This window comes from Pecten maximus, chromosome 12 (genome assembly GCF_902652985.1).
Source record: "Pecten maximus chromosome 12, xPecMax1.1, whole genome shotgun sequence".
Taxonomy (NCBI): Eukaryota; Metazoa; Mollusca; class Bivalvia; order Pectinida; family Pectinidae; genus Pecten; species Pecten maximus.
The window spans coordinates 15,159,997-15,220,944 of NC_047026.1; the positions used below are offsets into that span (position 1 = coordinate 15,159,997).

Below are 60,948 nucleotides of genomic sequence, written 5' to 3' on the forward strand. Positions count from 1 at the left end.
GTACATAATTTTGGTCTTTTTAAACTTGGTAAAAGACAGCAGTGTGAAAACGTTTTGTTTTTTCCTGTCTCTATATCGGATAAATCAATTCACCTAAAATTATTGTTCATCATGAAACTTTGAAATTTAAAATTAGATCCAAACACTTAACTGTAACTTATGTAGTACTGAATCAGCACATTTCTGTAAATAGCAGGTTACCAACTGCAGTTATCCCAAACACATTGAGCTGGTTGATTTTAACATGTTTTGCTTCAAATTTACCTTTAAAAAAACACTAACTTATCACCTTCTATAACGCAAGACGAAGAAATTTAAATATCTCACTAAAATATGAATTTGTAAAGATCAACCTACCACAAGCTTGCCATGCGACAATGCGCTGGGAGAGGTTAAATCTTGTCGCGGCCATCACTTCAGCTAAGCCGGTGTAACGTTGACAATAGCAGAGACGTATATACTGATATACAAGTCTCTGACAATAGACCCCCGTGAAAAATGGAACCTAATATTAAATTATCTTTACACACCCGTTGAAAATGGACCCCGTTGAATCACGAGTACAGTATAATGTAAATCAAAATCGGAGTCGGATTCAGATACGGAATTGAAATAAAAAGTTTATAAATTCTCTTGTTAACCGGAATTACGGGATGAGATTTTTTATGAGTTTCCTGTATTTTTATTTCACATCGCAATAAATAAATATGTATGAATCAATGCAATTATCCATGATACATGTATCATTTCGATCAAGAATCCGACTTCCGTATCTAAAACATCCAATCTTAATAAAATATTGATGATCATTCTCACTACGTTACATGAACATCTAACGACATCGCATAAGGGATCACGATCCGATGACCTTTGTAATCTCAATATCACTTTCGGGGCGAATTGTCAATTTTTCGATGTCGTCGGTCTCACCCGTTCGTTACATACATTTGAAGCTAACTATTTCTGACTTGAAACAGATTGACAGATTACACAAGCTATGCACTCATCTAGTCATGCTATTTCGCACATACGAAATTCACGTCCAAGATTATGTACGTAGTAATTTGATTGGTTAATCTCAAAGGTCATCCTGACGTGACCCCTTACGCGATGTCGATAGATGTTCATGTAACGTAGTGAGAATAAGCATCTATATTTTAATTAGATTGTAAAATTTCTTTTAACACTTTGAGGTTCCCGGATGTCGACAGCAAATTGGGAAAAAGAAGAACATTGAAATTTGACAAAATTGAATATATTTCCCGTTGATATAAATTTGGAGCAATCGGGTCTCAGTTTTTAAAAGTAACACAAACATAATGAATTTATATCGCAATTTCATATATATAGCAATTTCATCACAAACCAACTTTTTGTGTGATTTCCCGAATGCATATGCTTAACCTTTTGAAAATATACGTCTATTGTTTCATGATAAAATTAGACAATTTCTGATGCACTAGAAACAGTATTCAAATTGTGTTTAACTCAGTCATTATTGTTTTCATTTTCTGCAGCCAAATAACCAAAATATTAGTGGGACCAGCTCGGTTCCCCTTAATCTAAGTGGCCCCCTTAACGCATATAATAAAACATAAGCGGTCTCCTCAATTCTGATTAATATATACATGTAATTATTCCATGTTTAATTCAAACTCGACTGGAAATCCAAAATTGACAATATGAATACTGCATCACAATGTATGTCATAGTTACAATCATGATCAACGATATGAGACATAACTTCTCCGTAGGGTGCTTGTTTTGTTTGTTTTTTTCTTTTGGATGTTATAGGTCTCATTTCCCATCACCTTTTTTCGTCAGAGTTAGGACCTACAGGTCAGCATTTCTCAAAAAGGTGTTATGCTTACACTAAGTTTATACAACAGAAAAGTGAGTGTAGTATATATATGTTTCTGATATCGTATGAGAAACATATTCCATACATACTACTACACTCACTTTCTACACTAGTCTTAAAAAAACAAAATTGAATAAAACAGTATTTTTCCTACCTATCTGAATATCTGTTCCTGTCACTGGTTGTTCTGCCCTGCAGGTAGGGCGTTAGAATTGTACCTGCTGCCCCCATTGCATGATCGTAAGAGGCGACCCTTGACAATGCCTCACTTTTGGCCTTTAGTTGAGCGTTCGCCCCTGTGATGAAGGCTTTGGGTTCTGTCCCCTGGCCGAGACATACCAGAGTCTTTAAAAATGGTAGTTGCTGCTCCTGCTTAGCACTCAGCATACAAGGAGTGGGACGACTGGTTGATCAAACTGATCAAGACGTTTTAAAACTGGCAACTCGAATGACTGAATTTCGATAGTATTGATTGGGGACGCCACCTTTACTATGACTATACTGTCTAGTTGATTATGGATAGTAGTATTCACAGCACTCTGAATCGTGGGTTGGATCGATAGGGGCCGCGGTGGCCGAGTGGTTAAGGTGTACCGACACTTTATCACTAGCCCTCCACCTCTGGGTTGCGAGTTCGAAACCTACGTGGGGCAGTTGCCAGGTACTGACCGTAGGCCGGTGGTTTTTCTCCGGGAACTCCGGCTTTCCTCCACCTCCAAAACCTGGCACGTCCTTAAATGACCCTGGCTGTTAATAGGACGTTAAACAAAAACAAACCAAAAATGGATCGATTGTGTTGTAAACGACCTTGAGCAACCCACAGGGGTTAAATATAAAACGGTAAAGAGTACTTAACTGAACGATCGGTAAATATGAACTTTACAATCCAGATGCAGGCGCCATCTGATATATAACATGGTAACACAAATGACGAATGAAGACAATTTTATGACTCTGCTTTGGTCGGGTCTCGAGCTCACCATCTATGCCACCCAATCGCCTAGCCAAAAAATCGGCAGCTAAAACCACTGCACCTTATGCATGCTTATATATATATATATAGATATAATTCCTTTATTGGAATTATTGATTTCTTGGTCGACCCACTAACATCGTCTTTCCGAAGTGAAAGATTAAAATAACGAAACATGCAGCGCGAAATAACTTTATACCCTAAATATCCCCAATGTGCCGCTCTCTATCGGGTTTCCCCCGACGTATATCACAGCGAAATTAGGAAAAAATGACACACCAGCCACAATAACTTTAGAGACTCAAATTGGAGAACGTGCAATCTACCAATGATTTTAATACATAATTCTCTAGTACGTGATTAATATGAATACACTATCTACTGTATGGCCATACCTTATGATAAAAACTCTAGATAACAATATTCGCTTCAACGATATCGTCCTACTTTGATAACCTGAGATGATGTATGTCAACAGGTAGCGTTAGGCACGAATTCCCGACACTTATTCAGTACATGTATACACGAATTACCTTTTGTATATATTGTATCATACAGACACAATGTCATCTAAGAAGCTCACATGCTAGGGGAAATCCCCTTTCGCCCCTGTGAGGAAGGCTTTGGGTTCTGTCCCCTGGCCGAGACATACCAGAGTCTTTAAAAATGGTAGTTGCTGCTCCTGCTTAGCGCTCAGCATACAAGGAGTGTGACGACTGGTTCACCCGTTGTCAGTATAATGTGACCGGGTGGGCTGTGCTGCTGGGTGTCTTCGGCAGTATGCTTCAGTGAGGTAGCACTATAAATCGGCAAAAGTTCCGGCCTATCACAAGAAGACTTAACACGAACATACCGCAGCCTCCCAAAACACTCATACGCATTCACCACACGCATGTATGTCGCACGCACAGGAGGCCGTCCTTAAATGACCTTAGCTGTTAATAGGACGTTAAACAAAATAAACCAAACCAAACCAAGAATCCCCTTAAATAGCATAGTGGTAGGATGTCCGTTCCGAGAGCGAGAGGTCGCTACTTAAGAGTCCCAGTGCTGACTAGGGACTTGTACAATTTCCTTACCCACAGTTCGTACATGTTTTATTAGGAATGAGTAATGAAAAATATCCTGTGTTATTGGACTGCTCTCACATAGACTACAGGGCTTTTTAGAAATAAATATGGTAGATAAATTGATGTCACATTCCGTGTCGAAACAGAATACCTCGGATAATTACATACTTAAGATTGTGTCTCAATTTGTGCAATCACCCACAAAACTTGAAGGAACAACTTGATCTGCATATTTAAGCAATGAACAGTGGTTTTAATGTTGTTATAGTCGATATGGCAGCAAGATGTATGGTGGGCAAATGGCATGGGAACCCGTTAGGGTTTCCATGCCACATTTGCCCACCATACATCTTGCTGCCATATCGACTATAACAATATTAAAACCACTGTTTAATACTTATATTTACATTGTCTTACTATTTTCGTCAACTTTGAAAAAAACTAAACCAACACAAAAAAAAACGCCTTTTTAATGTCACATGACCCACTGGGTGTTATAGGCGTATGGTGGCAACTGCCTCTTAGCATTGTGCCAATGGGGAATGCGGAGCAAATGTAAATATATATCTATGTAGGTTTCCTCTCTGTCCGTCTTGTACACAACGCCAGACATTCAGCGCTCTAACAGCTTCATACCTTAAGGGATTGTTATCACACTTAACGCAATGATACAGATCCATCACATTTCGGACAAGTTCGAGTTTCGGAGTTATTGGGTCATGGTCACTGTTAATATTGTATGAGGAGCTGGTAGGAGACATGTATTTATATGCTTGTTGTAACAGTTTTATCTTCCTTTACCTAAAAATAGGAAGTTCAAAGAATATTTTCATAGCCTTCTTTCATATTTTAGTGTATTTCAAATTTTAAGTGAAAGCGCTCTGGTAAATTGGCGCACCCTCATCATTTGCTGTAGAATGAAAGTATAATGACTGTAATTAGCACAATTATAATTTAGCGCAAGTCTTCAAGGCGATACCAGCTGAAATATGTACATTGACCGTAGTTTACCGCTCCTTGCAACATTGTCCTTGTTTAAAGCTTGTTTACATTTGTGTACATGTTGCTGCATGGAAAGATAATTGAGGCCCCAAGAAGGGGTATTATTTTAATGCCATAATGTCTCGCTTATCTAAAACGTTTGTTCATACACGATAAAACAAATAGTTATACAAGTTACCAGCTTATAGGACGAATAAAATCATTTAACCGAATTGACTTTTGACTGAACAAGAAGTATATCTATCATTATTGCAATTTAGTTATGTTATTATGTTCTTCATTATAAATGATGGACAATCCTGCAAGCTGCGAGACCTGGTGACACATATACTGACCTATGGCATAATTGTAGAGTTCTTTTACAACATATGTAAATGAAAATTATACCACCTTGATAAGAATTGATAACGTGTTTGACCTATGTAATAAATTTACTGTACACATTACGTTATATCTCGCATGAAACAGCCAGCCAGTAAATTTGACTGTTACATCTCGCATGAAACAGTCGGCCAATAAAATACCCTGTTGCATCTCGCAAGGGTGGTAGTTTTTAAAAAGATGATTCGATACGTGATCTGTACAAGTGATACGGGTTGACCGACCTTCGATTTCTATATATAGACCATATATACACATAGCACACATCTGTGCTATATAACACTACAGTGATATCCTTCAGACCGATACCAGTATTTCCTTTCAAAGTATACAGCTTTCTGGAATACGCAGGTAAAATTAAGCCCTTATTGGGTTGAGTATTTTCTAGTCCATACATTTATTTAGGTTTCCGGGTATTATTGATGGTTAATGTTGGCGTCACATAGCTTTGTTGACAAAGTTAAAAATAGACACTTTTAGATATGTTAACAAAGCCAGTTACCCCTTATTATTACCTATACTAGAGTATATGTATTTGTAATCTATACATTTTTTTGCAAATTTGATACGGTATACTTACATAGCCTTGTTCATGCTGCCAAGCCATGAGCGCAAATATAAACAGTAATAAAACTTGTCGGCATGTTACGCAGATTGACAAAGTGCACTTCAAATTATTTATATGGGCCATGCATATATAACGCATTCCTACTTATTGAAGCGTGAGGACCAGCCCCAGTGCATCGTGTGCAATGAACCATTTACCGTCACACACGTTCTATTGGATTGCATTGATCTACAACTTGCAAGAGAGAGTTTTCTCTGTTCGAGTCTGTTAGTATATACAAAATTTTAAACTATCTGAAAATTATTGGTCTTAATCACAAGATTTGAGTAACCATAGCCACTTTTTTTTATTTTATACTCTTATCGCGAGTGTACCAATATATTTCTACATTTTTACATGTTTCGTTGTTTAATGTCATTTTGTCTCTTGTCCATTTTGCTCGTATTTTTGATAACTTTTTTTGGCCCTTATGACCTTTATAGTGTTGATGGTATTTCCGATTGACATTCTATTTAGACTTCACAGACGCAAAAGTTCAATCCGGTTCTTTTCGGACGTGTGACCTTGGTGAAATGCTGTCAGTCCTATGTTCCAGTGATTAATCCTGTCCCATCCGGTTTTATCCAGACTATCAACTTCGTGAATTTGTGTCAGTATTACGTTTTTCTAAAAAAAAATCACTGAAAAACGCAAAACCTTATGAAATAGGAAAGGACAATGTAAAGACTAGTAATTCAATCCTAGCGAACGCGTGGCGCTTATCGGCTTGTCTCTATCAGATCCCGATAGATAGGATAATGTAGCAAAATATGATAACTCACATATACTGGAAGCCCCGGGACATGTGGCACAGTTATAACCAGACACCAGTAACTTGTCCTGGGTCACCTGTCTAAGTCTAATGGCGTTTTAATTTTCATCATGATGCTACTCTGCAATACTCTTTTTAACAGAGACAAAAGTTAACCCGGACCATTTTATAGTCCTTGTGTTATTAGAAGCGTCAATAATACAAAGCAACTACAACTGTCCAGTTGACCTTTGCTGTATCGGTGAAAAAGTCCTCAACCTCTCGGCCTAGATAAATGTATAATCACCAAATCTTCCTTCCTTTTCATATTTGATCTAACAGTACACAGCCCGCTTGTTCACAACTACACGAAAGATTGTGTCCATATTATGTTTGTTATGAGTATACATTCCTAACACTCATTAATCGAGCAGTAGCAGTTATACACACTGGTGTATTCGACTTCCAATATATTCATCATCTTTATCTGTTGACTCAGGTTATATAGCATCTTTTTTGTATATAGCCGCCACATAGGATTATGTGTGTTCATATTACCAGAGTCGAAAGTAGAAGGATTTTCTCGCCCTCGGCGAACCTTGAATCACGTTTAAAATTTGCGTTTCAAATATGGCAATGATCTAAAAGTCGTTAAATATGGACGAATGTCTTTATTAAGGTTTGGTAGAGTGGTCACCTAAATGGTCAAGTAAGTGTATACTTATCTGTTCGTTTGTTTGATGTTTGTCGCCGTATACTCGTCACATCGTAACAGTGAACAATAGACTATGACGTTTCTACATGACAAGAAAATCTGGCTGTCTAACTAGGGGTCGACAAACAGCCATTACCAACTTGGTCCTGAAGGTTACGTTTACAGCAAATTGAACGAGTCAAGCATATAGCGTTAATACAAAACGTAGTTGTTTTTCTTCTTTTTATGCCCCCGCCATGAAATGGAATAGGGCGGGGGGGGGGGGGGCATAGGGCATATAGTGTTACCTATGTCTAATTCCATCCCGTCCCGTCCTATCCCGATGCAATTTAACTACTAGCTAATCTCAGGAACTGCTGAGGTTTCGGGGTGTCGAGTGGTAGCGGGGGCATGTATGTCTCGTGAACATTTTCTAGTGTAAATCTTATATCCGTACTAACTGTAAGGAAACCTGATATATGATGGACAAACGTTTCTTTATATTCTTGCATATATATATTGTATCTGGTTTCAGTGTGCACCATCATGTCTGATTTGAAACTGCCCATCATTGATATGTCAAAATCCAAAACCCATCGAAAGGAACTCGCAGATGTTGTTGTACACGCCCTGGAGAACACTGGATTTCTGTACATCGATAATGCTGAGGGTGTAGATTTCGACAAAATGTATGCAAGCTGTATATGGTTCTTCGGTAGATCAAGCGACAAGAAACACAGCCTGTCTAGAAAAATATGGAATCCTGCAAATTCCAATATTTATCGTGGATATTTTCCTGTTGGCGAAAACGAACCAAGCCGGAAGGAAGGATTTGAGTTCGGACGAGACATTACACCTGGTGATCCGGAAGTCAAGCCAGGAAACTGGTTCTATGAACAATCGGTGTGGCCGGAAGAAGACGGGACATTTCCTTTCAAGTCATTCATGCGTGACCTTTATGAAATTATGCACGAATTGTCGTTAGAAATTCTACGTCTCGCTGCAATCGGTCTCGGAATCGATGAGTTTTCATTTGAGGACCTTTTTTCCAAAAGGCCCTGCTCGACTCTTCGCTTGATGCATTATCCACCCTGGGAAGGAAATCCCCCGAAAAACGCCATGATCGAGGACGGGAAGGTGTTGACAACGCCTGCGCACACAGACTCAACCTTTCTCACATTGCTGGCTACATTTGGCTATAAAGGTCTCGAGCTAGTAACAGCCGACGGAAATTGGGCGGAAGTGGAACCTCGCCCCGGAAGTCTTGTCATGAACATCGGTGATGTGTTTTCACGAATGATGGGTGGTAGATTTAAAGCGACTTGCCACAGAGTTGTCGACATTGGAGTTGACAGATATTCACTTCCGTTTTTTCTGGAACCAAGCTTCGAGGGGGATATTGGTATAAACTTTATGACAAAGGCAACTGGCAAGGGCGACGCTCATGTGCCGGAACAGTACGGACCTTCCGTCATACATACCATGAAACATGTGAAGAAGTATTTCGAGTATAGGTCATTGCCTGAATTCTAAACTAAGTGAGGTTCGGACACACTATAAAGGTATGACTGCTAGTTAAAAACCAAACGGAATTACCTCCACATTTAATAGCAGATATTATCTCGAGCTTGATTGCGATCTCTTACTTTTTCCTAGCGCAAGTCGGTTTTGAATAGCTAAATGCGCTACGTAGTAATTTCTTATATTCCACAAAAGAAAGTTAAAATTAAAATTCACACGTAATATTAATTAACATCATATGATAAAAATTGCTGGATTTCTAAAATCAAAATGTTCGTCCTTAACATCACTGACGAGTTCAGGTAAAGTGAAACTGCTATGTAGTAGTTCTATTTTCGTTATTCCGTATACACTATACATTGTCTTAATTACTAGATGTGTATCTAAAGATGATATGTACTTGTATGTCCTTTGTATAATCAATAAATGCTGATCGTTGCTGTATTGAATTGTCACAACCCAAACTTTCAGCTATCGCACAATCAAAGGATGTATACAGTCATGCTTCACTCACTACGGACTAACATAATCAACAATATATATATTGCATTTTTAACATACACCAATTACATAAATGGTAATGCAGATGTAACTGAAGCTTTCTTTAAATCAGCAAGCGGGCGGAGATTTGTCAACGAAATCATATAGTTATGACTCAGAAATCAATAAAAAAAACAGCAAAATATGAAGCTGCCTATGCCTGATAAACAGGGAGAGCGTCAAGAGTATACCTGCTGCCCCCATTGCGTAATCGTAAGTGACGACTAATTTTGGGATTTTATCTTTTCTTCTTTCTAAACAATTTGTTTCTTCCTAATGTCTCGCTTGATATTGCCTCACGATTAGCCTTTAGTTGAAAGTACGCCCTTGTGGTGAGGGGCTTTTGTTCTGTCCTAAGCCGAAACATAACAGTCTTTAGAATGGTAGTTGCTACTCCTGCTTGACGCTCAACATTTTGGAGAGGGACGACTGGTTCGCCCGTTGTCGGTATAATATGACATCTAATAAGATGTCTTCGGCGGTATACTTCAGTGAGGTAGCACTATAAAGTCGACCTCAGTTCGCGCCATCACAAGGTGACAAACACTAACACATCGCAGCCTCCCAAAACACGCATACACTTCACGGATGCATATCGCAAACGGGGACGGTCATCCTTAAATGACTAGCTGTTGATACGACTTTAATCAATACAAACCAAAACACTCCAAACCTTATCTGTGTGAAGTGTTGATATACTTCGTAGAGGAGAGGCTCCTCCCCATATCCACTGTACGGTTGAGGATTACACTGGCCATCGCTCAGTGAGAAGCGATAGAGAGTAGTGAATTTGGTTCCAACTTGACAACAAACAACAGGGAGGATTTTTGAAGGAAACCCTTCCAAAAATACAATAGACCATCTTACAACATGACATGCATGTACACTTATAAATACAGCAGTTAACACCAAGGATAAATCATAGGGCCAAATGCCCTGAGAAACGCCAGGGTCTGATGTCATATAATAAGAGATTAAAAATCGGATTTTATAGTCAGACAGCTACATTTGTATCGGAAGAAATGTCTTAATCTGGTTATTCCTATTTCATATAGACAAACATATCTATCTGCTGACAACTTTCCAATAGCTGAGTATAGTTCTTTCCGTATTTCATTAATGCTTATGGAAGATTATTGATATACTTCTGAATCGGTTAAGCAGCTTGTAAACTTTGAAAAAAAATCAACTGAAGGACAAATGGGTCTATTAACAGTTACATGTACAAACAGAGGTAAAATCCAAGATGTACACAGCCTAAGTTTTTTTTATTTATGCTAAAAGATGTTAATTAGGCCTAGCAAACATCTATTTTATGACCCCTAGTAACATCGAAAATGCAAATATTTTACCTCCGATAGAAAACTGCGGTCATGCTGTCGGTCACGCTGTCTGGCGACATATAGGCCTACAGTTTTAACAAATAAGACGCCAGTACATCAGTCACGGATCATAATCGTTAGATTATTTTCAAATAAACAAACAATAATCTTATTTAATAACATCCTCATAAAAAACGGCAATGTAGTTTGTTACAACTTGCCTTCAATTCCTGTTGATATTTATTGCGTATACTAGCGACATACAAATAAATATGAAACTGTAAACGGTCGCTGATTTAGTTACATTAGACATAACCGCCATTTTGGCCGATTAGTGGTGATCACGTGATTAGTCACGTGACAGACAGCTGAAGTTATCCCGTGGAATGTTTGGCTGCAAAGCTATTTATAGAATTGTAAACATTTGACTACGTAAACACGGTTGGTTTTAGGCTTATATGAAATATTCCTGCATATGTACTCGGGATGAGCATACGAGTCTAAGACATGTGGATAGTTTCTCTGTGGACGCATGTAAATTTCCACGACGATCAAACTGATTTTGTTACTTTCATTTTCAAGGCAGGATCGAGACAGAACTACGTAATCCTACGCTACAAAAATTGAATATACTGGTGAGGAAAATGTTTATATTTATACTCTAAAATAGTCAAGAACACCAATCATTCATATTTCATTTTAAATAATTGCAGTAAACACGGGAACCATAAGTTAAATCGTGTCAATAATTGCTGTCAAAATAAGAACTATATTAGGCTGCGGTTGTATAGCATTTGTAATACAGAAAAGAAAAGTTGTTAGCCGGAAACAAAAATGTAAGACTAACAAAATTTACCACCACGACTATAACGGCAGGTACCAAAGGCATCCTGACGTTAAATAGTAAACCCTGTTGTACAACTCTGGTGGACAACAATTTGTAGGCATATCACAGGTCCCTGGGACTTTTTGAATGGTTTAGATGTACCTTATGGGTTTCTCTGAGGTTGCTACAAATAGCACCTGGGCCCAGTTTTTCAAAAGGTGATTATACCAATCACAGTTTAACAACAATTTTTATTTTTTATCAATCATTTCTGATAAAACTATCTTTAAAAATATCTTAACAACTTTACAAAATTCTATAGCACTATTCAGCTCCTTCTTACCAGCCTATTTTAAGAAATATTCATACACAGATTTGAAGTAAAAGAGAAATGAGATTTTTAAAGTGATTAATCGCCTTTTGAACAACTGGGCCCAGATTTTTGTCAAATTGGTTCGTGGAGAAAATCCCTTTGTTAATACATAATAGTGTTATAAACTTCCTTATCGTCAGCGAAAACGGTCATTCTCCAACAAATTGATAGCCTGCTCGGATTTGCATTTGTTTGATAAAAAGATATTTAACCGTTATCCAAAAATCCTTCGACTTAGTCCCGACTGAACATCTATCAAAAAGTGGCTTCCACAGGCTTTCGTTTGACACTGCAACTTGTTTTGTATAAGATTCACACGAGGAAGTAACTTTGAAGCGCTTAAATGTGTTCAAACACACATTTTGTATTAAGATACTGTGTGAAAAGGGGGTCCGTTCGGATAACGATTTGTTTCGATATTTGGATGTTGTTCACACTAATGATCACTAGGTCTATGGCTAGCGTGCTCCTTCTGGGCGGGTGGACGGGGATGCCATACATGTGAGCACGTGGTCAAATAGGTTCTTTTCCTGAAGATTTACCGGCTGAAAGGTTCTTAATAATACCATGGCGTCCGAGCGTGCGACCTTTTGTAATGGACAGGTGATCGGAATCATACTTAATCGGCTTCCTTCTGCCGAATACATTGTAATTTTAATATTCCAGTTTTAACCTAACAAATAACTTGGTATGTTTGTCTCTATGGGTACCGTTAATGAGTGATCTGCACTTGCATATACCAACAATAATTGGAACGATCTTGTTAACAGTGGCATAAGGCAAGCATCAGTATCCTTTGGTTTATTGCTGTGGCATTGCGTAGGTGTATAACATTGAAGAGACATGTTACTTCCGCACTGAGCATACTGCTCAGCGCCCTGTTTAAACGTTCGCCTTTTCACGTCTTTTATCGGATGGTGTGGCGTCGTCTCAGACTTAAGGACGACCTTCCGTGCGTGTGACATTCACTGTGATATGCATGCTTGCAATAGTCCAGAACGTTTACCGATTTATAGTGCTACCGTTGTGGAGATGGCATGTCCTTGTATCGTAAACCATTGATGCCCTGGCAACCGGAGGGGTCCAAATCGGCCAGCCTGTTAACGGTCATGCACACACTCACAACCACAGGTTAAAACTACACCGTCTGCATTTGACTCCTTCGTGGTATCTTTAATTGGTAGACGTTGAACTGTATCTGTAATCACGTTGGTCTTTCCGGCAGGTATATTTTGTATTTTTTTATGCTGAAGTTAAATGCTGCTAGAGCAACTAGCAAATTGTGTCCGGTTGCGTCAAGTTTGGCACAAGTTATAATGTAGGTCAGCAGGTTGTTGTCAACTTGTCAGATAGTACTTTGAGCTCGTTGTAGAAGTACCCTATTTTTTTCTGACACTTCCCATTTCAAAACCAAAAGTTCCCAATCATGAGCTAGGTAGAACTTGAGGAGTCCTCTGCTGGCATACGGACTAACCTACATTATATGTCTTCTTACTGTATCGCATCGAGGAACCGTTCAGCGTTAAACACTTTCTATTGGATTGCATAGAGCTAAAACCAACGACAGAAAGGTTCTATAATAGCATATCGTGTCTAAAACTTCTTTTCGAAACTGTCAACATATACAAATGTTGAACTATCTGCAAGCTATTGGTCTGTACCACAAGATATGAGTGATCATATCCACATTTTTTTCATCTTAAAACATATACGTGAGCGTACTAAAACATTTTCACATTTTTAGCTCGTCTCTTCGAAGAGAAGTAAGAGCTTATGTCGTCACTCCGGCGTCGGCGTTGGTTTTTCAAATGTTAAATTTTTGGTGCAACTGTTGAAAGGCATAGTAATTTATAGTAATATGGTCCCTGTGGGGTCAAAGTATCCCCTGCCGGAGTTAAACTAAAAGATTTTTTTGGGAAAAAACAGATTTTTGAAAATTTTTGGACTTAGAAAATTTTTGTGTTAAGTTTTTGATGCAAGTGTTGAAAGGTATTAGTACATCACTTTATAATTGTACTAGGGTGCTGATAATTGGCAATAGAGTCCCTCTGGGGTTAAACTATCCCCTGCCAGAGAGAGTTAAACTAAAAGATTTTTTGGGGGAAAAAACAGAATTTTCAAATTTTTGGACTTAGAATATTTCTGCGTTTAGTTTTTGGTGCAAGTGTTAAGAGGTTTTAATACATCACTTTATAATTGTACTAGGGTGCTGATATTTGGCAATAGAGTCCCTATGGAGTTACACAATCCCTTCCCGAAGTAAAACATTTAAAAAAAATGGATTTTTTCTTTTTAAATCTGTGTTTTTGTTTTTAAATCTTTGGACTTTGTGTTAAGTTTCTGTTGTGAGTGTTGAAAGGCATAGTAATACATGGTATTAGGTTCCCTGTGTGTGTGTGTGGGGGGGGGGGGGGGGGGGGGGTGTTAAACTATCCCTTGCCGGAGTTAAACTGAAAGATTTTTTGGGGGGAAAAACACATTTTTTTTTTTTTTAAATTGTGCAAATGTTGAAAGCTATTAACACATCACACATCACTTTATGATTGTACTAGGGTGCTAATATTTGGAAAAAGAGTCCCTATGGAGTTACACTATCCCTTCTTGGGGTGAAACTGAAAATAAAACAATGTGACAATGCTCACAATAGACAATTTATACCGGTCCACATTTTTCAAGGGAGACAACTCTCATTAGGATAATATTTTGTCAAAATTTGAAGAAAAATGTCCCAAAGCAATTACATTTGTATTTAATATATTCATTTAATCTACAACAGCATAGCTTGTCTCCCGAATGTTTGTCAATAAATAATACATGTATATTGGTAATGGTTTTGAAAATTGCATGAATTCACAAAACATAATCTGATCAAGTAAACAATATAAATATTATTAATGCAATTTGCAAAACCATTCTAATTAATATAGTTTAATTATTTATTGACAAACATTTGCGAGACGAGCTTTGCTGTTCTCCAACAGCTCTTGTTAACATATTTCGTTTGTATTAAGTTGTTTCGTTTTATGTTCATTTTTACTCCTCTTTATTTGCCCTATTGACATTAAGTGTTAATGGGACGTTAAGAACGTAATAACCAATGTACCGAACGTGTCCTGTCGTCGTGCTCTAACACCGGTACTGCGCCGAGTCCTTTGTGGTTTACATCCGTGTAGAGCTCAAACGGCTTGGTCTAATCAGGACAAGCAAGGACGGCGGTAATAAAACGACAGACTTCAAGTAATCAAATGTCTTCTGACGCTCCTCTCCTCATTTCCTGACAAAAGTATGATGCATTTTTAAAACAATATTATTATTGTTATCTCCATGCTTCTTGGCTAGGGTAGGAGAGTCCGAGAAATTCAACAATAATCCGCAAATCCTTAGAATCGGCGAACGTCTTCCGGAATTGCCGGTATTCCCCAATCAACAATCTTCTCTATCTTATCCGGACCCCCCACCCAGCCCTTGAAAGATCGAGTAATTTCTTCCATGTCTTCTATTAAGGGGGACATCAAAGAGACCAAAATAGATCTTCTGTCCCAATCGCAAAGTTTAGGAACGTTAAACGTTCTCTTCTTTCCTGACTATTCCGTCTTTCTGTGTTTTTTTTTACTCTTTGTGTCTCCTGATATGACCGTGACTGTTGAACGTTAAACCCTTAAAAACGAAACAAACATATAAACACTGTATGCCCTCTGAATTCAAGTTACTTAAAGCCTCGATCACAACCGGAAGTGTGGAACGTTTGATGAAACTGCATTATATGTGTTATCATTTATTATACATGTTGTTCAGCTGAAGACATGAACACATTTCTTATCAACATGACGCAATCTTTATTAAAAAACATGCAAAATGTGGGCAACGTGCTGTCCTCAAACAAGAGTTGAAGACTACCTGGCACCCAGTGCTGTTCGTTAGGAGACGACTGCGTTCTACCTTTATAATTATATGCGTACATCCGAAACCAAACAAAACACGTACATCGACAGAACTACCATTGCTGCAAAAAAAAGGCAAAGCCCCATGCTAATTATCTCGATTCTTAGTCTCTTTAGGAGAAAACGTGCCATTTTTCAAAAAAGTATTTATTTCAGAATAAGGATGAACAATGCCACAATTCTCTGTAAATAATTAGTGGTAATGCCCCTGTCACACTTGACCGGATTGGTGTACCGGACATCAACGGATATAAATTTTTGTTATCCGGTGGTATACGGTGGCAAAGTTGTCAGTCCGGTAGAAAAATCCAAACTGACGACGTACTTGCACCGAATATGGAACGATAAAACGTACCAATAACGAACATGTAACGTATGGCTACCGTACTACCAACCGGGTGTCTCCGAATGAGTAACGAACAACAAACGAACATGAACCGGTGAATCAGGACGTGTACAGGATGCATTCCGGACAAACCGAACACCTAACGGACATTAACGCGCGCGTGCAGAAAAAAACAAGATATATGCATTTCTCCGGCGATCAGTTGTCAAAAAGTTACAGTGCTGACTGCCTCGCCAAAATGCCGCGCGGTAGAAAAATAAAAAAAAAAAAAAAACCGTCCCTGCAAAAGCGCAAGACAGAAGAAGTGTCTGTCGATGCTGTTGATGCTGTTGCACAGGAAACCAAAACTGAAACTGAAACAGAGCATGATAAAGGTGGTGATGATATTCCAGTTGAAGGTGGCGAAGTAGAAGTAGAAGTTGATACTTGTAATGCAGGTGAAGTGGAAGGGTTTACTGTCGGTAGTCAGTTCCTCCCCCTGTAGGTATCCTGTAGGTATTCTGTATTCATCCGTTCTGTGCGTGTTATCCGTTTTCAATCCGTTTGTCTATTCGTCGTGTCCGGTGTTAATCCTGCAAGCATCCTGTGTTTGTCCGTTATGTGTTCGTTATGTGTTCGTTATGTGTCCGCTGAAGGTCCGGTTGATGCGTGGCGTATGCGTTCAAGTTCCATCAACGGACTGGGTAACGCATGCCCCCCGTACACCTACCGCATATAAACGAACAATGACAGGATATATACAGGACAAAACGGAAATGCACAGGACAGCCAACGAATATTCTTATCCGTTACTGTCCGTTTCAAGTTTTGCACAAAACTTTCCAACGGATACCACCGGACGAACCGTACATCACCTGACATGAAACGAATGAACCGAACATAAAACGGACATAAAACGGATATTGACGAACATCACCGGATATCCAAAAATGTTATCCGTTTCACGTCCGGTGGCCCAATCCGGTAAAGTGTGACAGGGGCATAATGCCCCTGTCACACTTTACCGGATTGGGCCACCGGACAATGGTATTTTAGCTAAGACACTTTACCTACAAGTAAGAATTTTGTTTTTGTGGAGGGGGCAGTTTTATTTAAGTAAATTTTGGACATTTTGTTCGTCATGAATAAAATCATTTAACGTTCTTGAAGTGATAGATCCTGACAAGAAAAAAGAATAAAAACATTACCTTCCCCTTTACATTTCATCATGCTCTGTCGTTTTCCTGGTGCCACAAATCATCATTGCCCCTGGATACATTAGCATATGGATTAGTGCTCACAGAGGGGATAACTCTAACTAACGTTACTCAAACGTTAGTCGGACGTTCGATTGGAAATCTTTTTCTTGGGAGGTAGCATTTTATGAGTTTCATATCCCATTTAATACCTTCGTCTGATGAACTGAAAGACATACGTCTTCAAGTACTCGAAAACAGCAATCTAATCAAAATCTAGATGGTCATTATCACTACGTTAAATGAAAACAGATGAGCAATGTGAACCCACTTGGCCCTTTCTTGACTAACTAGGGACCAAGGTTAGTAATCTAAACATCGATTTTGAGAAATATCCTTTCTGGACTTTACAAAAAAAACAGTGATAACTAGGATTGTTTACAGACGGACGGACTGACCACGATAAGGGGCAATTTGAATATTTCACTATCCGTTTTGTACCTCGAGACAAAACCACATGTATCAGTTCATAAATGATTCTTCTAGTCTGGATAGTTTCAATACTTTGGAAATCTATCTGCAGAAAAATAAGATATTAAAAGCACTATTAATCAAATATAAATAGCAGTCGCCCTAATTATGTAATAAGTTTGTATACGCATACTGAAACTCCACAGAAGTGGTGTGTCTCCTGTACCCACTTTTTCCTGCGTGCAAAGGGTCATAACTCGAGCTAAAAACTGTAATATTAACACAGGGTGAACACGAAACTGTAATCCATCATGACAAAGCCAGACACTAGGTTACAAATTTACAAATTGATGTAACAAGCAGTAGCGATATACAGCGATACTCGACAATTGCTGACGATTTACAATGGACTACATTTCAAACACTTTGATATTGTTTCACCAGTCGATTACGTTCTATGTTCGACATTGCATGTGAACACCTAGGGCTAGCTATATAGACGGCTGTGGGCACCAGGGGCTCGAAGTAGACGATTTACAATGGAATAAAATGGAATATAATTTCATTTGTAGACCTGGAATCGACAATGCAACATGCAAAAACACTATACATAAGCGAAATGTATGGCCGGGATGTTCTGAATATATGCATGTGTAACTTGAATTCACGACATAGACATTTACATAAAACAACCATATGCCGGTACAATGTAGCATAAGTGTAAACTAAAGTGGAGCCGAGAACCTGCTATAGAGTTTGTATTTTCAGAGAAAATTGTCTGTTGTCTGAACCACGTGAGGCATGCTAGGCCGGGAAATCTTCACTTTTTGTAAACTTATGCGATTACCAATTAAAAGAATAAGTGCATGACTATACAGTGTACCTCCGATACTTCTTATGGAGCTAGGTTTCTTGTGGTATTGTTTCACCGGGCTGCTGAAGGAACTGCCATCTATTGGACATATATGGTTCGCGTATAGTTAATATATACCACAGAGAATTGTAGCATGGTCCTTGACTCCCATAAAGTATATATATACCACAGGGGATTGTAAATATGGTCCTTGTCTCCCTGTAGCTCATAGATATCACAGGGAATTGTAACATGGTATTTGTCTCCCGTATAATTCATAAATATCACAGGGGATTGTAACATAGTATTTGTCTCCAATATAGTTCATAGATACCACAGGGGACTGTAATATGGTCCATGTCTCCCGTATAGTACATACATACCACAGGGGACTGTAATGTTGTCCATGTCTCCCGTGTAGTATATAAATACCACAGGGGACTGTAAGTCCTTTTCTGTAGTATAGTACGTAGATATCACAGGGACTGTAATGTTGTCCCTTTTTCTCAACTAAAAGACAAAAATAAGGTTATGTAAAGGGACATGTGATGAAGACACCTGTTTTAGAAAGAAGATATTAGAAAAGATCTCATTGAATCTAGTCGCCCTTTCACAGGAAACAAATCCAAATCGTACGTCCTACATGTCCCTGCATTGTCAAGAGGAATGTGGGTTTACTCATTGCAACACAAATGTCAATAAATATGAATTAAGATAGAAGTACTTCTGTGCACAGGGACTTCGCAACGCATAGCTTTAAAAAAAACGCATGCTAGCTCCAGATCAAGCTGATTATTGTAGTCAATCTACACATAACTACAAAATTAATCTATTTAATAACATTAAATTTTAAAAAGAAATATTTCAACATGAAAAAAAATGTAATTTACAACTGTACAATCCTATTTCTTATTCGAATGCACGCATATTGTTCATATCCGAACGCACCGGTAAAGCACCTGCTTGATATTTTCGTATTTGCTGCCAACAAGTACAATATTTTAGAGTGATATGATTATTTCTAACTGTGTGGCAACTATAATAAAAATTTTGAATAAGTCAATCATGCTTGTTATCTATTACCCTCTATTTGACCGATTTAATTTTTGTACGAAACTATTGCTATACTCATCCCTGGCAACCTAAAAAATGGAAGGTGGTATGGACGCTATGTAAATATTTTGCTCGTGTAGGGAACGTGTTTCAGTTTGGAGTAAGAATATCGCCGGTACCGGTTCAGATACAAAACATTATAACCTGTGATAAACTGAGCGCTACCTTTTACCATCATGGCGTTTTCTCCGACAACTATCGCAACCCAGACGACATCTGCTCGTGATCCTAGAGAGCTATACGAGATCAAACAGAAAGCCGTGAAGTTCTATAACGACAATGGAGTACCTAACAAAATGGAAGATGTCTTGAATACAATGTTCTATGACAACCCGCCCGATGTTTTCGGTTACTTGGTATGTTGATATGTACGCAGGAAAGCGTCCATCCCCATCCCCTACCCAGGAATAAATTTATATACCCCCCCACCCCACCCCCCCGGCACGCAAGCGCACATAAACATTAAACGGTTTGTGAAGTTCTTCCTCTTTACATTGTGGGCTCCATTAATGTTGATGCTTATGTCCTCGAGTGTCCCGCGAGGTGTGCATGTCTTGTTCGGAGGTCTGCGGGAGTGACTATATGTGTTAGGTTTATATAGCTACGATTTGGCCATGTTAGTTTGTGGATCATGTCTGTAGTACTGATTGTGGTATCTGTTGTTTACGTAGCGTGCTGCTCGTCATTATATATATTTTTTATTTGATTTATTTGGTTTGTGTTATTTGGCTCCCAAATGGAAGCGCAGTTGTGGTTCCCCTCCAGTTTTTAAGTTCCTATTTTATAACTAAACATAGTTTAATCATTATTCGCAGTAAGGGATATTTAATAATTAAGTTCCATAATGAAATCTGGTGTCATAGATAACGGCAGACTGATAGAATATTGTACTCTTTCCAGCTTGACAGACTGGTGGGAATCCCTTAAGCATACTGTGTACTGCAGTAGTGTTCAATGTTAGAATGTGTGCATCACAATTGGGCAGATTCAGCCTGAGCGTGAACAGAATTTTTTTTCATTATTCTTTCCGAGTATTTAAAGTTGATCCTGTTGACCACTCCATATCATCATTTATGTAGGAGATTAAATCGTATCATTGGCGATAAAGAATGTTGGTTGTAGTTATCTTTGTAAAGGAAGAAGTAGTGTAAAAATTGAATGTGCTGGTCCCTGAAAAAAAATTAGTCGCGACATCTATGTGCTTTCAACTTATTGTAAGGGATCGATTAATTATTAAAAAAAATAAAGGATTTCACATGTGTCTTAAATAACAATGGAAACTATGGTCAATAAAATATTGACACATTTGACCAAGCAAACGAGAACTTTTATTGCAAAGGGATTGGAGAGTGATTTATTTCCAAATGTCTTTTATAATATTTTTAAAGATTTCCATGATGTTGTATTTATTAGTGGAATGGCCAGGTTAAAAAATAAAATTTAGAGTAAGTAAGAATTATAATCATGTGTGTACTTTTTCATTTAGGGATGTATGGAATAGATTGAAACTCTTCTTTTTTTTCAGGCAAATTACTTTGAGAAATTCGCTGCAACACCTACAATAAGTAAGGTAAGTTTGGAATGTACGCCTTTGAGAACCTGAATTTAAGGGGGAGGTTTTGCACAAGTGTCAGGTCATCCATCTTGCAACGCTCACACATTTTGCTGAAAACAATTTCCTACATTAATAGATTTAAACATAAATCACATACATATTATTAGCAATTCAGAGTTGTAATTATTTTAAACTCTAAGCCTCCTTTCTTCTAAGAAGTCAGTTAAACTCTTCCAGTACATCATGAATGTTTTTCTTTCATTTTTAGTTTTTAGAATTAAGGTCCATATGATTTGTATAAAACAAATTGTTTGACTACAGTAGAATTTGAAGCAAACTTTGGTTGTTTTCAGGTGAAAGCAAAAGAAGCATATGACAGCAAAGGCCAACCTACTATACAAACAGAAGTTTTCTGCACTGTGAAGAACAACTTAAGGGTATGTAATATTGTACCACTGTAAGTTTACTTTATTGGATATTTCCTGTGTAGCAGTTGTGTTTTCAGTACACACTTATTCCAGTTCAACAGATAAAGAAAGTAATGCCTCAAAGATTTAAAAAAGTAAATCTGGGAAGATTCTGGTTTATGAAATGTGCTAAATTAAAATTTGATGAGTACAGAAGACCAGTCAACATCTAGAGGGAGATCTAAATTAATGGTTTACATGTAATGACCTACTGTATACCGTCCTCAGAATCCTAGTATACTGAAACATGTAAACCATTAAACCTGTTGAAGATCTTCCTCTAGATGTTGACTGGTCTTCTGTAATTATTGTCTATATGATTTATGTACTGGACTCATGTAGTCTATTTGGAATCCTCCCAAGGGAGAGTACCGGACATACAGAACCACCTGTACTGGACGTTGGATCTCATTTTCTTTGTATTAATAATCTCCCTAACATATTTTGATTTATAAGAGTTTTAGAGGAATTGGATGAGATTTTCCACAATAATTTGGCACAATTCCAATCCCAATCCATGGTCCATGCAAATTATAATCATGCCATTTGAATTTTGTTGTTGGTAAATTTTGACATCTCCATTTATTTCAACAATAGCTTTAAAGGAAAATATTTACTTAATGATTTTAAACAAAAGTTTGTTTTTTTCTCCAAAATTGCTTTGATCTGTTTCTACCTTTATGAAGTTTGAGCTTTGTGTAGTTATTTTATTTTCTCACCGTTGGGGTAATCTGTCTTAAGTGTGACAGTCAGTCAGCATTGTACTTATACAATCTGAGGTGAAGTTCTGAAATGTTTATATGGTTTGATCACTGACAGTTTGTGTTTCTCAGAAAGCAGCTGAGATCACGGACTGTTCTTTGCCATCTTGATTGTATCCTTTGGCAAGACATTTTCACCTCCGTTTTTTCTTGATGTAATGTGACGGTGGCCTCGTGTGTTGTTCAGTGAGGTAGCCACCAGCTACATATACTACAAGGAGATTGAACCTCTCAATGACAGTGGATGTTGACAATGTCATAGACTGAAGTAAACAAACTCCACACAGCTGTGATTTTAGTCTGTTACCGTTTTATCTTTTCTGTAGCTGAGTGCCACTGTAGTGAGTCCATCACCCAACAGTCACCTATCAGACAATACAAAACCAGAAGACAGAGAGGGAGACGATACTGAACGACAGAACAGTGTCACTGCTGCGGTGAACATCCTTAACACAGACCTAAACAACCGACTGACGGGTCTGGACCCAGCACAGCAACAGGAGGTTGACAATGTGGTTAGGTAAAGTGTCCTGTTTAGGTTTTAACACCTATCATTGCTAAGATCTGTGTCACTTAGTTTATCGGAGCCCACAGAGTTTACTTACTGAAGAGGGGCTGCAGTGACCGAGTGGTTAAGTTGTCCCGACACTTTATCACTAGTCCTCCACTTCTGGGTCGTGAGTTCGAAAACCACGTAGGGCAGTTGCCTAGCACTGACCATAGGCCAGTGGTTTTTCTTTGGGTACTCCGGCTTAGCTCCTCTCCACAACCTGGCACATCCTTAAATGACAATGGCTTTTATCCCTTGTCATAATGCGTTGTTTGATATATTACAGGGGCACTCAGTGCTGAATTGTTGAATTTTTTTTTTTTTTTTTTTAATTTTTTAAATTGATCTTAAAACATTCTTCAGTATGTTATCTAAGTGTTTGAAACCATTTTGAGTGAATTCATGATGATTTTATAACCTCATGCTACATGCAAAAAATGACAACATACACACCAATGGAATTTCAATCGTGAATATTTTATACAAAATGTACTTTCTTTTTTCAGATCAAGTTTTTAAGGAAGGAGCACAATTTTTTGTTGACCTTTCCACAATTAATTAAATATTCCTATGCATGTATGCACACATAGCATAGGATGTTAAACAAAATAAACCATAAATCAAATACCTATTGAAGAGGAGTAATAAGAAGGGGGATTACTCCTTTCTAAGAATTAGAGGATTTTTTTTCTGTGTTTTCTTTTAATTGTTTTATTCTCAATACTTTAAGGTTTTGATTCCTCAGAATATTACAAAAGGGAAATTTTCTGTGAGTTTGAAATAATATGATGAATCTCTCTTTCTACTTTCTCATTCTAAACCCATAGTGACTGAATTTACATATTAACCATTGAATACAACAAAATAGAAAAATATAATGACTGTACCAAAAATGAATTTTGCCAGCCTATAAAAGTACCACAATTAAATTACATTAAATGTACATCTCATGGTATGTAATATAAAAAAAATACATATTATATATCCACATATGGGTTTTCAGCAAGTTCTATGTAGAGCTTCAGTCTGCTGAGGAAGAGAGACTGGCAAAGGAAGCTGAGGCTGCTGCGACAGAGGAAGGATCGACAAAGGATGTGGAAACAGCTAGTCAGGCCAGCGGAAGCAAGGGGAAGCAACCCAAGTCAGCAACAAAGTAGGTTTCTAGATTTTGTCTCATTTGCTAGAGCAGTGGCTCATTGATATTTTTACTTTATTGAAACTAAAATATATTTTTTAAAATAGGTCTTATAAAATGGAAGATCTTAAAGGTGATGGTATCACATCATGCTCATCATACTTTGCTGTTATTCAAAACTTAAGGCTAAGAAATATGTGTTTCAATTCTACTAAATGACTGTATTTTCTTAACAAAAATGAGAAACACACATGCTCTAAGGCCTGAGTATGTTCCTTTCTATCATATACAGTTCTAAATCTTGAAATATTGGGGTGATTTCATTTTTGTTGAAACGGTTCTTAAATTCTTAATATCTACACATTCAGTGACTTATCACCTCATAATGACTACTGTCACATGTTTTTTTATGGAAAATTTTAAATAGTAATGCTTTTGAATATATTTATGGTAGTACAAAAATGTAACATGCTTCTCTTCTCAATCTCTCTGCTTTAGTGAAGACAGGTATACTGTTGGGTACCAGTATCTTTGTAGAAATAATAAATAATTTCATAGGATGCTTGTTTTAATATTCCTAATACCACTAATCATGTGTTTTTTTTCTTCCAATATAAGCAACATTGACATATAATTAAAAATCATAATAGTTAGAAGTATTAAACTCCAGCTTTACTTTTGACTGTGAGTAAATTTAAACATTAGATATTAGGTACATTTTTGTAGTTTGAATTTGAATTTAACCATGAATGTAGCTGTAAGGTAAATACATAATTGTTTTAAAACATGAAATGAAGATATTAATAGAAAATAAATATCTTTGTATTCTTTTAATTTGTTATTATTGAAAAAAAAAGACAGGATATCTATTCCATTGTTTTTCATATAATGACTCGTTATGAAAAAATATTCAATGAATTATTGAGCATAATTTCAGTATCGTTTTACTGTTAGTTTGCGGAGTTATCCCAAAAAAAATATCCACAGAAAAAAACATACATTGATGTAAATAAGATAAGAAGGGAGAATTTTAGTACTTATACAGAAATAAATGTTTGGCATATACAAGTATGCATTTTAAAATCAATGTGAAGTAGAATGATAATTTTGTTTAAGAAAATGTGTGTCCATATATTTTATACTATAGTTAGCAGACATTAGAAAAAATAATAGAAATGCTTAATTTTGTTGTAATAACAAAGTTAGATATGGCAAATAATTTAACATGTTTATACAGTTATTCTGGGTAGATAGAACTAATTGTATATTTTAATTTTTTAACTCATTTAGGTTTTTTTTTCTATTTTGATTTTAATTTGATTTTCATAACATCTGATATTTTTGTAATTATAGAAACATGAAAAATATGTCAATATTTACACTATACTACAAAAGAAAGACTTCATTTATATTATGCAGGAAAGAGCTTTTAGCTATCTTAAAGTTTTATTTTCATCAAATATCAAAATGCATAATTCATATCATTTTGAATGGTGCATATTTTCATTGGTTAATCAAACACATGCTCCATTTTGATTGGTTAACATACTTGTACTTATATAATACTTATTTTGCATGTAAATGTTCACATTTTTAGTACCCTGACCTCAATGTTGTATAATTTATACTCTGTATACCATAATATGTACCTGTACAATGTAGTTGTAAATTAGTACATTGTATTTAAATGATCAATAGTCTGATTATGCAAGAAAGCTTTTTATGCTGCAATGATTTTTCCTGCAAACTTTTGACAATATTTGGTATAAAGATGTCCGATCAAGTAACACATAATTATCATTCATAACTTCATAACCATGTATCGAGGTATCAAGATATGTAAAGCATCTTTTACAAAGATTAAAATGAGATCTTAATTCGTTTTTGATTTTGCAAAACATTAATAAGGAATGTGAAGGGTTTTTTTCAGATTTCAATATATGGGAGTTTTCATGGGTGGTGGAGACGATATTTTTTTTATTTTTTTTTTTTATTGGTGACTGTCATCAGCATTTTGTATATTTTTTCGTTTTTTCAATCAGTCATTTTGTATTTCTTCACCAGATACAAAACTCCCATTTATTCATATCTGTGAAATACCTTCAGTAGAATAAAACCATACTGTGATGTCACCATATACATAATCTACCTGGCACCATATTTTGAATTCCTCACTTACAATTTTTTCCAGGGGAAAAGAACAAAAGAAGTGAGTCATCAATCTAGATTTCTGATAGTAAATAACACATATCACCTACTTGGTTAACTACCATTTAGATAGAAATGCTTACTGTTGTCTCTCATCAACACGTTTCTGTCACCTTCAGGGCTAGATACGCTACAGTACACTCATCAAGTTATCTAATGGCATCTTAAAAAATTATAATGATTAATAGATCTACTTTCTGATTCTCCACCTTTGTCAAAACAGGATATATAGATATCTTTTAAGATTATTAATTATATCGTGTTTCATGAATATAAAGCAAATATGTTTAATTCTATATTTATGCAGAATTTTGTACACTACCTGGTAGTTTAATTTCATCGTTAACAATCCCCAATGGTAATATGATTAGAAAAAAAAATAATAATGTTTTTATTTTCTCAAATTTTCCTTTCTTATTCATCAACTTATTACTTATAAGCCCTAATGATACAAGCCTGTTATATTATATATATATATATATATATATATATATATAAGATAATTATTCATATACAGATGTTATTTAATATTTATCTTTTTTTTTAGTTTTTCATTTTGATAATATCTATTTTATTATTTAATTTTTTTAGTTTTTCATCTGTCCTCAGACAAATATTTTTGTTTTAACATGTATATGCTAAAAAAAGAACATATAGACAAAATATGCTATCCATATACATTGTAATGTGAGTTTGGTCTTGTATTCCAATGACCAATATTGACTACATTATGTACTTATTGACATATCTTGGTCATTTGAAGAGAAGAAAGGGTAAAACACAGTGGAAATAAGATCAAGTAAGTAAGCAATGTTTTGTTTCAAGTATGTTTGAAATTTAAAAAAAAATAGATAAATAAAAAATTAAAAAACATCTCTGAAATATAAATAATTTGAATATCTTATTATTTGATAGTTTATTTTGTAAAGCATTTCATTGTGCCTGGAATGGGTACAAGCTATTTTATTTTTTATTTTGTTATATTAGATAAAAAAAAATCTTGATCAACAAGCTATTGTTTGTCAATGAAACGTTCAATGATTAATCTTCTGATGCTAAGAATAGACCAAATGAACATTTTTCTCTTCCAATCTAAAATTTATATTGAAAAATTTATGGATGCTGTAAATTTTACTTCAAATTTTTTGTCAGTAATTATGATACAAATTTATAGTAGCCTTTTGATAATTACACATGTGTAACTGTTGAAGAAATGAAAGGGGGAGAAACAGTGGAAATAAGTCTGTGTAAGTTTGTATCGTTTTGTGTTACCAAATTTTCTGTTCTTTTACTGATGTTTTTAGTATTGAAAGCAACAACACGTTTTTATAATGTGTTTAATGAGGCATAGTAAAATATAAATAGCTCAACATTCAAAGTAATATAATGTCAAAGAATTTATACCTTATTGAAAATCCAATATTGGGCTATAATGAACGTAAGTTACCATTTGGTAATTTGAATGAAATACATATTGTACCCCTAGTAAGTCGTTTGAATGAACATACATTTCTCTTGAGTTATCCTAGACAAAAGTCTAGAGATGACTTTTAATAGATATTGATTAATTAGCAATTTGAATGTTTTTTCATGGGAGATTTTTTTTAAATGTTCATTATTTCCTTGATAGGCAGGTTTTCCCCCTTTTTTAACACACATCAGGTTACTTTTAACTTGGTGAAGTCACTAGGAACATCTCAACCTCCTCTACCAAACAAAATACAGTATATATATACACTTTATATGGTACTTCTCTTTTGACAATTTTCTCCTTTTTCATACTTATTGGTAACAATGAACTTACATCATATCAAATTGATAAATATGTATTTTGAATTGTGACATATTGTCAAAGACCAGAGGAATTTTTTTCAGATATTATGGAATATATCTAGTTGAATTTTTGTACTTTTTTACATTATCATGACATCAGAGAAATAGTCATTCACATTAGTGATACAAAGAAAAAAAAAGTGATTTCATACACATTAGATACAGCAAAAAAAATAAAAATAAGTAACATTAGTGATGTTAGAAAAAATAGTCATACATATTAAGGTATAGTGACATTAGCCAGCACAAACAGCTATACTGATATCATGGAATGTACAAAGATATATTGTTCATGCTTCACAAGATCTTAATATACATTACTCTGAAGAAATACATGTTGCACCCCTAGTAAGTTATTTGAATGAACATAAATTTCATCAATAATCTTAATATACATTACTCTGAAGAGGCCTAGATAATATTTCACTATCATTGACCAGACAAATATATTATTATTGACTTTTTGTTCTAACAAAGCCCCCATCTGATTGGTCTGTTGTGAGGGTTACCCCCCATCTAATTGGTCTGTTGTGAGGGTTACCCCCCATCTGATTGGTCTGTGGTGAGGGTTACCCCCCATCTGATTGGTCTGTTGTGAGGGTTACCCCCCATCTGATTGGTCTGTTGTGAAGGGTACCTTGACCAAGGTGCCTGTGGTCAGACTGTGTAACTGAGGATCATTGTAACATGACAATCATTGTGAATACTCTCAGGAATAACTAGGACATCATTTGCATGTGTTTGTTATAATATCCCTTTGACATTTGAATTATTTTTATTGAACCAAACCAGAACTGTATTGGAACACAAAATCAATTTCAGCGAAGACAATTTTGTGAACGGAGTCTTAATAAATAATTTCCTCCCTTAATCTACTAGGTGTTATTTTGGTGAGATAGGTTAGTGAAAAAACTTCCCATGATTCAATAGTTAAATTACAAATGGAATTTAAATTAATAAAAACAGAAAAGAAAAAATTGCAATGCAAATTTGTTCCATTCCAGTTGTGGTTAGAAAATTTGCTCCAATTTCTGGTTGATACAGAAAGCATTGTTAAACTTTCATTAAATGTTTCTTGATTTTTGATATATTTTTTCTCTGAGTAGAGTTTAAAAATAATCATCAAACATTTTCAATAATAATGAATAATAAATTCAAAGTAAGCAAATGCAAATTTGAAATCAGGGAAAAAATTGATGTTTTAATTAAAAAGAAAAATGGGATAGGTCAAATTTCAAATCATAAAAAAAATTGAAATGCTGAAAAACTTTCATTCTTCAGAAAATGGAGCAAGAAATAATTATTATTATAAATTATATGTTGTATTACTTTATGTAACTTTTGCTTTCACAAGATTTCCATGTATTGCATGCTCTACAAGGACTGGTATACCTTTTTAATCAGAAATTACATTGTGTTAATTGTTATTAATTGATTTATTTAATTACTGCATTTCAATTTCAGCAGTTTTCCTTTCAGATTTTTTTTCTACAGTTCATTTTGATTTTTGTGCATTTTTTTTTTGTCATTTTAATATTTACATCAATTGAAATTAATTTTGAATAAACATTTCTTTGAAAATTTTGAAGAATTTGAAATAAAACTGTATGCAATGCACATGTTTTTCCAGAACTGCTATGTTGTTGTAATTTGATGATTACCAAAAAATCTTCGATAAGTGTTAGTACTGTATATAAAGACAGATAATGTTGGTACTAACTATATACATATCATAAATAAACACTCATTACTTTATGAGTTACAAGTTGTAGATATAGATAATAGAAAGTAAAACTGAAATAGAAATGTTTATCTTTTATTTTTGCTTAAATTATTATAAGTTTTAAATTGTTAGAAAATATGGGATGCATACAAAAAGACTAAAATTAAAAATTAGTAAAGGACATATATTGATTAAAAATTAATAATGAAGCAAGATATGATTTCTTAATGTGTGTTGTTGTTTTTTTTTACAGAAAGGGAGGGAAAAGCCAGATGTCGGTTGCCGTACCAATGGAGCCCACGGAGAAGTTCTTGCCAGGTGCGGGTGCTGTTAGTACCATGAGTCGTGCAGCTTGTGTGGCTGCCGCTCATATTCAGCAGATACCCGTATTCCAACACGTTGCTGGGCTTCGGTTTACTGAGGTGTGAAAACTAAGCTGTTTATAAAACTTCAAAGGTCTTTATTTTATGTTTGAACTAAGAACTATCAAATGTTGATAGATTGATAGATGAAGGCATCATCATGGTTTTATGATGTCCCATGTAGTCATTAATTAGTTACTCTAACACCACAGCTTTTTTGGGGACCATGATAGCTCAGTCGGTTAGAGTGTCGGACATGTGACCTCAGAAGAAGGTTCAAGGTGCGTAGTTAAATGCTTAATTCCTACCTGTGAGGGTTTCTATTTCTTGGAAAGATGAGAAATTGGCAGGTCTGTGCTGATGTGGTTGTGTCCATGGGCAAGACACTTTGTGACTTTACCTTTATTGCTCTGGATGGCATGCGATGGGCCTATGTGGTATTTTTCAGTGAGGTAGTCACCAACTACTACAAGAAGATTCCACCACAAAATGACCCTTGCTGTTCACTGGATGATAAAACTCAGCAAACAAACAAAGAAGAATGAAATATCTGTATGGTGCAGTTTGATTTATTTTGGCTCTACTGCATTTAACTCTCAATTTTAATTTAAAGATACTTATAATATCTACTGTACATGATATTTTCAGGTACCATTTGAAATGACAGTCCCGCTGCCCATGGTAACCATCATACAGAGTGGACGTGCAGCGCTTGGAAAGTCAAATTGTATAAAGGAGTTCATGGTGGTTCCTAAACCAGGCATGCCTCTCTCACAGGTAGCCATAGCAACCATGATGGTTTTAATTTTATATGGCCAGATAAGAACAATGAAATTAATGATCAGGTAGATGTTTAAGGTAGACTTAATAGTGTTGATATTAAAAAAGGTGTTGTAATTAGAAATGAATTTGATAAGACTAAGATACACAGCAGGAAACTGCCAGGACAAATTATGATTTTATTTAACTTTGGAATCAAAAGGTCAAACTCTTTTTAATGCCCTGATCATGATATGTCAATGGCATTCACAAGTTAATGATTGCACAATAATTTCATTCAACATTGATCCACTAAAAAGCCCATGTCTGGTAATAAGCCCGCCCGTATTTATAAAAGTCCAGAAGAAATACCAATAAGCTAAATCCACTGTTTCATTGTCCTGTTGAAGCCCTGGACCCACCTACCGGATACTTTGAATCAGACATTAAAATATCCTTTGGGATTATTATAGGTCAATCAATCAATCAATCAATCAATCAATCAATCAATCAATCAATCAATCAATCAATCATATTTCATTAAGTGTCACATGTTAATACAGTGAAACCTGTCTAATCTGAAACCTGACTTTTCCTACATCCTGTCAAATCCGACACTGTACCGTATTTCCGTAATGCCAAGTGTAGTCAACAACAAATACCTGACTTTTGCGACACCCTGTCTAATCCGACCAAAAGTGTCACTCCAACATGGTGTTGGATTAGACAGGTTTCACTGTACATACATAATAAAACAGGTATTTGATAACATAAAAAACCAATATTAACATCCAGCCATTTTATGGAATGAGACACTTTAGATCATATAAATGTGTTCCATCTTCTAAAAATGTATATATAATGAGAAATAGTAAATAAGTAATTAGAATGTACTTGGACCCACTTACGGGAGAAATACGACAGTGGTTGGGATAATCCCTATATACTGACAAGTCACACAACCCGACCATTGTTATTTATAGGATAATTAAAGCATGATATATGCAAATGATGTTATTTTCAGTAATTATCAGGGTCAAACTGATTTATTTTACAGAGTTTGCCACTTATACAAAAAATCTACAACTACGTCGGGAAAAGTTTATTTACCAAGTCTGGGGTAAGTGTGACCTAAGTCCTAAACAGTATTTCTTGGCTGGAAAGTATCGAGATTCAATCAGATTTGTCATATTCATTTCATTCTCATACGATGTACTCAAGCTTATATCTTTGGTTTGTACATACATGAATATGACGATCTGAGTTATAATTTGCAACATGCACCATGGGTACATGTATCACAAATTTGTATATGAATTAATGAGTTATTAGACGTACTGGAAAAATAAAGATAATCTGTGCACCTAAGCATGCAATCTGTGGGTAATTTTTGGGGATGAAAGAACTGTTTACTTAGATAGCAACACATAAAGTGTGAATTGTGCATCAAAATAAATTGTTGAATTGGTTCATCAAATTTCATTTTCTGTATTCACCAAGGAGAGAAATCTGACCTTTTCTAAGATGGCGGACAGTGTTCAAATCAACAGTCTTTTTCTGTGTAAAAAAATTATAACTTACAAATTTTTAAATTAGCACAGTGAAAGACACCCATCAAATTGCAAAAGTTTATACAGTAATATTATTTTGGATTAATGACATCAACTGAGGATGTGAAATTATAATCAATCAATGAACAAATTGAATGAAAAAATGTTCGGCCTTTTTTTGATAACTCATTAATTCAAAAAGAGGAGAAGGCCAATTATGTCCCAGTCCTGATGCATCAGTGATTTGTTTGCTTGAAGATGTTTACTGCACAATATTCAAGAGGTCTTGCTCAACAGAGAAACTAAAATATTAGGGAAGAGTTTTCACAACTATACCTAGCATCAAGGGGTGGATAACTCTTCAAGTTGCTGATGAGCTGCCACAAACGGCTCATCATACCTACTACATATACCACATTTATCCACAAATAAGCACTTTCTTCCAGGATCTTCAATTTTAAAACAGTAATGAAAATTTAGTTCACATATAAGTTGATCGCCAAACTTCAAAACTGATACTGTGCATCACGACTTATTGAGAATAAATATGGTTGATATCTTAATTATAAAAAAATCTTAACATATACATGCTTCTACCCTTGCTGAAATATACTTATCTTTCAACTAAATTTATCACTCGACAGCAGAATATAATCTATGATTGATTTTCTCAGGTCGCTGCCAAATTAACCAATGATATTGGAGCTTTTTGTCCAACATTTGACCGACCAGAACAAGGCCTTGACCTTCTGCAAGAAGCAATTACCCAGTGTGAATTGACCGTTGGTGAAGATTTCTTTCTGGCCATCAATTGTGCAGCATATGAAATCTTTGACTATGTAAGTTGGTCGTTTGATGAAAATGTTTATAAATTGATGATTTATGTTCTAGCTAGACCAGTTGAGCAGGACTGACTAAATTGACCACCATCAGATGTTCATCAGGCCGATACAGAGTTTAGTATACTGTATATAGTCTTGTCCAAATTTCCGAGGACAGTGATTTTCTTGAAAGACCAATATTGCAAAATGGGTTTGTCTTCTGATTTCTATAAGTGACTTTGATATATTTTTTATCTAATTTGAAGAATTCAAACAGAAATCAAATAGACTTTGAAATAGATATTGAAAAAAAAAAAATTTGCATTTTGTACCATTTCAGAATCAAATTTCTTACCAGGTAGTTGCATGTTATCAAAATCATATTACAGTTGAAGGCTTCAGAATTGGAAGGACAGCAATTTTTATTTTCGCTAGACCAATACCACAGACATATTAAATTGCATTAACACAGGATCCTGAATTATTATCTTAATTGTCCACAAGTTTGAGCACAGGACACTGGTTATGTACATGTATATAATAATATTTGTCTACTGTGTATTATACTGTAATTGAAATGGCAATGATTGTTTCAAGGTTAACATATGGAACCCTTGTTCTAGTATAGTATATGTTACAAGTACCTGGTATGTACACAGGGCCCTGTTGGTACAGTAATTACACATAATGTATATATGTACAGGACCCTGTGACTGGCAAAGAGCCTCCCGCTCCTTTTCCCGGACAGGACATGCACAAGGTAGCATACGACACCTGCCTCAGTAAGGGGCAGTAACTCACTCACAAAGCGTGTGCATCTGCGTATAACTCTAACTTGGTTTTAATTCCTTTTCCACAGTGTGATTTCCTTGAAATGAATTTTGCTTTTGTTTATCAATTAAAATTGAAATCTTTTATTTTGAAAGATAACTTTGAGTTTCTGGACTCGTAATTCATAATATTATTGGATGAACACCTGCTTAGTATATCCTAATTTAAAAGGGTAAATTTCAGTTCAATCATTGTAAGCTAAATCTGTTTATAAAATGATAATATAGTATTGTATTAACATAAATAGTATAACAGTAGTCTTAACTTGTCCATTGTTGGTTGTTGAGGAAAAACAAAAATTAAAAAGTTTCCAAAACATGTATATTCATATAGACGTGTTTAGCTACATTAATATATTTTAACTTTTTAACGTAAAACAATACATTTAATTCAGGCAGATTCCATATCACCCATACTTCCAATACAAGTGTAGACTTTTTTTTAGATTAAAACTTGTATTACGAAATCGATATTATCGTCATGGGGAAACAGTTTGGTTTTGCAGGTTGAGAAAATCTGAATTGTTAATCTTTTTTATCAGCATAAAACCAAATAATGTGTCGGTAAACATGAAATAAAATAAATGTTGTGTATGAAAATTTTTGATTTATACAAAAAAGTAAGAAACAATAAATTGTTTGAAACCAAAAATGTTTAAGATGATAACACAATGTAGAAAAAAATCACTTTGATTTTTTTTTGTTTTCCATCAATGAAAATTGTTGAGTGTTAACTTGTACAGTTTATTTGTGATTGTAATAAGTTGTGTAAATCCTAATGCTTTTGTATATACCATATTTTGTATCAAAATTGTCCAATGCTTAACATGACAAATCCAGCTTAATAAGTAACTGATGCTTGAGTTGAATGTTTGATTTTACAGGACCTAGACCAAACTATCAAGGTGTGTGTGTTCATATGCTTGTGTTTTGTGGTTTTTGTTTTTATTTAATTACAAATGAACAAATAAATAAATATTGTTAATTTATACATTGTTTAAAGAAATATTCAGTCCCAGTTGTTATTGGTATGTTTTGTACACAAACTAATTTTGGTTATTCATATTTTCTATAAATGAGGAATTTCATACATTTTCATATTTGACTCAAACAATTTTCTATTTTTAGTTTCAGTTTTAAATCCAACTTATATACACTTGTACATGTATATATATGGGGAGCATGTGATTGTTATCAATTTTAATTTCTTTTGCAACCCACAATGGTGTATATGTAAAAGAAATTTCACAAATTCATCAATGAAAAAAAATTACTGTTTTTAATTCATTACTGATTTTATTGTAGTTTATGAATAATGTTATTGTTTTGATTTTTTTTGATTTTTTTTCAAATAATTTTTATCTATTTATATCAGTTAAGATCAAAAACAGAATCCTGGTATGAAGTATGTTTATGTATATTGCAGGCAATGGAGCATACTTTACAATTTATCCTCAAATAAGCCCTTTCCCCTAGTGTAAAAGTTGAGTACTGTATTTATCCTCAAATAAGTCCCCTCCCCTAGTGTAAAAGTTGAGTACTAGATTTATCCTCAAATAAGTCCCCTCCCCTAGTGTAAAAGTTGAGTACTAGATTTATCCTCAAATAAGCCCACTCCCCTTGTGTAAAAATTTAGTACAGTAAACTGTACTTATCTTCAGATAAGTCCCTCTCCTAGTGTAAAATGTTAGTATCAAAGTTTGAGGAGGGCTTATTCATGAAGCACATGTAGCTATTTTAATACTTACAATTCTGCAAATGAAGAAGGGGTGCTTATTTGTTGTTATTATATTACGGTACTCCTAGTACTGTGGATTTTTAAAACTATAAACCAACAGGTGGTTTGATTGATTGTCCTTCCTTGAAAAAAAAGGAAGACCTAGTTTTGGAACAATATTTAAATTTCAAAGAAGATAATCAATCATTGAGATGAAATGTCAGTTAACTGATTGAATTAACTTTTTAAAAATGAATCCAAAATTATTATCTCATCCATGTAGCCACATGTGGTAATAAGATTTTATCACTGTTTTCAGGAGAAAGGTAAATATGAACTTCTTACGGGTCAAGCAAAGGTTGCAGATGACGTTGTGGAATTCTGGGTAGAGCTTCTCGGGCGTTATCCGTCAATCATCGCTGTCATTGACCCTCTCAGAAAACAAGTAGGTGAAAGCTGAGAATATTTTTACATATACTCTGTACTTACAATATCAATCACAGCAAAGATGTTTAAGGTAGCATATAACCTTAACTCTAAAGGAAGTCTGAGGAATAATATATCATCACACATGTGTACATGTATATAAGGTATACTCTTGATGCTGAAATTCATCGCTTCGTGTGTATTGGGGTTTTCCAAGTCTTAAATATGCAATACATAGAAAGCACAGCCCTGGCAGAGAGTCAAGAACTAATTAAGGGAGGGAAGCAGTCAAAGAGTTATGTGGAAGGGAGATAACTATACATGTAAATTAGAGTTATGACATACCAAATATACTCATTTTACATTCAAATTCAATACATTAAATTTGAGCTATACATATTTGATTGTATAATAAATGTGGGGGATCTTGGATAGGTTTAGAAAAATTGTAATACCGGTACATATACACAGTTACCTGTTAAGTCAAATATCTGTACCATTAATTGTCTGTTGAAGGAGAAAGAACACTGGATGCGTTTGAGTGATCGCATCAGTGACCAGTGCTTTGTAGTGGGCAGTCAGGCCTATGCCAGGCCAGGGTTACTAAAGGATGAGGAGCTGACTCCAGACTTTGTGTCCAGCGGAATTGTCCTCGCGCTTGACCGTCTCAACACTGTTAGCGATACTATCCATGTGGCCAAAAAACTTCAAGGTACAAAAATGTCCAGATCTCCAAAGCTATTGGAGTTATATCACCTTTGTCTGAAAGAGGCTTGGGGGCAGAATGGTAAATGACAATACATGCAATTGTGTATGAAATCTTTAAGAAAAAGAAACTTGCACTGATGGCCTAAATTTTAGATATTATTTCATCCTGATTATTCTTAATACAAAAAGATAATTATTATGTTTTTGATTGACAGATGCAGACAATCAAGTCATTGTGTCCTGTTGTAATGGAGAAACTGCGGACACTTTCCTGGCCGATTTTGTAAGTCTATAGATTGTAACATAGATCCAAAGTCAATTAAGTGAACACTACTTTCTAAATGTAACTGGTTTTGCCTGCATAGACCACATTCTATGTTCAAATTGTCAAATAAATCTAATTGATATTTGTTCAGCGGTGCTGTTGAGCTTTTACTGTATAACCCTTGGTGTAGGTGTGAACCTGAGAAATGATATGTTTATGTTTTGTGAAGACTTCAGCTATTGAATGAATATATACATATATATATATGTCAGGTTAGCATGTAATGATATTTCAAAGGCATGTCTTATAACCAGGTGAACTTTAATACCATCTCTGGCTAGTCTAGACATTTTCAATGATTTGTTGGATTTATACCATTCCCTGACCAGCAGTTATATTAGATTTTTCAATACCTGTACAGATGTCTTTCCTATTGACTAGATGTGAAATTAGTAATAGTAACATTTAATTCAGCATATAAATGTTTATGATCATCAGTAATCTTCAGCAAGCTTATTTCAAATAGCAGCTTGTACTCAACAGGGGTTGGTAGGTTTATAAGAAAATAAATATTTACTTTGTTTTGGCCTTATTGTGCATTGCTTTCATTTAAAATAGGCGGTGGGTGTGAAAGCTCTGTTCATGAAGGTCGGCGCCCCAGTACGTGGAGAGAGGACGGCTCAGCTCAACAGACTTCTTCAGATTGAGGGTGTGCTTGAAATGTCCAGCAGACTTGCTGCTCAGAGTGAATACAAATTCCCTCACATCACCCCACCTCCTCTCCCAGAGCCTGAGGAAGGCGAGGAGGAGACGACGACCAAAAAGGAGGCAACTCCTCGCAAGAAGTGAACTTACTGATGCTGAATAGATAAGGAGTTCAGATCAAAATTATATCACAGCAATACAATTTGAACAATGTGTCACAATGTGAAAAGTTACTGAAGTTAAAAACAAATCTGAAGATAGAGGAATCTCTGCCCATGCAGAGTCAGGGGAATCTCAACCAAGGTCCTAGTGATATTCATCAATACAGGATATTTAAATCATCTCCCAGATTTAAGGTTTTAGACAATCTAGTGGTGATAAATGTATTAACTAACACTATGAACTGCAAAAAATTCCAAAGGAATTCAAGGAAGTTTCAACAACATTTTACATTGTGTGATCACAAAAGGTTTGTGGTGAAACTGGATGGTACTGTATAAAGGTTTTATGATACATTTTTTATAAAAATTCTGGGAGAAATTATCATTGAATTTATTTTTCCAATGTTCATTCCTGCTATGTATATGGGTTCCGTCCAACAAACTTGAACTGTGATACAAAAAATTATTACTTTTTGTGAAATTTCATTATTTCAATATTTTGACAAATATTTATTAATATTTTGTATGTTGTATTATAAAATTTTGTTATATATATAAGGATATTAAATGTGCAAGAAACAAATAAAAAATTATATTGAAATATTCTAACTCCCATGATCTCCTTTCTACCAACTTTCATCAAAATCCATCAAGAATTAGAAGTTTCATTCACAAAATCTAAATCTACATACATTGTATATATAGCCATACCAAAAACATCCAAAATGTCATGAGCCTTAAAAACTCCCTAAAATGATCAGACCGAAAATTTCTTAGGTCATGAATATTAAACCTTATGTTTGAGTATGTTTGGTCCACTTGAACTTAAATTATTGCCCAGAAACCAAATTTCTATTTATAGTGACAATAGCCTTGACCTTTGACCTTATGACCCAAAAAGAAACTCCATAGAAGGAAGTACCTGTATTGTGAAGTTTGAGCTTGATTAGTCTACTGGTACTTATACTTCTGTTATTGTACAGACATTGTGATGCAGGCAGATGATCTATGATCATGGGATAATTTCATCATAAAAAACCAAAACATACATTTTGTCTTTCATGTTTTATTCATCAGTATAACAAATACAACTTGAGGCAGCCATTGAATGAATCAGAATGACCTTTTACACTTCAAATACCATGTAAAGGAAAATGATGAAAATGTTGCTGAAAATATTCAAGATTTGGTAATTTTAGGATGAAATTTAACAGAATTTAATTGCCAAATCTATTCTTGTGTATGTGTATACATGATGTCAAAGTGAATGTTTTCTTCAGCTTTCTTCCTTATGTGAACATATCTGCCAGTTCACCTTTTTTTCTAGATGATTAAGAACACTTGTATGTCACATTAAAACACATCCTCTCACACACATGAAAACCTGATTAGAATACATATTTAAACGTAATGAGAATAAGGAATTCCTACTTGTACCTTGCTGTAGTTTCATTTTCCTTTAGCTGCCATACAAAACTTATACATTTTACATAATGGTACTTACTTCTATAATACAAAATATTTGTATTGTAACTTTCACAATTTAAAATCATTTAGTGCCATGAAAAACATATCAGTTTGTTACCCGAGTTATCTAATACAGATCAGAATAAAGAGAAACTTGTTTTATCTGACTCCTGATTATTCTGACATTTTGTGTAATATGACATAATGAGGTAATTCATTTTCATATTGAAACTAAAAAATTGAGTCCCGACCAGAAGGGTTCGAAAGTGACCTTCGACCCTTTATCCTTGTCCAATGACCACCAGAACGTGATCAGGTGTAGAACCTGAGGCTATGATATAATATGGTATAAATTTTAACCAGATCTTTTGGAGGTACTCAAGATATATCATTAATTCAGAAGAGGACAGGACACAACATAATAACTAACACTTTATACCAACCTGTGTATTGCGACATACTGTCTAATTCGACATAACAATGAACAGTAAGTCTTATTTCCAACACTACCAAATAAAACCTCAGTATTCTGACATTCTGTCCTATGTGATATACATTTTTTTTCTGATTAGACAGGTTTCACTTATCACAGTATATAATTAATAAATAGTACACATGAATTGTTACATGGTCAACAATGTTAATTTTTATCATTGCACACAAATACTCCATACATCAATATCTTAACACATATTCAATTACAACAAGAAATTAAAATCTTTAATCATCAGACATTGTGTTAATAATTAGATATATAAAATAGTAACACAAATGACAAAGGAAGACAATTTTGTGTAATGTGCCCTGACCAGGCTTTGAACTCATGATTTTCGACACCCTAATCTCCTAGCCAGAAATACCCACAGCTTATACCACTACACTACATCCACTTTCTTAAAAGTTTCAGTGGTGCAGTGATGGCCCAATATCCTGACATAAACATAGTGAACAATAGTCTATCAAATGATCAATACATATATCTTAACATTTACATATGCAAAAATAATCTTATAAATATAAGCAACCTTCCCTTTAGAGGGATAGATCACTAATGCCCTGGTTACTGTACAATTACAATGTACATTAAATAGTAATTACATGAACAAGAGATCCCTGGGGGGTCTTGGTGCCCAACATCATATGATATTCATTAATAGTTAGTTATAAGTTTGAACTTTTCTCAATCATTCTTTATTTTAATGACTTGTTATGACAATCATGTCCACCCTGAATGAATTCAGTCAGCTACTCTAGGATTCCAACCAATAATAAATTAAGTCATCAACATTTTATATGCATAACACAGGCACCAAGGGAAACATACATGTGAAGATTTTTTTCTAATAAAAATTGCTAACAAGTATAATTGTTTAATGAAGGACAAAGTGATAGACAAAAGACAATTTCTATATTTGGTTTATTTTGTTTAACACCCTACTAACAGTCAGAGTCATTTAAGGACGTGTCAGGTTTTGGAGGTGGAGGAAAGCCGTATTACCCAGAGAAAAACCACCGGCCTACGGTCAGTACCTGGCAACTGCCCAACGCAACCCAGAGGTGGAGGGCTAGTGATAAAGTGTCAGGACACCTTTACCACTCAGCCACCGCGGCCCCACAGGCCACCACGACCCTACACAATTTCTATAGCCCATTCCTTCAAAACAAGCTGAGCTGAAAGTCAATACTGTCAGACAGTGGTGTAATGTATTAGGAATCTTGTATTAAGTTGAAATAAAGATTAAAGAGAGGTAACTCCTTGGATGAAGCATGGGCGACCACCTTAATATTGTTTAACCCGTATTTACTAATCAAGAGTTCAATAAGGGAAGCAAACACATATAATATAAGAATGGAACATCAACATTGATAAATGTTAAAAATTGTAACGTTCATACAGCTTTAGGAGATTTGAACAAGACTCGATAACGAGTACATAAATTATTTGTACAATTATGTATTGTATACATTTACATTGTAGTCTATGGCAAACAAGATTTCTTCATAAATAAACATAAAAATATACATTTTAGAAGTACCTAGTATAACATTAAAATATACTGCAAAGCATACATTGAGAAAACACAAAAATATTTTAATACAAACACAAAACTCCTGGACTGTAAATTGGTTTTTAAAAGACCGTATATGTCCAATAAATACTTACACATCTAAACCTAAAATTTCCAAATTGAACACAATTACCATGACTGGAAAGGTTGTTCCTGTAAATGGATGATCAGATTATTTTTTCCACAGTTTTTCATAATCTAGTTTGAATCAGACACAAATAAATACGATTCTGAGATAATAAATTGCGGATCATACTGATAGGCTGTCTATAATTTTTGTATATATTGTTTGTATAAAGAAGTTTTAAGTGACCTCAAAATATCCCAGCTGATGGCACCAAATAAGTCTTATTCAACATAAAGTCATCCTGAACGTTAACTCCATGTCATCTGAAATAGTTCACTGTCACACTATCATTCTCTGTTCATTTGAGAGCATAGTTAAACTGGTTTCCAAACTTGTCCCGTACTTTCTTGAAAGCAATTTCATTTTGCGCAGCAGCAACTCGTTTTAATGCTGACCTAAAAATAAAAGGGTTTTAAATGATAGTGAAAAATACTGAAAACTGTAATTTATCCTGCAATTGAGGGGGCCAACATAAGTCAACCCAAGGAGTGGGGTCTGTATTAAAACACTGCCTTACAGATAGGTTCGATGGTGTGTATATATAATATATACAGTAATAGGCGTTTGACACAATAATTATCAACTGATGGGATCATCAACACAAATAATACTCCACGATATAATCCCGTTTGTTTACTACATTTAATCAATTGTTTCCTGTCCTTTGTCTGCATGTGATTGTTTTTTTTTATCTTTCAAAAATTTTTTATTTTCTTCCATACATATGCATACACGTAGCAATACATAATATTGGTGTATATTTAATCGCATTAATTACACTTTTTCATACGCTTAATAAAAAATTCGCTCATCAATACATGAAGTATACCTCAGATGCAGTTTCGCCCCAATACATTAAATCGTGCAATCGTATAAAATGTTCATCACGATATCATATTATCTCATTGTGTAATGTGGCTGATAGAACATACTCTTTTATATATATATATATATATATTTTTATTGTGTTGCTATAGCTATTTGTGGTATACCTCAGGTAAGGATATTGCCATATTAGTTCAGAAGAAAACTTTTTATACATATAGATATACAAAAAACAAAAAACAAAAACATACATAAAGACTTGTTACATGCACAGACTCATACTTTAACAGTAATAGAGTTCTGAAAGTAACAATAACAAGTTTTACTTTTTTTGATTTGTTACGTTACAAGTGCTTTCAAATCAACCCATCGTTTTTCAAATTTTTGGACAGTCATATTTTTCCTATGAATGTACTGTTCAATTTTGTAATGTTTTTCCAGTTCCATTTTGAATATAAATAGAGCAGGCAGATGATTTTTATACTTTTGCTTGTATATGTGCAATTTTGCTAAAACAATAATTAAGTTTATGTTGTTTATTTCGTTGTCCGTTTTCCCAAGGATAACATCTGAATTAATCAAACTCAGAGTTTTCCCGGTTTTGTTTTCTACCCATGTGGTGAATTCTTGCCAAAATTTTGTAACAAGAGTACATTCCCAAAACAAGTGGATTATTGATTCTATATTTGCTTTACAAAATGAGCATACAGGCGAGTTAATTACACCTATCATACGCAGGTATTTGTTTGTGCTAATGATTCTGTGAGTAATTCGGTATTGGAACCATTGAAGTGTAGAGTCCGAGGTTAACTTAAATATTATAAAGTTAATCTTTTCCCACCAGTATTGATTTTGATGTATATCAAGTTCAAGTGACCATTTGACTTTGTATTTATCATTTGTAGATAAATCTTTAATAAAAAGATTATATATCGAGAGTCCTCGTTGTTTATTTGTTAAGATGTGATAAATGTACTTTTGACAATGTGGAAGTATAATAGTGGAATTATAATTTCTCAGAAAAGGCCATTTAGACAGAATGGTATTCCTGATGCCATAAAACTGAGTTAGTATTGGTGAAAAAGAAACTTTTTCGCAAAATTCTTCATAGTTCTCAATTAATTTACCTTGGTCATTACATAAGTCATACACATAACATATCCCTTTTCGTGACCATTGTTTAAAATGTAAGGTCTTGTTATCAATCTTTATTTCTGGATTGTGCCACAAGGGACGATACAAAACACTTTCTTCGTTGCATGGAAGGTACAAAAAACAATGTATATTTTCAAGGACTTCTTTCCAGAACAGATTTTTAATAGATTTCGACTTTTTTCTCCAATAGTCCGCCCCATATGAAATAATAGTAAATTTTGATTCGCCAATCACTTCTTCAAAAAGGTAGGTCCATGAATTCTCATTTGTTAACAGGCGTTTTATCCAGGATAGTTTCATGGATTTAATGAAAGCATCAATTTGAACCATTTTAAGACCGCCGTCTTTGTAATTTTGAACTATCAGGTTTCTCGAGATTCTGTCGTTTTTCCTGCCCCATATAAAATTGTATAAAAGTCTTTCTAGGATTTTTACAAAGTCCTTATCAGGTCTTGGAATACTTATAAATAAATGTGTTAATTTAGAAAGAATGATGCTTTTAACAACTGTAATTCTACCTATTGGACTAAGACACCTCTTTGACCATATGTGAATGAGAGTTTTAATTTCTTTAAGTTTGTCACAGTAATTCAAGTCAGCAAGCTCTGACAGATTCGGACTAAATTTCACTCCTAGGAAAGTGAATGGTTCATTTGACCAAGAAAGGTTATTATTAGCACATATCCTATCCGTACTTAATTTTTTAGTTCCAAACCATATACACTTTGTTTTTTCGATGTTGGGTTTTAACCCAGAGTATTTGGCGTATTGAGTAAGAAGATCTAAAGTTTTCTTGAGTGCTTTGTCTGAGCCATCTAATGTGAGACCAGTATCATCAGCATACTGCGATAACTTGAATTCTTTATTACCGACTTTGATGCCTTTTATGTCTTTATCATTTCTAATTAGTATGCCAAGTATCTCCACACACATAATAAAAAGATAGGGTGACAGCGGATCGCCTTGTCTACATCCTCTACCAATATTAAAAAATTGAGAGAAAAAACCATGTTGTGTAACACATAAAGATGCCTTTTGGAATAAAGTATGGATAACATTTTTGAGATAATTACCAAAGTTAAAATATGTTAAAACCTTTGTTATGAAGTTCCATGAAATAGAGTCGAAGGCCTTTTCGAAATCTATTAATAATAATAAACCAGGTATCTCCTTCTCTTCTGCATATTGCATTAAGTCATAAATTTGTCTAACATTTTCACCAATAAATCTACCTTTTAAAAAACCCCTTTGATTTTCATGTATTATACTGTTTAAAACATCTTTTAATCGATAAGCAACTGCATTAGAGAGTATTTTATAGGAAACATTAAGAAGAGATATTGGTCTCCAATTTTTTAGGAGTTCTCTAGGTTTATTACCCTTAGGTAGTAGAGATACAACGCCTTGCATGTGATTGTTTGTAATTTACTTTTGTCTTGATAAAGGGATGGATTGTCTCGAAAATTTAACAACTACCTTTCACTATTACTTCACTGATCATATAAATATGAATTTGCATTTTTTCGTTTCATTTTCATATGAAATGAATCCACAAAAAAAGCAGTTTAGTAAGGATATACACACATATATAAACATTCAAATGAAAACAAAATAAATTTCACCAAGAATAGATTTTATCCAATGAGAAGATATACTTACGGTTTAAATATTTTTGCCTCAAGCCTGTTACGTGCGGTGTTTGTGGACTCTCTAATGTTGGTTAGGTTTGGGTGTTTTGATTGCTTTCCTTTGCCTTTACCTTTACCCTTGCCTTTACCTTTACCCTTTGACCTCCCAGAGCCAAGGTCAATGCCCGTGGCTGCCTCAATATCTGCCTGGAGTTCTGGGTCCTGCCAAGGAGGTAGCTCATCTAGAAAATAAAACAAAATCTTAATTACTTAAGCATTGATGTCAATTCATTTTTAGTTTCATCGGGGTATGAAAAAAAATTTTGTTTGCAAACTGTATGCTACGCGGATTCTTACAGAAGATTGCAAACAATTTTTTTTTCATACCCCTATGAAACTAAAAAATAATTGACATCAACGCTTATAATTAATTTTTGAAAATAATTTTCTAATTTAAAACATGTTTTATGGACGATTTTACTGGTTTTATATGGGATTCTTTTTCTCAAATCAATACGCAACGTCAATTGTCGTATTGTGATGTCACATTTTTCACGCCATTCTCGGAATTATTTATCATAGTGGTATGAAAAAAAATCTCAACCAATCAGAAAGCTACATTCTGCGTACAAACAATGGAAAATTAATTATATCAAAATTAAATCTTACTAATAATTAGTTCACAAATTTTGTTCTACCTTAAATTTTACTGACTGAAAAAAATACATGTATGAATTATATATGTATATATTCTAAGGCTTAGATTTCACAGGACTTTGAGGTAAATACTAACCTAGGACATCAGGCTCCTTACTGGCCAATCTAGCAATGTCTTCTGGTTCTGTTGGATTTCCAAGGTCATCTCGTGGAATGACCTTCCCATGGAACGGACACTGTAATAAAGCATAAAAACTATTTTTTTGTTGAAAATTTTAAGATAAATACAAAGCTACATGTTAGGAATAATGTTCTGAGCTCTGTGATAGATAATTCTTCATGAAATACACACGATTATTTCAAATGCAAATTACTACATTAGCTGGGAACATCTGTACAGCAGTACATACAGCTTTCAATGGAGTTTGCCGAAAAAAGTCTTACTTCACGTTCTTCATTTGACAAGTTCGAACTATCCGAAATGGTGTCAGTTATAAACAGCCAGAGTTTGAACTATTACTAGCTAAAAATTATTGTTTTTCTAGAAAAAAATGTGTGTTCGAACTATCTGCGTGTTCGAATTAATCGGAGGTTTACCGTAAATACTCAAAAGTACTCAGCTTAACTGTTACCATCATTTATGATATACCAAGCTAGATTTGACGGTATCTCAAATTCAAATTCTCATCATATCTATCCCAGAAAAAGCTTTTGTTATACCTACACAAAATTAATGAATCGACAAAGAATGGAAGTAGGGCTCATCACAGGAATGTGTAATAGCATTTATTGTCTATACCAGCGGACTCATTACCAAGCATAGACTCATTCAGCATTGCCAGATACAATCCTGACTTGTCTGGTTTCTTCTAACCTGTTTGCCCTGTATCCAGTCAGTGATGTACCAATATATTACAACTGCTTTTAACCCTTATCAACTGTATAAAGCAACCATCACCTGAAATTCCTTCACCTTCGCTGAATTCATGAGTGGATAGTATGGTTCCATGGGGCTTGACATGTTTGTATGACTCAGAATGAAAAGTTAACTGTAGGGTCTCACCCCTAGATCACTTCCTATTGTCAAATAATTATAATAAGTGGTCTAGGGGTTGAACCCTAGGGTTAACTTTTCGTTCTGGAATGATAGAACATGTCAAGCCCCTGAGTGTGGTTCTGTAATGATAGAACATGTCAAGCCCCCGAGTGTGGTTCTGGAATGATAGAACATGTCAAGCCCCTGAGTGTGGTTCCACAGTAAAATAGAAAGATCAGTCTATAATTTTTTTTTTTAATTTTGATTTAAAGATTTTGATACTAATTCCTAACAAAGAAACAAAACAACAGACTAACAGGTACCTTGTGTCTGTCCTTCCTTTCACAGAGCTTTCCGTTTGGCAGTGGAGCACGACAACTCCATTTGACGGGCTCAAACTTCCCTGTGAAACTAATGTTACGTTTGGTTATAGCAGCCTTTCCCTCCTACAAACAGAAATGTTTACAACAAGTCTTAATATTGTGGATTTTTTCACCAATACGTATAAAAACAACATAAGAGGCTCAATGGTCTTGCATCATTCACAAGGAAATTTCAGTGTACACTTGAAAACACTCAAGTAATACACATATTTTCTTAATTTGAGATCCATCACATGGTGTAATGCAAAGAAGTCAAAACTTCACAAGACTTATTTTGAAGCCACTCCATTTTACATCTTTTTAGCAAATTCTTTAAAAATCCTCAGTTTTGATAAATAGCAATTTAAAGCAAGTCGCATCCATTTCCCCAATTTGGCCCCACCCCTCTGGCCACAGACAAGCTATTGGAACCGTTAAGGCAAACATTTCTTCCTCTTCCCCAAAGATGCTTCGTAACAAATTTTGGTCAAAATTAATTAAGTGGTTCATGACTAGTACAATTATTAGGAAAAACTGATGCCGCATCATGGGCCATGGCATGCACTCAAAGGTTTGTCAGACCAAGTGAGCTAAAAATGTCTATTCTCATTTCTTTATCATGAAAAAAAAAGTAAGTAAATTCTAAATTTCATTTTTAGAATCCAAGACATTACAAAATCAGAAATTTTAGATATATTGTTTTTTTTAATTTACCTATCTTAAGAAAGTAAAATTCAAAATGTTCAATCTTATCATATGATGAATATGACACATGTATCACTGTATCAAATTTGTAACAAACCTTTTCTGGGACATCAGAAGCTTCTTCTGAAGGTGTCCAGAATCTGTGCAGAGAATCATACCTAAAACGAAAAAAATATGGAGTTTGTAAATTGGTTTTTAAGAAAAGGCTTTAAATGCATAGAAATGATTCATCAAAATGGGATTTGATAAAAGCGTATGTGCCAGATGAATTTTTGATCAAATATCTTAATAAAATATTGAGAAACTAAACAATATACATGTACATATTGATTATAATTTCTCAATTCAAGAGAACACATGTATGTTTACATGCACAAAATACCTTCAGGAAGTTAGTACTCTTTCTGAAAGATCCATGTTTTTCAATATCACCTACTTTTCCACCATAGGCATGGCTATATTTTCTGGGTCCTCCCAATGTTCCAGGTCCACACCATACGAGATCAATGGTGCTTTCTGTAACAGCCTTTCTTTCCTTGAACTTTCACTTGCACTAGAAGAACCAGGTTTTTCCCTTGTCTTTTCATTACTGAGAGAGGAAGAACTTTTCTCTGCATTGCTGGAAATTGATCAAGAAACCAGCATAAATGTATTTTGCATCAATTCCTGTACATCTGTCCATGCCAACAAAAGTGATTAACTTACATGAGTTAATAACTTGTTACACTTGATTCATAACTGTTTAAATAAATTAAGTTCAACTCAAATGTAAATTGTGGAAGAAATGATCATCAATTAATTTTTAGTGAAAAGAGCTTATGTCTGACTAATCAGCAGAAGATCAGGAAAGTAACTCCTCTGGACCTCCATCTAGTCTCCAGTAATATCACAGCACAAACAAACCTTGAGACTCAAGTCAAAATTTGATCCCAACAGAAATGGCTTTATTGAGACATCAGAATCGATGGGACATATTTGCATACAAACGGATGACCATGTCACCAAATTTAGGCTTGTTAGATGAAACTATTGTGTTACTGACAGTAGGATTCAAGCCTGTTTTAACTTAAGTCACCATAACACGAGTACATTACCTTGGGCCAGGATTACCGACTTCCTTCCCCAGGCGTTTGAGGTTGGCCTTGAGGGATGCAGGATCATCGACACTGTCCTCCTCAACACGACATTTGATGTCCCAGTACTGAGGGGTTTCTTTCTTCACGAGTGGATTCTGGCTTGTTGATGGTGCTGGCTTCTTATTTTTTGCAGGGAGTATCTTAAGATGAGCTGTCCCAAGTTGACTTTGCTCTGTTGTACTGGGCAAGGGCTCCAAACCTGTGATACATGAAGTTGAACTTTATTATTATAATACATGAAGTTGTACTTTATTATTATATACATGAAGTTGTACTTTATTATAATAATACATGAAGTTGTACTTTATTATTATAATACATGAAGTTGTACTTTATTAGTATAATACACGAAGTTGTACTTTTTAGTATATATCATCAATAAACCAAATATATCTGCTTATTTAATTGGAATATAAAGACCTATGACTTTAAAATAAATCCTCCAGTTTTCCTTATGCATACTAGAGTTTTCCTGAAAGTATCTCCGATACTTTGGAAGAAGTTCATCTCAAAATAACAGCAATCTTACATCAACCTGTTAAACTGTACAGTTATAATTATGTGTGTTGTTCTATTTTATCATGAAATATTTATCCTTAAAATGTTGGGAAACATGAATATTATTTCATGTTTGTGAAACTTTATTACTCGGTAACCTCAGGTATCTAAATGACGAATGTGGTCACTCCAGGTGAAATGATAGTTGGGTTATGCCAAAAGGCAAAATCTCAATGATAGAGAAAATAATTTGCTTTTGTACTGTACCATACTCAGCGCGAAGGTGAGCTGGAATATGTGGTTCATATCCTTCCTTCTCTGGAACTTCTTCAAATTCCTCTTCACTCTCATCTGAAAATCATTATTCTAAAAATGTCATTATCATTTAAAGTCATTTTAAAGAAAACAGGACATTATATATACATGTAATGTTATAATAGAAAAGATGCTTTGATATTAAATCAAATATTCCATTTTATTAAAGATTAAACTTTAAAGTATCTGTGTTGTACATATGGTAATTTATACTATGAGTTTGAAAAAAATCAGTGAATTTAACAAGATTGTGAACATTAATATTTCCCAGACCGAAATACAATGTATGACATATCCGAGAATGTAATTATTCTATTAAGATATAAATCAAATTACCTGAATATTTATATTAATAAACTTATCTATATACATGTATGTTGTCAAGACAGTACCTGAATCTCTCCTGGTATCAACCTTTTCCTCTGGGACAATTTTCAACTCATGAAACTGTTTCTTGGTTTTCTCCATCTCTGATTTCAGGTTGATAACTTTTTTTATTTCTTCTTGTTTCGCTCCATATTTAGAAAGAACCTATAATCAAAGAAAATTATTATATAATCGATAGTGATAGTTAAAATATCTAAAAATAAGTTATATGATCTTTTGTCATGGTTGAAATATCTAAAAAAAAATCTACAATATATTATTTTTAGAAATAGGAAAAAAAACTAATTTTGTCATAGTTGATATATCTAAAACAATACTTTTACAAGCTTTAAGTACAAAAGACAGAAACAATTTTCAAATCTTTAGATTTTGTATTTTCTGGTATATATAACTACCTATGAAAATAAAATATTGCAATATAAACTCATAAGTTATAGTCCTGGGAAGTTTAGATAAAAAAAAGAAATTTGTTGATCAGTAAAACCATCAGTGGTATTTTATTGCCTAACTAGACTTTGCTTTTTGCCATCATTTTATTATCTCACAATGACAGTAGGGACTTTTCTAAATTGATTTTATCTCCAAAATGATATTTATTTATGTTTCAAACAACTAGTTACCAAAGTAGTTGTCTTTTTTTCCTTAATTCACTTATTAATTCAGTATACAATCTTTTCTTTTACAAGCTGAGTGGGATTTCATATTCTAATGTCGTTATGTCGTACTTGCCTGTTTCTATGAGATAAATCATACCCTAGATATGTTTACAAGGGAAGTTTTGGGCCGATAAAACGAAGAACAATTTTGAGAATGGTGGGGAAATATATACTTTTGTTTGTTTTTGTTTAACGTCCTATTAACAGTCAGGGTCATTTAATTAGGACGTGCCAGGTTTTGGAGGTGGAGGAAAGCCGGAGAACCCAGAGAAAAACCACCGGCCTACGGTCAGTACCTGGCAACTGCCCCATGTAGGTTTCGAACTCGCAACCCAGAGGTGGAGGGCTAGTGATAAAGTGTCGGGACACCTTAACCACTCGGCCACCGCTGCCCCGGTAAATATATACACAACAATTAACGTACAACGCTTCATTCTGAAAGTGATGTAAATTGGGTTTAGTTCTCTACCTGTAACCAGTGTTGTACTGTAGGGAAATACTTGGACACGATGAGTCTGTACAAATCCTTGAGTGTAGTAAGGACTGCCTGGTTGTCCTCGGTCTCCTGTAGCGACACAGGTCCTGGGTTAACATCTATAGTGATGTTGTATCTGTGTGTCCCTAAACCATGTTGCTGGACAAAATAATCTTCATCTATACTCTCCATATCATCATCCTCATCATCACTTTCTGAATTACTTAAATTCAAATGATGTCCATTATCCAACCGACTCTCACATCCACTCTTAAAATTTTCACTATTACAATTAGATTTTAAATTTTCGTTTTCATTCTTATCATTGCTTTCTGTACTGTTGAAGCTATCAGTCTTTGCCATTACATCATCGCCATTTAATAACGAATTGTCTCCTTTAGATAATGAATCACAGTTTTTTGCACTTGATGTGAAAGTTTCACAATTCGTCTTTTCTAACACCGAGTTTGTTTGATCTGAAAAATTTTTATTTTCACATTTAACACCAGAAATTTCACTTTCATTGAGCATGTCTGAGTTTTCTCCATTTGAATATGTCACTAAATTTCCTGAATATTGTTTGTCCGAGACATCGGTTTTCTGATCTTCCTGTATTTTATCGTCTGGAGCCTTGATAAAAAAGTTTTCTGGTGAAGGAAGGAGCAAATCAAAACATGTCTGTACTTCCTTTAAACTGTTCTGTATATCTCCACCGGTATCTGAAAGAAAGTCATCATGAATGTAAATCTATTAATCTATCAATTTTACATCAAATTTTGAAATTTCCTCTCACAAGTATTTCAATGAAATTGTACCTATTCATCATCTTTTTAAAAATAAAAATTCCCTTAAATTCATATTACCAGTTACAAATTGACAAGTAGAAATAATTTTGTTACGAAAAAGATTAAGCTAATGTATTATTGTTGTGCTGTTTTAAGTAGTATCAACTTAAATTTCTTCAAATCAATTGTTCTAGATATGAAAACACTGTACATGGTTTGGCTATAGAAGTTATTTCAAAATAAAACCCTCAATGTCAAATCTACATTTAGTCATTCATACATTTCTGTAAACAAGCAAAGGGATATATTTTGAATCTGGTGTATACCTTCCAATTCACAGAGAACTTTCTTTATTCTCTCAGTAGCAATCCTCTTGTTCTTTGCTTCCTCTTCTCTCTGACGTTGTTGTTCTGCCAGTGTTCTGGCTCTTATATTGTCAAAATTCACCTGTAAGTGAAAATATGAGTGTACTGTAATTAGACATCTATTTAAATATTTTGTCTAGCTTCTTTAATGTATAAGTAATCTTCAGCACATTAACAGGGCTCAAAGTGCCTTAAATTCACCATTGGCAACCAGATATTGACCTATAAGGTGCCTGCATGGCGACTAGAAAATTTGTTTTGAAGCATTAGACATGAAGTAAAATCCCAAAAATGTGCCCTACTTCCATCACATAAACACTTCTCTGCTCACAATCTAAAACAATGCTTTGTAACATGGCTGCAGTTTCCACTACTGAGTTTCAATATGTTGTGATTTCATCAAACTGTGATGACAACTGGACCGAGTGATCCGACTTTTGGTACCTAGATTTTATGGCCTGGTAGTCCAATAAGCCACCTAGTAAAAATTAACACTTTTGAGCCCTGATTAATAAATATTGCATTGGGTTAATATCAAGGTTTCTATCTCTGAGTCCTGTTTGTAATTAAACAAGAAAATAAATAAAGATCATCAAATTTAGCCCCCATCATCAAGTACACTATTAGAATCAATATATAAAAAAAATACAAAGAATTCTGCACACATATTTGTTTTGTTACATGTACACAAATAAGAAAAGAACAGTTGAAAAACTGAAGACTTCTTATTTTGTATTGTATCAGAGCTTCAGCCAAGCATTTTTTTATATCATTTAGAGATACAAATATGTTGATAAAATGTTTGATTGGAATTTCAAAGAATTGTAATAAATAACTTCACAAAGTCCTGTGAAAGTTATATATTATATTGCAATATCTGTTAATCTGTACACCAGAAACTTACATGTTTGCAGGTAGAGAGGTAATTAAAGCCAAGCTTGAGTTTTTTGTAGGCTTCCCCGTATTTCTCTTGCCATTGTTGTATGGCCTTGAGCGAGTTAGTTCGTAGACTGTCTGCTGCAGCCTTTGGAGGAGGAAGTGGCTGCTCAAAATCAACCTCTGTAATTCAGGAGACAAAACACTTACAATCTTGGTAAAAAGGTTATGTGTATTCACATAAATTGTATCATGCATGTCAAAAAATCTATATGGAATATGTGTATGTATATGTGTATACTGAATATAGTCTTACCAACTGTTAATTCTAAAAAGCGTTGAAATTCAGACACTAGTAATTCCCTAAAGGCATGGGATCTGTTGAATAATTCGTCCACCATCTGGAAGGCAGAAAGTCGAACCTCAGAATGGTCTTCCTCAAGTTTTGTCATCAGCATATGAAATGCATGCTTCACATACAGATCTGAAATTCTAAAAGTAAAACAAGCCTTTATTTTGCAAATTTCTCAAATAAATTTTATTGCAATCATCACGACTACCTGGTAGTTTAAGTAATTAATTGATTAATACAGAGTCAAATTTCTGGTATCAAATTTTAACAATGTCATTCCATTTTTGTGGCTCATGCAATCATGCTCAGTAAAAGGGTTTCTTAGAACTGCCAATTGAGTTGATAAGAAAGATTACTAGTGATTATATATATTGAGATTTTTTTTAATCAAAATCTTCAATGTGACTGATAAAAATATAAGAGGCATTTATGCTGATTTTGAAATAACGTGAATGTATGCAAGCTTTTGAATTAGATACACTAGCTGAACATGTATGGTGCTGTAAATAATAACAAGAGTATTAGTAATACAAAATGTATTTAGATACAATATAACATGTATGTAGGCCTATGTGTCTGTATATATATGTAACATATCTACAGATGTAAATGCATCCTTAACTTTGATAAACAATCTAATTTTATTGATTTAAACCATGTCACATTAAAAGCGCTTAGCACATGTACAGCAGATCATCAAAGATATATGTCGACACTGTTGATATGAATGAGTGATACATATCTTTGATTTGCTTATAAATTATACTCGGTAATGATAATGATATAGCTGTAGGGATCAGGACATATCCGAATTTAAAGTTGAACAGGTACCTGCATATTTTCTTAAAGGATTTCATCACTTCAGTGTTGAGTACAGGCTTTCCCGATTCAGTCAACTGGTCTACAAGCTTCTCCATCTCGGCACAAAGCTTCAGATCGAGGCATTCATTCTCTGAATTTCCATCCATGTTGTTTTTGGGGTTGAAACACCAGACAACAAGCTCAAGTAATTCGTGTTCCCGGATGTATTATCTAACCACCATGTTGGCCAAACTCTTGTCTCCGTTCAACCCTTTGTTGTTTTCATTTTTTTCATCGTTAAAATGTAGTCTTACAGTACTGCAGCTTATATAATTCACATTCACTGTGGCTTGATTTTGGTTTATTTTTCAAGTTCAAAACGAAATTAATTATCAAATGCAGTCACCAAACGTAAAATGAGGATGTTTACATTCATGAAACTGTCTATGCGCGTTGATCCTCGCTAAAAGTGTTGGTTTCAGCATTTTCTCTGACACAACACTACAAAAACATCTATTGCACAAACAAACCGGAAGTTTTTGATTAGCTTCTAAACCTCAGATAAATCTGGACAAAATATCCGGGATTATGGCATTGTAGTCCATTCCAAAGACTCGTCAGTTTACAAAATAAATGAATAAATAAATCTAAAGAAAACGTTAAAGTTAATTATTTTTTTAAAGGAAAAATAAGTAAGTTTTGTAACAGAAAGAGAGAGATTGGAGGGTCGATATGGATAATACAAGAACAATAAAATATATACGGGACTCTAAACGAATTTATCCAAATTATATCTAACGTTATGTACTCTGTACAGTACAGCAAGAACGCCAAAAGTTTGAAATCGCTACAAGTTGGGAACACACAAGAAATTTATAATGACCGGGTATAATGTTCAAGTGTTCAAAATACATTGTATTTGCCCATATGCTTAAAACACCAGGACCTAGCGGTTAATATTGAACATCCAATATTACCAAAAGCAATAAAAGAGGGCAACATATTCGTGTTTCATTCTAACATTTATGTTAGTTACCATCGGACTGTAAGAACGGGGAAATTACATATCTATTGAAAAAAAAACAAGAAAAAAAAACAAGAAAAAAACACACAAAACGTGGAACTAGAGGGGTGTGATAATGAGTTGGGTGTGATAATGAGTTGAGTGTGTTAAAATATATTATCAGTAACAGAAAATCAGCTTCAAAAACCACGTTATGCAATGCAAAGAACATCAACAGCATTACATTTTCTGAAAGTAGTAGACGAAATCACAAAAATAAAACGTCACGAGGAACATAATTTGGATATTAAAATTAAAATCCACCTTCGACACTGTTTATCACAAGAGTCTAAATAAAGATACCGTCATTAGGAGTCAAATGAGATATATACTAATTATATATATGGACTCAATCTTTCTTGCAGGACAGGAGACAACGAGTAATAGAGCCTGCTCATTTATCAAATGTAATATTTCAAACATATATATTGACGGACCTGCAAATATTAATACAGGCCTTGGAAGTCTTTGTCAAGGCTCGTCTGAAAACAACATAAAATCACCAGGTCCGGCTTTACTTCATAAACGAACAACACCGGTCCAACTGGTCATGGTCCAACCGTTTGGACCGCAAATTCAGACTGGGTGAGTGTCCTTATGGTGTACATGAACTGATTAATACATCATGTGACGCTTTATTCCTACGAGATATTTCGTTATTTCTTCTAATGTATGCAGATGACACTGTCCTTTTTCAGAATCTGCCTCTGGCTTGCATAAGTTGCTAGATTCCTTAAAACAATATAGTGATAAGTGGCAATTGACAGTTTTAAAATACAGAAAAACAAAACAAAAATTGTTGTATTTCGAAATGGTGGCCGATTACGTATCGGCGAACAATTTCTATTTGATGGAAATGAAATTGAAATTGTTGACAGATTTAATTATCTTGGTGTAGTTTTAAACTTTAATGGCAAGTTTACAAAAACTCAAGAAAAAAATGCTGAACAAGGTCGGAAATGTATGCATAATGCATTAAGAATTTGTAATAATTTGTCTCTCAATGTAGATTCTAGACTAAATGTTTTTGATGTTTATGTTTCTTCCGTTCTTAATTATGGTTGCGAAACGTGGGGTTTTCATGCTGCAGATAAAGTAGAAAAAACAGATCTTGACTTTTTAAGAAGAATCCTAAATGTAAAGAAAAGCACGCCATCTTTAATGGTATACTCGGAGTTAGGGCGCCTGCCTTTACATATTATCAGAAAATGTCGAATAATTAAATATTGGTTGAAATTAATTAAATGTGACAATTGTATTCGTAAGTCAGTTTATGAAGAAATGAATGATTGTAATCACAGAAATTGTAATTGGCGTTGTCAAGTTAGAAACCTTTTATTGTCATCAGGTTTTGGTGATGTTAGGTTAACCCAATTTGTTGATAACGAAACTGTATTTTTACATTGTTTTAAGCAGCGTTTGATTGATAATTTTATTCAAACAAGGAATGAATTTTTTGAAAGATCGTCTAAATGTTTTTTGTATAAATTCCTGATCGATAGCTTTACGTTACAATTTTACTTAACAAAGTCTATTCCAGATGCATATTTCAAATTAATTTCGAAATTTCGACTCTCCTCGCATCAACTTTGTATAGAAGAAGGCCGGTATCGTAATATACAAAGGGCAAATAGATTATGTCGTTATTGTAATCAAAACCAAGTTGAGGACGAGTTCCATTTTATTTTGGTCTGTCCACTCTATGTAGATATTCGTAAAAAGTTTATCAAAAAGTATTATTGGAATCGCCCTTCTTCATTCAAACTTGTCCAGCTTTTATCTGTACGTAACAGAAAAGATTTATGTAATCTCGGAAAGTATTTACAATCAAGCTTGTTATCACGGTCCAGAATTCATTCTTAGTTTAATTTGATCTCATTTACTTATTTATGTTATATTACATTAGTACATTTTCCATCTCCTGCATTTGCTGTATAGTCCATCCCCTGACAGCACCACTTGACATATAGACCCTACTATTGTTTTGCTAATATATTTTACTTAGCCCCTTTTTCAGAATTGCTGCCGATTCTTCAATTATTCACCATCAATTATGAATTAGTATTTATGTTTAAAATTGCATTTGTCACTTTAGAGCCGCCCATCTTTATAAATTTCCTTATCTTGTACCTATAATTGTTTTCGAACATCTATATTGTCCATGCAATGTACAAGATCATGTTTATTATTTGATGATAGAATTATTTAGTATTTCATATGATTGATTATATATTATGTTATTATGTATATGTATCCTTATGAGCCGTAAGGCTTAAAGTGAATAAACAATACAATACATCAGGGTTGTATGTTGGGGTCGGACTTTTTTATTTACATTAATGACGAGTCGTCCACAGTAAACTGAACTGAAATGATACTAAATATATATGGATGCAATGACAATCAAGAAGATATAAAAAAAAATCAAAAAAATCAAACGGATCTGGCAATTGCACTTTAACGCATCAAGATCTAAACAATTTGGATACAGTAACCTACACACGAGTTCACCATGGTGGAAAACACGATACAATTTAAATGATAAATGTTCTCCCATCTTCAGCTTTAGCTCGACACATTACATAATTCAGCAAAGTGATTAGCTTACCTGACATTTTTTCATTCTCACATGTATTAGCATTGTCATTGATGAGTTCAGTTCTTCACAATTATTCAGCTATACATTTTCTGACTTCTAAACTTTAGTGTATCAATTTCCCAATAATTTTATCTAAATGATTGTAATTTTAAATTTGATAACCAATCTAACAGATTGTTATTTGAGCCAGAGATTGAATCTCATACATACCATAAGCGCTAATGAGTGCGGAGGAGTTCTCGTTTTACTAATGTTGTATTTTACTTTTGTTTACTCTAATTTCCTCATTAACTGACATATAATCTGAACTATAATCACTTTGTTGACCACCTTGGTTAGTATCCTCCTCCACATCGCTATTTGAACCATCTAGTTCTCGTAAGAGATAGGAAACCTAGATTAAATCGCAAGTTTAGATAATTCGATTAAAGTAATATCACCCTCATCTGATGATATATCCCTTTCCTGACGGAATCTCTTTGCGATTTTGTCTGTTTCCTAATTGGACGGGTGGATATATTTGCTAGCCACAGGTGCACAGCACGTGTAATCTTATAGTATGGGCGCCATTTGTCTTGCAACTTATTCTTCATTAGTTCATTCTTTATATATACTGTGTCTCCTACTGGAAGTTTAATTTCTTTACTGTTCTTATCTGCATATTTGACCTGCCTTTGTTTAGTGTGAATGACTGATGTTGTTTTTTTAATGCAATTTTGCGACGTTCTTCTCCTAAATACTTAGGACGTTGATGAAGCAAGTTGTTAATTGGTAATGCAACATCGCCGTAGTACAATATAAAGAATAGAGAATATTTTGACAAACGTTCGCATTTATTTTAAGTCTATTAGAGTGTGTTTTGAAGACTCTCTTTCTTAGTTTGAAAAGTAGTAAAAGATTTTTCTCTGATACAACAAAATCATAGGCGGCCTGAAATGTTTCAGGGTCCTCTCTCATAACTTTAATTTTGATATCTTCATGTTTTACCTCGACAATAAAATTCTCTATTAATTGACTCTCTGTAGCTTTCTTGTCCGTCTTGTCCCTCAAAAGCCTGTTCTGCCTCTCCTCGTAGTCTTCTATACAAAGCCTGCATATTTTCGTCTGAGTTTTGCCTTACATTAGCCAATGGAAACCAAGCACGATGGGGGTCAGCTTTCACAGCAAACCGAGACTTTAATTCCCGTTTTAATAAGTCACAGTTAGTAGATTTATTGACGTTTAAATATATCTGGATAAAGTCATTAACTGGCCCTGTACTTGTTTGAAAAGCTACAAAGTTTGATTTATCTTTTGCTAGGTGTAATGTCCATTCAATTATCCATTACGACCGAAATAAGATCTGAGTGAGACAGGCCTGTATTTTAATTAACTTCACTCGTGTCAAGGCTTATCAGCCCAGGCCCCGACCATGGATATTACACAGGTGTATACCGACACTGTATTCTGTATCTGTATCAGAAGGCACCATATATAGCCATGTAGTAATAAACATGTAGTCAGCATATACAACAGAGCCAGTCATTAATTTAATTACGGCCACACACACACAATATAACACTAGGTTCACAGAATTAGCATATTTTTCGATATTTCTAATCCAACCTTAAAATAAATCTGACTTTCCTGAGAATGGTTTAATAATCCGAGTACATGTAATATTTTGTATACCTATCATAGAAGATGAGCTCGAAAATTATGCATTGATTTCATGAAAACAGAATTTGCATCAATGTTTGCCATAATGAGACTCATTACTTCAGTACCAAAAAGGATCAACAAATCTAAATCACCTACTATGCGCCGTCTTTTTTTTAATTGCAGTTCAGGCGCGTCCGTCATGTTTAAGCTTTTTCTATCGTATCTTCTGAATCCATCATTCTGATGTTTTGTAGTTCAGCATCTATTGCTTACGTCTTGACTTCCCATTCCATTCCTGGTCACGGCACCAAAATTTACACAAATTGTAACACAAGGCGTGAATGCTTGTATGATGGTTGATAACATAATTGTTTACAAACACAGTGATCGTATAGAATCTTCTGTTAATACAATAATCTGTTGTCTATCATGACTGGATCTGTGGTTTAATTTGCCCGGAGACACTGTCATGTGTACCGAGAGGTTCTCCTGCTCCCTCTGCTTCTCTAGCTATAAAACCAACGTTGACTACGTTTCCAATCACTTACTGTCCCCGTGAGCCGGCTGTCTGATTATCTTGTGCTACTGTTACCTAATCCTATTAGGATGTTT

General features: G+C 34.5%; 3 protein-coding genes across 7 annotated transcripts; 2 read left to right on the top strand and 1 right to left on the bottom strand.

Annotated features, from left to right (window-relative positions):
- The first annotated feature begins 5,553 nt into the window (after window positions 1-5,553).
- On the top strand, window positions 5,554-9,304 carry LOC117338748 (2-oxoglutarate-dependent dioxygenase citB-like). Its single transcript, XM_033900058.1, has 2 exons — window positions 5,554-5,638; window positions 7,875-9,304. The coding sequence occupies exon 2, from the start codon at window positions 7,886-7,888 to the stop codon at window positions 8,870-8,872; it is 987 nt and encodes a 328-aa protein (XP_033755949.1). The 5' UTR covers window positions 5,554-5,638; window positions 7,875-7,885; the 3' UTR covers window positions 8,873-9,304.
- A 10,530-nt stretch (window positions 9,305-19,834) lies between these two features.
- On the top strand, window positions 19,835-39,404 carry LOC117339081 (enolase 4-like). Of its 4 annotated transcripts, XM_033900456.1 has the most exons (17): window positions 19,835-20,176; window positions 21,346-21,390; window positions 21,729-21,812; window positions 22,930-23,123; window positions 24,157-24,306; window positions 26,480-26,497; window positions 27,260-27,295; window positions 27,708-27,743; window positions 30,306-30,474; window positions 31,063-31,191; window positions 32,231-32,293; window positions 33,398-33,562; window positions 34,248-34,304; window positions 36,411-36,536; window positions 37,034-37,229; window positions 37,441-37,508; window positions 38,109-39,404. In XM_033900456.1, the coding sequence occupies exons 1-17, from the start codon at window positions 19,997-19,999 to the stop codon at window positions 38,337-38,339; spliced, it is 1,947 nt and encodes a 648-aa protein (XP_033756347.1). In that variant the 5' UTR covers window positions 19,835-19,996; the 3' UTR covers window positions 38,340-39,404. The 4 variants fall into 4 exon arrangements, with proteins under 4 accessions (XP_033756347.1, XP_033756349.1, XP_033756350.1 ...); XM_033900458.1 differs by lacking the exon at window positions 34,248-34,304 and having other exon boundaries at window positions 19,836-20,176; XM_033900459.1 differs by lacking the exons at window positions 27,260-27,295; window positions 27,708-27,743 and having other exon boundaries at window positions 19,836-20,176.
- Window positions 39,405-40,655: 1,251 nt separating this feature from the next.
- On the bottom strand, window positions 40,656-55,584 carry LOC117339080 (UV-stimulated scaffold protein A-like). 2 transcript variants are annotated; one of them, XM_033900455.1, is made up of 14 exons: window positions 55,064-55,584; window positions 54,197-54,372; window positions 53,909-54,063; window positions 52,966-53,086; window positions 51,849-52,573; window positions 50,729-50,867; window positions 50,289-50,372; window positions 49,482-49,722; window positions 48,824-48,976; window positions 48,485-48,545; window positions 47,644-47,766; window positions 46,421-46,520; window positions 45,659-45,869; window positions 40,656-42,414 (listed from the first exon to the last, which is right to left on the bottom strand). In XM_033900455.1, the coding sequence occupies exons 1-14, from the start codon at window positions 55,198-55,200 to the stop codon at window positions 42,318-42,320; spliced, it is 2,523 nt and encodes an 840-aa protein (XP_033756346.1). In that variant the 5' UTR covers window positions 55,201-55,584; the 3' UTR covers window positions 40,656-42,317. The 2 variants fall into 2 exon arrangements, with proteins under 2 accessions (XP_033756346.1, XP_033756345.1); XM_033900454.1 differs by having other exon boundaries at window positions 48,824-49,006.
- Window positions 55,585-60,948: the final 5,364 nt, after the last annotated feature.

Bases quoted from the DNA above. Each gene is read 5' to 3' on its own strand.
- LOC117338748 (XM_033900058.1), top strand. From the start codon at position 7,886: ATGTCTGATTTGAAACTGCCCATCATTGATATGTCAAAATCCAAAACC.
- LOC117339081 (XM_033900456.1), top strand. From the start codon at position 19,997: ATGGCGTTTTCTCCGACAACTATCGCAACCCAGACGACATCTGCTCGT. The intron at 33,563-34,247 runs GTAAGTTGGTCG...ATATATGTACAG, and splicing joins CATATGAAATCTTTGACTAT to GACCCTGTGACTGGCAAAGA. The intron at 37,230-37,440 runs GTACAAAAATGT...TTTGATTGACAG, and splicing joins TGTGGCCAAAAAACTTCAAG to ATGCAGACAATCAAGTCATT.
- LOC117339080 (XM_033900454.1), bottom strand. From the start codon at position 55,200: ATGGATGGAAATTCAGAGAATGAATGCCTCGATCTGAAGCTTTGTGCC. The intron at 49,007-49,481 runs GTAATGTACTCG...ATCAATTTCCAG, and splicing joins GTCGGTAATCCTGGCCCAAG to CAATGCAGAGAAAAGTTCTT. The intron at 45,870-46,420 runs GTTAGTATTTAC...TTTATTTTCTAG, and splicing joins TAAGGAGCCTGATGTCCTAG to ATGAGCTACCTCCTTGGCAG.